Below are 72,089 nucleotides of genomic sequence, written 5' to 3'. Positions count from 1 at the left end.
TGTCATTTAAAATGACAAATATTTTTCCCATATTTAATATATAATATAGTTTTCGGAGAGAACAACAATAGAAACCCTAGAATCTTCAATTGCTTAGGGGGCGTTTGGTACAGGAGAAATTTTTATTTGTCCGGGAATCTCAAATTTCAAAAATATAATTTTTACATTCAGTTTATAATAATATCCAAAAATTTAAAATTTAAAAAAATTCAGTTTCCCGGGAATCTTATAAAATACCGCATACCAAACTGCCCCAATAGAGGGTGAGATTTGGTCGCCACGCTGGAGTAGCAGCTTATCATCATCTGTGAAGAATGTCTTGATTCTTTTAAGACACAAAGAGTTATAGAGAGTACCTGTGAAGGTGTAATGGGCATCTTGGTCATTAAAATTCAGAAAAACATCGTAGCCTTCAAATGGCATCATGAACAGCGCCAGCGATCACAACTGCAGAATCAGAGAACATGCTTGTCTTTTCCTTGGCGACCTCTTTCTCTTTACTTTCCTCCACCGACAACGAAGAAGAAAGCCTCCAGCGTGAGAGAGGATCGGAGGAGAATAGGGTTCAGACTTTCTGTTTTTTATTAAATATTTTGTATTTTTTTAATTGTAATTTTTTTCTACAAAAAAATGCAAAACGTGTCCATTTACGTTGACCGCGTGTCGGATACGGTCAAATTCGCGTGTCCCACTAGTCAACGTGTCCTAAAAAGTCAACTACGTATCTGACGCATGTCCGAATGTGTCCGTGTCGGACACGCATTTCCCCCCCTAAAAGGTGTGTCCGTGTTTCACAGATGGTGATAAAGGAAGAGAGAGAAAAGGAGAATCATAATCATTCAAGAGTGAATCAATACATATAAGGAAATAAATAATCAAAACGACGTAGTTTTGGGATGGCCAGAGATAAAAATTTATCTCAAACAGCTTGAAAAATATTTTTTCCATATATATATATATATATATATATATATATATATATATATATATATATATTTAAACAGTGATTATGAGATTTTAGTTTATAACCTTATGTAAATTATTCAAATTCATAACCAAAAGTCTACTTATGAATGAATTTATTTATTTTTTAACAAATTTTAACATTTTTGTGTTAGTATTTGTAATATTATTTTTAATAAAAATCTAATATTTACATTTTTTTACATTGCAATTATATATATATATATATATATATATATATATATATATATATAAAAAAGAGATGGCAAAAAATGTACATATCATATTTTTGTAAAGTTAAATAAATTATCTTTTTCTCTATTCTTTTTTTTTTGTCAAAGTTAAATAAATGAAAAGACAATGATATAATATAATCCCTAACATATCAAAATAAAAAAAATGTATAAAAAAATGTACATTATTCTTTAAAAATAAATTTCTTAAAATAAACTTTATTTTCAAAATAAATAACTAAAGAGGTAATTAGTATCAGTTTTAAAAAAAAAAAAAAAATGTTAACTCTTAATATAATAAAATACATTGTGATAAGATTACCAAATAAAAAAAAATACATTGTGATAAGTTTTGTTTTTGTCGTAACCTATCAAATTATTCAACTTAAAAAAAATCATCACAAATTCCATCTATATATATATATATATATATATATATATATATATATATATATATTTTAATATTTCTTATATTTTTAGGAGATAAATATTATCTCCTACACACATAAAATTATATGAAATCCATGTGAAAAAATAGAGAAAAAAAAAATATAAGCCTAGTATACTTTTACGTATAAAAAATAAATTTATCTCGTGCTAAAAAATGATAGAGATAGGATATTATTACTATCAATTAGTGTTATTATCAATGTTACTAATACTATCATTTTGTTTCATCGTTAGATTGATTACGTAAATCCAACGGTTATATTTATTTTCACTTTTTTATAGTTTTGATTCCTCATATTTAATGCTTTTAATATGAAGAATCATAACTATACAAAGATAAAAATAAATATTAAATAAATATAAAAAAAAAGTTTTGTAAAAGTTAAATCATAATCATAGGATCAACGCAGTTGATCTAAGAGTAAAGATAACGACATTGATACTAACGCTGATAGTAATAATATCATATGATAAACACATGTATATTTTGGGGACAGTGACCATTTTGTTACGGCAAAAAAAATTATCAGAATGCCACACGAACAGTAAAATTTCTCAAACTGCCACGCGGCATAATTCGTAGTGAATTATACATGCAAATAATTCGCTACACAGGATAGCAAAATATGCCACGTCAGAACCAAAAAATATCATGTGTCAAAATTGTTGAAATTCGCTACTATATGTAGCGAATTATAACGCGTGACAGTTTAACAAATTTTATTGTTCCCGTGACATTTTGATAATTTTTTTTTTTTGCCAAAACTGAGATTTTGGTCGGTGTCCCTATATTTTGTTTAAGTTTTGTTTGAAATAGTCATCTACTTGTTTATGGGCGCAATTTTACTCGTATGACGGTGTCTCGACTCTCGAGTCTTTCGTTGTCGTGATTCTGAATCATTGAAAGTAACGAAGTAAAGATGTGGTCACTGCGTTTCCCTTTCTCGTTTTCTCTGCCCCAACCACCTCAATTCTCACGCCCATTCTCTGCATTCGCTGCAGCGGCCACCGCCGGAGCCACCGCCGCGTTTGTCGCCGTCTCCTCCTCCTCCCACGACCGCCCCTTTCTCCGGAATTTCATCTTCTCTTCTGACCACTCGCTACCTCTCTGGGGTTCACTGAGTATGGCTGACGATTGCATTCCCACTGTTGAGTCAAAGAACGGAGCGTCGTTCCCTTCGGCTCTAGGCTCTTCTCTTAAACTCTGTGGGATTGGTGTGAGGAAGAAAAGCATTTTCGGATTGAAGAACATTGATGTATATGAATTTGGTATAAACCCTTCATTTTCCTTCTACAATTACAAGCCTCACCAATTTAAATGTTTAAAAAAAAAAACTTTTCCCCATGTAGCACCTTATTTATTTATTTTTATTTTTTTAAATTATGTGATTTGTTGCAGGTGTTTATGTTGACGATACTGACATAAAGAACTATCTTTCTGAGAAATATGGGGAATTGTCTATTTCCCAATTGAAGGGAAATAAGGAGTTTACTGAAGATGTCTTGGAAAATGATATATCCATGAAAATTAAACTTCAAATTGTCTATGGAAAATTGAGCATTCGTTCCGTACGAAATGCATTTGAAGAAACTGTAGGAAGCAGGCTTAAAAAGTATGAGGGATCAGACAATAAAGAATTGCTTCAAAGGTGAATGGTTCCTTCAACTGGTGATCTCGTTTTCATGCATTAAGTGTTAGTTATTATATTATATTTTATAAAACTTATCATGAAATTGCAGATTTGTGCTCAAATTATTTGTTACTGATATCTTAGCTTTGATAAACCATGGGAAATCTTACTATTAATGTCTGTTCAGGAGACGTATGTAACTTTTTTTATGCAATTGGATGAAAATTTTCTGTTGTATATTTTAGTTTTACTTTACTAGCTTGCTGTGATGTAGGTTCACTTCACAGTTTAAAGATGAATTCAAAATACCACGTGGATCTGTTATTGATCTCTCTAGAGAGAAGGGCCACGTTCTTCGCACATCAAGTAAGATATCCTTCTCCATGTCTGCATTTCCATCTTCTCAACTTTCTGAATTAAATTGCATGGAACAGTAATTGAACTGTGATTCAGAAGATTCAGTTGAGAACTCATGCATCTGTTTACTTCTTTCTTCAATTAGTACTGAGTGTCCCCTAATACACCACATTCCAAACTGGCTACATTAAGCTTATGCATGGAACAGAAAGACAAATCCACGACCATATTTCATTTATACCTTTCCCATCACAAGGAAATGGGTGGAACTACTACATCTATTTTATATTCTGATTCTCTGAAACTGACAATTTGATAATGGGGAAGAATTTTGTCTCAAATGAATTCAGGTAATGTTGAAACATGGATGATGTGTATTCTCTTTTTCTAAATGCACTGAATGTTTTGACAAATGAGCTTTGGAGTTTACCCTTACTAAAAATAGCGAGTATAAATAGAACAAATACAGGTTTTAATTTCAAGTTTAAAGTATTTAGTACCTTATGCAATTATACCTTGGTGAGGTTGTCTTTGTTTAGAGACCACTGTTAAGTGTTTAACTCGGGGAGCTTTCAAAATGGAACTGGTTCAACAGTACGCTGTAATATATACATGTTCTCTAAACAATGCAAGTCTGGAGCATGCAAGTCTGGAGCACCTATTATTAGGAGTTTTAGTCACTTCATGTGACTAATGTGTATGCAGTAAATAATATGCTTTATATGATTTTTATTCTTGTTATGTTACATTGCAACAAGAATCTTTGATATAATTTTATCTTATTTCTTGTAGTTGACGGACAGGAAGTGGGAACCATCCAGAGTAAACTCCTGTGTCGGTCAATTCTAGATTTATATATTGGTGAGCAACCATTTGATAAACAGGCCAAAGAAGATATTGAGTTCAACATGGCTTCTTACCTCAGAGAAATAGACTGTTAAATTAAGAATCTTCTCTAAGACATGGACTGTAGTCTTCTCATTTCCTTGCTTCGGGCTTTTTTTCATGACTTTTTATCAATTTGACCTTGTTGATGTAACCCTTGGGCTTAGAGTTTGCAATAGGAACAGGTAATGTAATCATATCTCAGCATAACTGCCTTATTCTAGCAAATTTTTAGAATATAACTTGGGACTCATATGTATTCATTTTTTTTCTTCAGTAGAAGCATAGGTTTCAAGCTCCAGTGCTTTATGGTTGATCTACTAAAATGTAGGAAATTATTTCAATAGTACACTTGCTTGTTTTCTACTCTTCAATAGGTGCTGGTTGGTATTAGATATCAATTGAGAAAACTAGTGTGCAAAGGTCAGTTGAAGTTTAAGTTCGCAATCCCTGTAGTGTGCTTTGAACCTTTTCTTCATCATCTTTCCAATCAAGTTGGAAATTCTGAGAGGAATCCCCTTTTTTTTACTTTTCATTAAAGATTTTAGATGTTAAGGTCCTGCACAGTTCTTCTTGTGTCCACAATAATTATCTTAGTTGAAGACTTGAAATGTCTGATTGTCAGAGATAATTCCCTTCTCTCAAATGTCTTCCGAATCACAGAGTTCATTAGAATCTCATGTCCTATTAATGTTTTCTTAGTTGGTAGAGAGATGCTTGGAGGTAGAGGGCTCAAGTACACTAATTTGAAAAAAATATCCCTACTTTGAGGCAATTCGACGAGCTCAAAACCAAATAAGAAATTTTGGCACCTAATATCACTTTACTGCATTCGCAGTTGTCCATGTGTAGCAACTTCAGCAAAAACTAGTTCAATTTATTAATGAGCATTGGGTACATGATCTTGGAGGTTCTAGGTTTAAATCCCAATGGGACTGGAAGGGAAAACAACATAATGAACGGTGAGACTAGTTCTGAACATTATTAATGATTTATATCACTTTTTGAAAGAGAACTTTGTCAATATGAGAGTTAATGGTCTCTGGGTCACAATATGCTGCATAGTAGAAGCTCTTGGCCACCATGAGGAATGAATTCTTGATATTGGAGTGCATACCATGTGAGGAATTTTGGAGCACCAATTGTACAAGTTCTTGCATTTCTGATTCTATTTTGGAGGTGGTGATGCTGGTTGTACTCAGGTTGCCGCAGCCACTGTCATTTGCCTGACAATAGCAGAAATGTATAATCTCAGGATCTGGAACTTAATCTAGACTGATTAGGTATCATGTTAGCCTCTATTACTGACCTTTTTGCTTTGAAAATTACGGATTCCATGGCAGACTCTGTTTGCAACTTCTAACAATCTCTGGTACTGAGGATTGAACTGTAGTTCTTCTGACCAACAACCCGACGTTAAATTTATGATTTCCACAAGCAGCGCTGCTTCTCTTTTTGAGCTCCTTCCTTCATTTTGCCAACTTGTCAACCAGCTTTGCCACTGATCATTCGAACAAAAGGACAAGTTTTAGCGAGAAATTCTAGAGTTCTTGCTAATTGACATATTTCATATAATAGAAACTTCTAGAGTTCTTGCTAATTGACATATTTCATATAATAGAAACTAAGTGTTGACTGTGTTTATAGAAGTGCATATAAAGTTATAAACCTCAAAAGGGGTTTCCACTCACTATTTGATTCAAATAATGGGAAATTTCCTGACCATGAACCCGAAACATTTCAAACCCAAGGTGATCAATGGTTATCAGCAAAATCCCCAGGAGTTCCTCCTCTCTCTTGCTCTTGTTAAACCACCTGCTACACACGTTCAAGACAGAGTTTGTTTCATCACTGATATCATTTAATTACCATGTATTATATTTTGTCAAGCACAAAATTTTATGGAACTAAGGTACGCATTAAAACGTAAATAGGCATGCAGGAGAATTGTTTGACAGGACAAACAATGAATGTCATGTTTACTTGTTTGAGTTGTCTCGTCTGATAATGCTGTTATTGAACTTATCTACAAATGCACTCTTAGTTTGTTCATCCTTGATATAGGACCTCAGTGTCTCGAGCAAAGCTGCTGTTTTAGTCCGTGCAAGTCGCTCTAGAGACCTCTCAGGCTCAAATATAGTGGCTGCTGCCAAAAAATAAGCAAACAGGAGATTTCCTTTACTCAATCCAAACCCCTCTATTCCTGATTCCGAGTACCACCTAACATATAGATGTCATTGCAAAAATTGGAAGTTAATTCGCTATTGCTTTCGGGAAGAAGCATAAAATGGAGGGCATTTTGGTTACACTGATCACCTTTGGATTTTTTCCCATTCTGTAGAATGTACTGCTTGACAGTTGTTGTAATCCAATTTTGCAAGCTCGAGATAAACATCATTATTCACATACGGCATCCTGTTAAAAAAGAGAATAATTTGATTTGTGAACTAAATACCACAGAAGTTTAACTCATTACATAAAAATACATGAATGATTTCATTTAAATATTTTTAACACGTTTCCTTATGCCTCCGATGTATTTTGATTTCCTCACTGAATGATTCACTTGTTTCTTATATTTTTTAAAAATTATCCTCCCATTGAATGATTGACAAATGATTACTATTGAGTACCTTTGAGCTGGGTCTGACAAATCACAAAAGTGATAATGTTATTGGATTTATTAGGATTGCGATTAAAAGATTCGTACCTGTAAAGGGTCTTGCCAATCCAAACATCACTCCCACCACCATATTGTTCAATGTAAAATCTTGTCTCCAATCGAGGTAAGCTTGCATACCAGGGCACGTCCAGCGCGTAACCCACCTGTAATATTTGTTACAATGTTAATGAACTAAAATTCCCAACATGAGAGTAAATAAAATAACATATATAGTCACGAATATTTATAAATTTTTTATTTACTTATAATCATAATAACAACATAAACTAAGCGATTCACATTTTTATTGTTTTTCTCGGTACATACGTGCGTGGACACAAAGTACGAAGTTAGGTTGCTTATTTTATATATATAATAACTAATAAGTCAGTTGTAGCGACATTGGAACTCACCTCGCCAGGTAAATCTTTAGTTACGATCCATTTATCAAGGAGCTCATTAGCAGCACGTTTCTCAGTTAAAAATTTGGCTGAGAAGTACTTGGCATCCTCAAGAATCTTCTCTCCTGGAAATAGCACTTGAGAAGCTCTATAAAGATTAAACATTCCTGTCACTGCTTGGCTTGACTGCCCAGAGAAGCAGAAGAATTCACCACTTTTCTCAAACTGCTTGAACACATCTACCAAATTCGGAATCAACATTAACCACTTTATTCATTAATTTGTGAAAATCATTTATCTCTCTCGAAACAATACATACAGAGAAAGAGAGGTAGGATCCTTTGACACTGATGTCAAATTCGACACTCATCTGAGAGTCATTAGATCAAAAAAGATCGACTATGATTTGTAAACATGTGACACCATTGATATTTTTTGATCTAATGACTCTCACATGAGGTGTCAAACTTTAAATTTGACACCGGTGTCAAAGATTCTACCTATATATATATATATATATATATAAATGATGGAAGGAACAAAGATATATGTTATTATGTTTTTTTAAAGTATTCGATATGCAATATCAAACTTACTAGGTGAAACTTGGTGGCCATGCAACCTTAGCAGTCTAAATCCCATTGCTGTGTCATCTATGTCTTGAACCTCTGAATTCTTTGCCCAGCAAATACCCTTCTCAGTCCAATATCTGAAAAATTTTAAGGTACATTTATCAAGTAATTATTTAACTAAAAGACATTGCACCTTTCTTTTCTAGCATTCACACTTTCTTTTTAAGTATTTCCAATCATAGATAAACTTATCCCATGCACCTTGAAACATAACTCGTACAGTCCTTGATCTCTTGCTGAAAATATCTCGAAATTCCAAGGCGTTCCAGCCGATCAACAACCCAGATGTGTTCAAACAGATCCACCGGGTACACATTTGGAACTGGCAAAGTAAAGAAATAAAATAATTACTTTGGCTTATATGTTAGCACCAAAAAAAATGTAGATTTGAGTTGTTCTATTTTTTTTGCTATTTTTCTTTTTTTGTTGAAGATTGTACTAAATTATTTATTTGTTTCAAATGTTAATTAATTCAAGTTAGTATATTAAGTCACACCATTACTTCAATTGAAAAATATAGTTGGAATTAAAAGATAAAGAATGTGGCTATAAAAAAAAAGATTTTTTTTTATTACAATACTTCTTTTATAATTTAAATTTTTAAAATTTTCATTGAAAAAAGTTTGTATAAAAAGTTTGATAAAATCAGCTTTGTCCAAGACACTTTTACCTCCACCATTGAACCTCTTAACTGTTTTTTCGAGGTATTGGAGTGCATTTTCATCTTGGGTCCGGATGAAGCCGAAGGCTGTGGAGGATGGAGAGAACAAAAATGACCCGTCTTGGGACTGCAGCTTTAGAAGTTGCTTCCACTCCAAATTCGGCATTCCCTCCAAACTATGGAGCAGTGTTGTGGGCACCTTATGCATCACCTCTTTGGGTATTCTATCCCGTGCACACGGTACATGCAAATAAAATATTACACAGAGTCAAGTAAAAGATTATTAATTTAAAAAAAAATTACAAATTCAATCCAATAACTTAAATGTGTAAGTAATACTTATATTGATGGTTTTAATTTAGATTTTTCTAACATATTTCTCTCTCTTATTTTCTCATCATCTCATGTGATATGAGATAATCTATTATCATTATATACATATATAACTATAAAAAATGAAGTTACTAGGAGTTATCTAATATTGAAGAATTTAAATAATTTACGTAAGGTCATAAGTTCAAATCTCAGTATAAAAAAAAGTGTTAAAGGCCCGGATAAACATATCATTACATCCAACTTTAGGGTTATGAGAATATATACTTTGTGAGCTTTATGTCTCTCATTGCAAAGATGTTTTTCAAGATAGGAGAATCATCTGGCACTTCAATATTCAAACTTCGAGCTATATCGAGAAGAGAAGGGAAAGCAACTTCAAACCCAATTGGCATATGCTCATAATTTTCATCCTGAAGCTTGTATAGATTTTCCATAAAAAATGTCATTCCTGTAATATAAATGTATATGTACAGTCGAAATAGATTAAATTAATGCCTCTTTCGTTGGTCTATTACATTAATAAATAAAAAATAGGGGAACACAAAAAATCAGAAAGCAATGAAAGTCTTGGTTATAAAATTACCCTTGTCACACTTTTCAGGGTGCACATTCCATGATCTTAATGCGATAACACAAGCTAACGTGTTGAGAATCCGATCATAGGCTATGAATAATTCACTGTCTCCCCATGAGCCATCAGGAAGCTGATTATTTGCAATCCATTCAAGACATGTCGGAAATTGAGGTGCATTTTCATCATCAACATTTTTTATGAGAGCAACCCATGCCGTGTCATAAGCTGATATGCTTATCTCTCCATCTTCCATGGAACCCAACATCAATTTGACGGCGTTTATCTGCTTTCTAATCTCGTTTATTACCAAAACCTTCAGAATTAATTACGGTCACAAATCAAATATCAGATGTCAAGAGTCTTCATATATATGCGTATGTGATATATAGTTATAAATCTAAGGGACAGGTTAAGAGTGTGACAACATGCACCTGGTGCAGAGTTTCGCCGTCTTTCTCATCCTTCACAGTCTCTAGCCATTTGAACGTTGGCACATTGTCCCGAGACACTTCATTAACATATTCTGCTAAATAGACTTAACTATATTAATTTCGATACTGAATAGAAAAAGAAAGATACAAAGTGACCTTACTTAACTAATATATAAATAAGGAAAAAACGTTTTTCGTACAACAGAATATAAAATTATCTCAAACAACTTTAAAATGACATAATTTTGGATTTTTAAAAAAAATTGCAAAGTATTTTACAATGTTTATCACAATAAATTCTACTAAAATACCTTGAATTTTTTGCCTCGAATCCCAAAATAAGTTGTAGGTGATAATATTATCTCCTGTTGCAAAAGAAATAATAATCCACGTATAACAAATATAAATCTTCTAATAAACTAACTAAAATATATATCACCTTGTGTCCCAGAGCAATTTGGCTGAAATTCAACAGACTTGTTATCATGTCTGCCTTCAATGATTCGGAGGGGACGTATACCTGTTTGAATTTTGAAAGGAACGTTCGATCAGTACGTAGGGGTATTTTACTATTCTACATACCCTACACATATACGAAAAAAAATTCTGTATAATTTTTTTTTTTTTACTCTTATACAAGGGTAAGGCTACAAGAATTTTCTAAAGTGGCAAAATGTGTTGGCGGATAAGATTTGTGTTGTATCAAGGTTTGACCCACAAGTCAAACTGACCAATTTGAACACGATTTCACAAAAATTGAAAGATTATTTTTTTCTAAAAAAATTAAAAACAAATAAATAAAATATACGGGTTGACCCGCGACCTGCAATTGATTATCATATTCACCAAAATTTTAACTTTTATTTTTATTTTTTTGACAAAAATTTTGAGGGTTGATATATGGGTCACGCGATTCAACCCGTGACACGATATAATACTAATTTTTGTTATTTATCCAAACTCGTACATAATTCATTTTATTCCACATATTGACATGAGCCATAATTTGAGGTGTCATGTGTTATCCATAGATTACATGTGGTTGATTGTTGTCATAAAATACACGAGTTTAAGGGGAAGTGATTGGTGTTGTCATAAAATACACGAGGCTGTACAATAAAAATGGATTATATTTCTCAAAAGATGACTTTCGAAAATGAGATACTACGTCTTGTAACACCAATACATAGAAAATGAGATAGGATCTCTAATACGGAATAATGTTAAAATCATTTTGGAGACTACACATTTATAAATGTAAATATTATGAAAATTATTAGAATTGAAGACAATCAATTAAAAAGAAGAATTTAAATAAATAAAACAAGATTAAAACAAACACACCGGCCCCCAATGGAAGGAAGAACTTGAAAGGATAGTCGGATTGGGCTGCAGGTCTCGCACAAGAAGGCCCGTGACTGAGATGAAAGGACAACTGAAAAGTCATCATGATGCACTGGTTCTTCTGAATCCTTTTGGTCTTGCTATGGACTATGGCTCAGGAAATCAAGAAGCATTTCAAAGTACTTATAGTCATAGATAACATGGAGAGGAAACTTAAACTATGTGATGATGTCTCACCTCCATTTTGGTTCGTGTATTTCAACAGCGGTGAAAAATTCTGGACTATCCTTTTTTTAATTTGGAAAATAATAACAAAAATAATGTGAAGGAATATATGTGTTTGGAAATTATTTCATATAAATGACACTAATTCAACATAACAACTTAATCCTGTGAGTAATATCTACTAGATTTATATTAAACTTCTCTAGCAATTAGTACATTCAAGAAAATTAAAAATTCGAACCCAATGAATACACATGGATAAAATGAACGAAACTTAAATATCTAACGAGAAAAAAGAGATGATAATTTTATGAAATGTACAAATGCCTATGGATACCCTGTTTATAAAATAAGAACGGCATGGTTTGAAATGACACACGTGTCCAGCGCGGAAAACACATTTTTTTTATTTCTTAAACGCGAAATTTTTAGAAGGGAAACAATTTCTTTACCATTTGAACCAATAGTTATTTATAAAGCACACATTTTCAACTTCTTATTCATAACCATAGTTAATTCTAACAAAATATTAAATTATTTTATTTCTATACGTCTCATTTCTCATCTAAATACATAGAAAACTGAGTGATAGTCATCTCCATTTTGATTCGTGTTTTTCCCCACGGTGTAAAATTGTGGACTTTCTTTTTCAATGTGGTAAAATTTCGAAGTATTTTGTTTTGGAGTTTGATTTTTTTTTATGTTACATGAGATAAATTATTTTATATGCAACACAAAAAAAAGTAGGTGAGACCCACGAAGGAGAAGAGAGAGAAAAAAAAGAGTGAGTCTCATCCACTTTTTTGTGTATCATATGAGACAATTTGTCTGATACAATATAAAAAAAGAATTTCCCTTTGTTTTATACATCTTACCTCTTTTCTTTTTTCTATCAACTCTAATTATTTTTTTAAGGTGAGTAGATTTTTTCAAATATCTTAATAAGTTTTGGCTCTTTAAGCCGGTTAAGGGACTAATTTCGAGTACAAGAATAAATCAACAAAGATTTTATGCCCCCAAAATAGCATTGACAGGGATCTAACCAAAGTCATTCCTCACCGACTCAACTGTCTTGCACCAACTCAACTTCTATCATTGCATCCACCTCTTTTCTAAATACATAGGAAATTACTTGTACCTTATTCGTTATGATTCAAAACTTGACTAATTTTCCATAATTAATGATTCACCTACCACCATATTTATATTTTACTTGATTTGTATTGAGATTAATAAGTATCCAAATAAAAATAATGGTTAATGAGTATTTAATTAATACTTTTTAGTAAATTGTGTTACCTACTTAAAATAGAAAATAATAAATATTTTAAAATTTTGAACATATTAAAAATACTTAATCTTCTTTTTATAGATAATATTATTAATTAGGGGACTGCATTTTAGAATTGATAAATTTCCTAAATCATGTTTTATGATTTCTATTGTTGATTTTTTTCTCTAGTTTGAAGTTTATCCATTTTTAAATACATATGAATAGGTCTTAAGTATTGAATTATTTTAAAAGGAAACTCAGTTCGTTCAAAAATAATTCATTGTATCAAAATTGAAATATTTTGTGACTTGTTAAAAATATTTATTCTTCATTTTATACTTACTATTCTTAACTAGGGAACTACAATTTAGAATAGATAAATTTCCTGAATCGTGTTTTATGATTTCTAATTGTTGATTTTTTCCCTAGTTTGAAGTTTATCCATTTTTCCCCATATTTGAATAGTTTTCCAGGTTTGAGCTATTTTAAAAGGAAACTCAATTCGTTCAAAAATAATTTATTGTATCAAAATTGAAACATTTAGTGTCTTCTTAAAAATATTTATTCTTCATTTTATACTTACTATTCTTAATTAGGGAACTAATTTTTAGAAGTGATGAATTTTCTAAATCATGTTTTATGATTTCTGTTGTTGATTTTTTCCTTAGTTTGAAGTTTAACCATTTCTACATCTATATGAATGGCCAAAAAATTAAAATAATGCATTTTAAATAAAAAATTACAAAATTAAAGTGATTTGCAAAGTATTTACAAAATTAATGCAACCAGTTGCGCACCAGAATAAGCGCAATAGCGCCTCTTTCTGCGTGCAACTAGTCACGCACAAAAACAGATGCAACTCATCAATGTCCTATATGTCTATTATGATGCGCATCTTCAGTCATCGTCAATGTACTTCATCTATTTTGGAATACAGATACCTAGTTTCGGACAAGTTCAATAAGTTTTACATAATCTCCTATCCATTGAAATAATAAGTCACCATTATTTGTTATTGTTGGATAATGAGAAATGGGAATAGGAATTAAATAACATTATATTCATAGAAACAAGGAAGCATTTTTTCAACAAAAAATTGACCAAATCCCCTCCAAGTATTTGTCATTGCATAGACTTCAAAAAATTACGTGAAATAAAAAAAATCACCCGATTCAAACAACCAAATCAAAATCTATGTCCTTCCAAAATTTTAGGGTACTAGATGCATTTTTTGTTCTTTCTTTACAAGAACTTTACATATACTCAGGGCACATAACCAACATCAAACATCAACATCAACATCGTTACTCCATGCATTATTTTCACTTCACCTATTTCTCAAGTGGCGGCAACATCATTTTGTCCTCACTCAATAAATAATAAAAAAAAATGTTTCTGCCAAAAGATGTTATCCTGCTAAAATTGCAGACTCCAGGACAAAGTGCTTTGTTCGTTCTTCAGATCCCGCCACAACCCCATTTTTCAATAATGAATATGGAGCTTCATAAGGTCCTATATTACCTATGCTTCATTGGTATCTTTCTTTTGGCAAAGTTCAAATTAGCAGTACACCCCATCCTTGCTCACATGGAAGCAGTCAGTGGAATGGGCAAAGGGATCATGGCTTTGCTGGAAAGAGAAGACTTCTTGGAACTATCTTTATGAATCTTGTGTTTGCTCTTCTTGGGGTTACCCTATTCTTGGTGGAAAAATGGCCAGAGAAAAGTTACATCCTATCTCCGCAAGGGATGAGTTGCAGGGGTTGTCTCCAAATTATTTGTCAATGAAGAGTATATTCATTTCTTTTAGTTGAGAGTTTTGTGGAGGAGAGAGCACTGCAAGTGAACGGGGGCAATATTATCAAGGACGAGAACATAGCGAAGAGGGAGGAAAAAGAGGATTCACAGTGACAGAGGAGAAGTAAAAGAGAAAACGCAAAGATCAATTAAGGAGAGGCAACAAAAGAGAGCAGGAAGACCACAAACGAAGAGGGAAGTGAGGAGAAGCTTTTCGATCTTGCAACTGAACTTGTGTAGAGAAAATTGGAGATTCACCGGAAGCTTTCCTTTCTAATTTTGGAGTAGTTTCAACCCAAAACTTACCTTAAGTTGTTGTTGGGTCTAATGGTTTATATTATTCTCTAACACATCCCTTACGCAAAAGTCAGTTGGACTTGAAGCGCGAATATTATGCAGGTCAGTGAGAATTGAACTCTGACATTTTGACTACTGAAGCTTTGATACAATATAAAGAATCATTTTAATTCAAAAACTTAAAATATTGGGTGAAAATCTTTTTAATAGTTTATATTATACTGTAAGGGAGCATTTGGTAGAGGAGAAATTTTTTTCCAAGGAAATATAATTACTAGGAATATGGTGGGAAAACAAGTTTGGTAGGAAAATTTAAAAAAAGTTATTTGATAGGCCGAAATATTACAAGAAAAATTGGATAAAATTTTATGAATGTATGTTTGGTTGAAGATAAAATATTGATGGGAAAAAGAGTTTAAATGACAAAAATAACCCTTTTATAATTTTTGAATGTGAATAACCCTTAGAATCGAAGGTATTTTTTGTCAACAATTTATAGTTCTTTTTTCTATTTCTCCGGTCATCTTCAAATATCACATCCCAAGTGGTATTCTTGCACAATGTATTTGGTCCCATTTTACAAGCAACTATCGAACGCTTGGCAAATAACTTTGCTGGTAAAATATTCTAATGTCTTGTACTAAACATGATATAAATAGAATACCAATCTCATATACCTATCTATTTTCAAAGATAACTCCTACCAAACACTACCTAAGTGTCACGCTCCTATATAATCTAATCTTGCTAATCTCATCTCTTGTACACTGAGATTGTAAGATGTAATGATTTGGTGGTTATGATCTTCTTTCAAATGAACCGTACATTAGCCTTTTCCTTCTTCTTCTTTTAATTTTTCCTTCTTCATGCTATGGTTATAATATTTTTTTCTTAGAATTTAGTAACAAAGTGGAATCATGTTGTCTTTGGTGAATGTATGTCTCGTAAACTTCATCACATGGTTGCTTGTTATATATATTTTTTATTCAATGTTGGGATTACTTTGCAACATCTTCTTAAAAAGGGTGAGTAGTAAGTTGCTTTTTTTCTCTACCTCATTGGTCTTGTTTCCTTTATAGAATTCTGACTACATGATTCTTTTTTTTTTTATGCATTCTGTTGGGTTTTGCTCTTTCACTAAAGTCCAATAGCACCTAGTGTGTAAGAAAAGCCTAAGAAACCTAAAGTCCATTATGCTAAGGGTTAGGATTTCTTAGAACCCATATATATTCTACACTTACAGTCATCAGCCTCTCTAGTCTTCATTTTGGTAGTTGCAAAGGCTGAGGTAAGGTCATTTCCCTGAAAGTGAGAGAGTGCCCACACACTTCCCATTTGCCCTTGAGACATAGTCTGGAAGATCTGTCACACTCCAGCTTCAAGGAGGTTGTTCGTGCTGCGGCGCTGAGGTGAGCGTTTGTGAAGAGGAATCATACAAGGGAAGATTCTACACGAGATCTGCGCACCAAGAGATAATTGTGAAACGAGGATGATTCAGTGAGCATAGCAATGTACTATGTCCTAAATCGCTTCCGCATAAATCCAATAGTTGCTACACATTCATGGTCCCAAGGCGTACGTGATGATGGGGGTACACACTAATTTGTGTTTGTGTAAAAAAAATTAAATTGACATAATAAAAAATAAAAAGAAAAAGTGTCGAACTTAAAAAGAAAGGATGAGCTTTATTTTTTTTTATTTTTTTTCTCATTTATACATGTACGTTGTCGTTCTTAGTTTTTTTTGTCATTTTAAGGCATGTTTGGTATATAGTATAGGATAACGTATGATAGTATAAGATCTGATAGTATAAGACCTGATTAAATTTTAATACTATCCAGCGTTTGGCATGATATTGTGTAAGATAATATATTGTATAAGATAATATCATCCAATGTTTGGTAATGCACTGTATATAATACTAGATAGGATAAAAATAAATATTTTTCACAAAAATATCTTTTAATAATGAATTTATATAATTCTTCCAAATATGTCATATGAGATTAATTTTATAGAAATATGTTGATCAGTGTGTCCAAAAAATATATTAATTTTTATAAAAATAAAAATATCCAATATTTTAAAAATTTACATATTAAAAAATTATTTTTTATTACAATATATTAATATTAAAATAATATATTAATTCTTGAGAATTGCATTAGTTAATACATCAACCCTTATCAGGCTTAATCCTATCATATTAGGCTTGATTAAGTTATACATCATTTTGATGTATAAAAGGATCCTACTGTATAAGCTTATACTATACGATGGTCACATCAAACAACTAAAAATGTCATAACGTATAGTATAAGCTTATACTATCAGACTTTATACATCATACCAAACAGGCCCTTAGATTCTAGTTATGTATACATCATATTTTGATATATATTTTTTATCAAAGAATGTTAAAAATAATAAAATACAAAACTAAAATTAATTATTTTTCAATTCTGGGACATTGTTAAATCTTGAGATGTTTAGTTAATTTAGGTTTTCTTTTCTTTTTTTGTCCTTTCACATTTTTTTGAAATTGTTATTTTGTTTAATTTTTTTTGCTAAAATTATTTCATTGTAAATGTTAGAATTTAGTCTTCCTAGCTTGTTAATCTTTATTACTAATTATTAAAAGGGTAAAATAAGTTCAGGCAACCAATCCAAGATAACCATTTTTAAACGAAAGATATAGGGTGTTAATACTTTCTCACATAATCGATTTTAAAATCCATTTATGTTTTCAAATATCAATTTTCTTCAACAAAAAGGTTTTTCAATTTTCCTGATAAAAAAAGTTTGGTGGTTCCATTTTTCAATTTTCTTCACACATTTTATGACTTACAAAAAATATTTATACTTGCTATTCTTAATTAGGGAACTACTTTTTAGAAATGACAAATTTTCTAAATCATGTTTTATGATTTCTATTGTTGATTTTTTTCCCTAGTTGGAAGTTTATCCTTTTTTACATATATAAAAATAGTTTTCTCTTACTGTTGCGAAATCAGCAAGTATACCGTTCGTTTCAAGTAATAAAAGTGGAAGTAAGATATCTTCCCACAAGGATTAATGCACCAATGACTAATTTTAACTATTCCCTTTAAATTGGAAAGAATTAAGTTTGATTGTGAAGGTAATTGTTTGTTGTAATTTAAAAACAGAATTTTAAAAAAAATAAAATTCAAAAGCATGCAAGAATATCAAGGAAATATGAGTTATGAAAAATTGTAAAAGAAGCTGCAGCCAGGATGCACTTCACCTTCGATCCTCCCTTATATTCCTAAATTGTATTTTATAATTAACTAATTTATTAGCTCAAACAATTCATTATGTCCCTGTTAAATAGTTGAACCCTAATGTCTTAGTGTTTTCAACCCTTTAACCCAATTAGAATCCTAGTGTCCTAGTAATTCCTCTTGAATTAAGCATTAAGCAAATGAATTAAAAATCTGCAATCTATGTAAGCCTATGTCTAGATCAAATCAAATCAAATTAAATCTTTTAAAAAGGAAATCAATCTCAAATCAAAAACCAAATCTAATCAAATATTTAAAAAGGAAATAAATTTCAAATTAACTTTTTCTTTTTCAAATCAAAAATCAAATCAAATCTTTTAAAAAAAGAAATTAATTTCAAATCAACTTTTTCTTTTCCAAATCAAAAACTAAATATTGAAAAAATATATTTGAATTAAAAAATAATTTGCTTTTTCTTTCCTTAATTTTCATGTTTGTGAGACTTGTATGACAATGCATGAGTTTATACTTCTAAGTGCAATCTAGAGAAATATGGCTCAATAAACTCAACTTCATACGTCATAAGACTCTAAAAGTACATGACACAAAATTAAAGCACAAGTCTTCAAGTATCTTCAAAAGTCTTCATCCTTTGAGTCTTCTAGTTCCTTTTTTCACTTGAATCTTTGACTTTGATGTTAACTTTGCACTTTTAAGTTAATCTTCCACTTTAGCAAGTTACCTTGGTTTTCTAGTGCCATTTGGGACTTGTTGCAATGCCTTCTATGTTGTGCATCCATGTTGAGCTTGTTGGTGCTTTGTAATCATCAAAACTTTAATGTACAAGCTTAGAAACCAAAGTTCAAACATACGTGGCAACAAACGTGTTATGCAGCATAGCATCCTTAGTCAGCTTTTGTGACTCATGGCTAACGCGTTATGCAGCATAGCATGTTTAGTCAACATTTCTGTCACGTGTCAAACATGCTATGCAGCATAGCATGTTCCATGTGTGTCATAAAATAATTTAAATTAATATAGACTGAACTAAACTAGAATAATTAACAAACATAAATTATATTTAATTCATGGACAGTCCTAAATTAAATTACATTATTTAACGGTTCAAAAAAAATTAACATCACTTAAACTAAATTAAATAAAATTAATTAACACTCCTAAAAATAATTAATTAATAGTTATAAAATAATTTATATTAATGTATATTGAATTAAACTAAAATAATTAACAAACATAAATTATATTTAATTCATGAACAATCATAAATTAAATTACATTACTTAACGGTTCAAAAAAATTAACATAACTTAAACTAAATTAAATAAAATTAATTAACACTCCTAAAAATAATTAATTGATAGTTATAAAATAGTTTAAATTAATTATATTAGTTTATTTTAGTCTATATTAATTTAAATTATTTTATAATTTTTAATTAATTATTTTTAGGAGGGTTAATTGATTTCATTTATTTTAGTTTAAGTTATGTTAATTTTTTTGAACTGTTAAGTAATTTAATTTAATTAAGGAGTGTTAAAGAATTAAATGTAATTTATGTTTGTTCATCATTTTAGTTTAATTCAGTCTATATTAATTTAAATTATTTATAACTATTAATTAATTATTTTTAGGAGTGTTAACTAATTTCATTTAATTTAGTTTAAGTTATGTGTTTTTGAACCTTTAAGTAATGTAATTTTATTTAAGAGTCTTAATGAATTAAACGTAATTTATGTTTGTTAATTATTTGAGTTTAATTCTGTCTATATTAATTTAAATTATTTTATGACACTGAAGATGCTATGCTGTATAGCACGTTTGATGCCTCATAATCTTGCTGCACTACGCAGCGACTTATGTGGGCATGCACCTTCTGCCACGTCTCCACACTTAACTCGCTAGGAGTTGTAGCGAGTTAGGTGACGTGACATTTTAGAAAACAAATTGCAAAGCGTGACATTCAGATAATTTTTTGAGAAAAATGTGGCATTTTGGTCGTTGTCCGAAACATTGAACCGTTAGCAAAATCGTAAAGCCAATGCCAAGAAGGAGAAATTACTTGTTATATCAAATAATGGGATGGTTTGAATTAAAATGGCCACATCATTACTCAAATAAAAAAATTTATGTTAAATCAAATCTAAGGGGAGGATGTATTGAATTTGGATTTTAAAATATTATTTTGAGAAAAAAATTCTTATAAAATTTAAAAGATTATTTAGAATTGTAGTGACTTTAAAAGATTTTTTTTTACAATCAAAATCTTATAAGATTGGATTTTAAAGGATTTTAATATAATTTATAAGATTTGATAGAACAATATAAATTTATAATATTTTAAAAATATTTAAAATTACAAGAGTCAATAAAAGATTTTATTAAAGATAGTTATCAATATACAAAATTCTTTCGCATCTTTTAGATACCTTTTTGTTAGTTGTTATTCTATTTTTCTGTTTTTCTTTCTCCCTTGCGTATTTTACGGGAGTTGGTTATTCTATACATTTCCTTTATAATAGGAACTCTCACATCACTGTAAATCTTAATGAAATACAATCAGATTTATTTCTTCAATTTGCATCTTCTCCATTTTCAGTTCTCTGTTTGTAAAATGGTATAAGTGTTTTTTTTTATCCATGCCCTTTCCCAATGGCTCGTGGCGATGGTGATAATAATAATACTTCCACTAATTCTAATCCCAGTGGTAGTGTTTATTTCGGATCTTCACATTCAGTTGATGATTCCGGTAATCCTTATTATCTTGGTAATAGTGATCACCCAAGATTAATTTTAGTCACTCACCCACTCACTGGTTCTAATTTCAACTCCTAGTCTCGAGCTATGTTCATTGCATTGATAGAAAAAAACAAATCCCTTTTGTCGATGGCACTCTCCTTCGTCCTTCACAGGATAATATTCTGTTTAATGCCTGGAATCGTTGCAATTCAATGGTGATTTCCTGGCTTCTAAACTCTATTTCAAAAGACATCGCTGATAGCTTTATGTATTTCGTCAACGCCTATGATATTTGGACCGATATTCGTAATCGTTTTCATCAGCAAACGGTCCCCATATTTTTCAGCTGAAACTTTAAATTTCTTCTTTGCAGCAAGGTGCTCTCACTGTCAATGGCTATTATACCCGTCCGAAGACCCTTTGGGATGAGTTCCTTGATTATTCACTTTCTTACCCCTGTACTTGTGGTGCCTTATGATCCATCACCAATGATCGTGACCAAGATCATGCCATGCAATTTCTCATGGGTTTGAATGATTCTTACTCTTCAATTAGAGCTCAAATCCTTCTTATGGATGCTCTCCCTTCTTTATCCAGAGTTTTTTCCTTGGTGTTACAAGAGGAACGTCAACGGGAGATCACAATATTCGTCTCGGTGGTCCAAGATGCTTCTCTGCTGCCTCTCATAGTTCCACCATCATCTGTTGTCGCTGCTACTAGTGCGCCTCAATGTCATCAGTGCCTCTTTTGCACTCACTGCAATGCTATAGGCCACACAAAGGAAAAATGTTTTAAGTTGCATGGATACCCACACGGGTATAAACCCAAACCCGCCAGCCCCAATATAACCCCTCAATCCAACGCTGTTGTTTCATCCATTCCTGACTCACACTTCTCCTCTCCAACCTTCACACATCAACAATACCAGCAACTCCTTTCTCTCATCTCCCCAAACCCTACCTCTCCTTCCCTTGCATCTCAGCAACCTTCTCCAACAGTTGATGTTAACCCCACCGTTACTAGCTTCAGTGGTGAGTTCCCTTTTCTTTTGTCTTTGTCTTGCTGGGTTCTGGACACAGGGGAAACCCATCACGTCTCCTGTACCCCTTTGTCATCAACATCCTTTTTCCCTACTTCTGAATCAGTCGTGTCTCTTCCTATCGGCACGGTTGTTCCGGTAGCATCCAAGGGTTCTTCTATGCTATCTGCATGTTTGACTCTTTATGATATTTTATTTGTCCTCAATTTTCCTTCAATCTCCTTAGCATTAGTGCCATTACTCGCACCACAGATATTATTGCTCATTTTTTTTCTTCTCACTATTTTCTCCAGGAACGTCTCTCGGGAAAAACGATTGGGATTGCTAGTCTCATCCAAGGTCTATACATCCTCGACTCAGCAGCTCTTCTCCCCAAAAATCATGTCCCCCCACCCTTTTTCTGTTAATTCAAAGAATGTTGCCTTGTGGCACTCTAGATTATGTCATTTGTCTTTAATGTGTTATCATCAATGAAAAATTGTTTACATCTTGATTCTATTTTTGATTCTTCGCATTGTACTGTTTGTCCTTTAGCAAAGCAAAAACATCTACCATTTTTGTTGAATCCAAAATTATCTCCCTATCCATTTGATCTCATTCACTGTGACATTTGGGGTCCTTTTACCCTTGTTTCCATTGATGGATATCATTTTTTTCTTACTCTGGTAGATGACTGCACGCGTTACACATGGGTTTTTCTCCTTAAACACAAATCATATTCTCTTCTTTTTTCCCCAATTTTTATAATTTAGTTATCAATCAGTTTCACATATCCATCAAGTCTGTTCGTTGTGATAATGCCCCTGAATTTAACATCCTTTTTCTTCTCCTCTAAGGGTATCACTCTATTCCACTCCTGTGTTGACATACCACAATAAAACTCAGTGGTTGAACGCAAACACCAGCATATTCTTAATGTTGCACGTGCTCTCCATTTTCAATCTCACATCCCTCTTCCTTATTGGCAGGATTGTGTTATGACCTCTGTTTATCTCATAAATCGCACTCTTTCTCCTGTCCTACATCATAACACTTTAATTCCTCTTCTTCACAAGCAGTCCCCCAAATATTCCCACCTTCGTGCATTTGGGTGTCTCTATTATGCTTCCGCTCTTTCCCGTCCTCGACACAAATTTTCTCCTAGAGCCTTACCTACTGTCTTCATTGGTTATCCACCCAGTTTCAAAGGCTACAAACTCTTAGACCTTCAATCTAATCGTGTTTTCATCTCTAGAGATGTGGTCTTTTTTGAGTCTATTTTCCCTTTTACATCGTCCCCTATTCTTTCCACTCCTCTTAATTATATTCATGTTACAACTCTTCCCACTCAACTGACCACTGATGCTCCTCCCTCTAGACCATCCAGGACCTCTCATCCACCAAGATACCTTCTTGATTATGACTGCCCCATCACCATTGCCCATCCGTTATCAAACTCCATATCCTATCATCATTTGTCACCCACACATTTAGCTTTTATCAATGCTTTAACCACACATTTTGAACCCACAACTTATTCCCATGCCTCCCAATTACCCAAGTGGTGCACTGCCATGCAACATGAAATTCTTGCCCTTGAACAGAATGAAACTTGGGATATTGTTTCCCTTCCACCTGGTAAAACCCCAATTGGCTGCAAATGGGTTTATCGTGTAAAATGCAAAGTTGATGGCAGTCTTGAAAGATACAAGGCTCGTCTAGTTGCCCAAGGTTTCACCCAAAGAGAAGGCATTGACTATTTCGAGACATTTTCACCAGTGGTCAAAATCACTATTATTCATTTTCTTCTAGCTCTTTCTGTTGTCCATGGCTGGTTTCTACACCAATTGGATGTCAACAACGCATTCTTCCATGGTGATCTCAGTGAGGAAATTTCTATGAAGGTGCCTCCGGGTTATTTATGTAAAGGGGAACCTCTCCCTCCAAATCCTCTCAGCCACCTTCGCAAATCCCTTTATGGCATCAAACAGGCCTCTCCTCAATGGTTCCGGAAGCTCAACTCAACCTTGTTGTCCATGCATTTTATGCAGTCCACAGCTGATCATTCTTTGTTTCTAAAAATTAATGGGGGGCTTTGACAGGGCTGAATAGGCTAGCCCTAGGACTTGGGGCTTTTTGACAGCTCTAAGAGTACAGTGGAAAAAAAACACACGGCGAGTAATATTATTATTTAGGGAAAAGTTCACCAATGCCCCTGTGGTTTTCTCCAGAATCACTTATGCCCCTGTGGTTTTTTTTTTCTTACATATGCCCCTGTGGTTTGCAAAAGGGTATGTTTTTTTATCACATATGTCCGTGTGGTTTTTTATATTTTACAAAGCACATGGGCATATGTAATACAAAAATAATCACAGTGGCATAGATGATTCTAAAGTAAACCACAGGGGCATTGATGAACTTTTCCCTATTATTTATTCATTAATTAATTTAAATATAGAAAAAAAACACCCCTTATGAAATTATTTTAAGAGAAGAAAATCTCGTTGAAATATTAAATTTTTCGAAATATAAATATTCTCCAATTATCTTTCCCTAAGGATTCTTTTAACATCAATTCACACACCACATAAATATTTATAAGTTATAACAGATTGTATTTAACTTTTTATGAAGATTGGTGGATGGTTTTTGGTATAAAAAAATGTTATGATTTCATGAAACTAAACACTTACCAATTGTTAAAAATTACTTAAAGAAACTATCTTCGGATAAAATGAATCACATTTCTCCTATAAAATTATTTTTTTATTTCTCAAATAAGATTAACATATTTCTTAAGCTATTTTAATGACGCACTTCTGTATCGAATTGTAAATTTAAAAGAATTACTTTTCTTAAGATATATATTGGCCAAAGTTTGAGGCGTTAAAACATGAAGCGTTCTCCCTTAATTAATTCTTGTATATCAACCCCTTGATTTAAATTACTTAGTTTGATTTGTACTAAGTGTAACTGCATCATATTTATTATATGGAAAAATATTATTAACCTACACCAAGAGTGTAAGTGTTGATAAAGTTGAACCCTCCCTTGTTATATTTTTTTGTTATACTACGTTTAAACATTGTTTTCTGGATAGTTTGAGATCAATATATAATATATAAATGTATCCAAAAAAAATAAATATAATATATAATTTAATCGAACACATTTGATTATAGTGTTATTCAGATCGGCTATGACAAGTTTGAAAAAGAATTTTCGTGTGCATTCATATATTACAGGAATTTAATTATTAACTGTAAGACTTTTCCATTTCGGAGGCAAAGGTGTGGCCTCCATGGACCGTATTAAACGTCCCATGGAAAAGACTTCATTTATAATAAAAAATTAAAAAAGTAATGTAAGAAAATACTTATCTCCTTAACTTTTATAAAATGCAGCATCACATTTACAAATAATAACTTTACAAACCCTATTTGTGATAGAGAATGTATAATAAAATATAAGTGTGTTTAGATACAGACTTAATTTTAAATTGTCTTTATATTATAAAATTAATTTTAATTAAATGTAAGATTGAAATAAAGTGATTTATGTTTAAAAAAATTGTTTAAAATAAGTTAATGATAAAATTTAATATGAAATTCTTAACTCAACTTATAACTTTTAGTCAACCCTAGATTGAATAATATAAAATTTTAATCAAACATCATATATATTTTTTTCTTGATGCGTTTGATGTAGGTGGGCGTGTTGACGTAGGGTTGGGAAACCCTCCCAACAATTTCATGCAATAACATGAACAGAGGGAGAGGGAGGAGGAAAAGGAATCCAATCCTAATTTTTCAAGTGTCAAGCTAATATCATTTTAACAGACAAGTATCTTTTTTGGTTAAACACATGATCATTCATCTCTTACAACGCGTACGAGTGTAGTAAAACAAAACATACCTTGGTTACTGCTCTGGGTTGAATTTTGTCAAGAGCAGAGCAAAGGATAATGCCACTACACAATGCAATCCTGAAATCTTCTTCAGAAGGTTCAGCTGGCAAGTCTTTTCCTCCAACAACTCCTACTGTCTTTCCCAGCCACCCAGCTGCTTCATTCCTTCTTATAGCTGCAAAACGAGACAAAAGTACTATATATGTCATCTTTTCTTGCAATTTGGCCAAGTTTCATGCATTTACTACACGTTCTCCAATCGTTTTTGTTGTGGTATGATCAACACAGAGGGCTCGTAAAACCAAAATAACACAATTTTCAACATTGCAAACAGGTGTCATTTAATTGGAGGCAACCATCTTGATATTCAACCCAACATTCTAACCCAAAATAGAGAACAAAATAACAATGTGTATGGATTGAAAACTACTCAAAATAAATAAATAAATAAAGCAAATGAAGAGAACAATGGAGATAGGTGTCATGTTCCTGAGCCAGGAATATCAAATAGCAAGTCGAATCCAACAAGGTCACTTTGAATAATTGGTATGGGAGGTTATTAATATTTTGCACCAACTAACTAACAATAGTAGCTCACATAGATGATTCTTAATTGCAAGTCACAAGTTAATTAGATGTTGTCATTCCATCTTTCACTGATTTTTTGAAGTTATAAAGTGTATATACAACTTTTACCTATAGTGCATATACAATATTTACCTACAACATGGTAACTGAATTATATCTCAATTCTAAAGGCAGATAATATAAAGTTCAAGTCTGATCTTCTTTCTTAAATTTGCAACGAAACTAATAAAGCAGAGCTAATTAAATGCTATGGCGGTCGCAAGTAATGAGTTATATGTAAGTGACAGAAAGAGATAGTATAATCCCAAAGCAACCTTTGTATTGAACAGGTGTACAGCAAACCATTATGTAAATTTTGATCGATGATTCTATTGTACCAAAAAAAAAAAAAAAAAAAAAGGATCGGCCATTTATTTTAAATAATATTAAGATGAGGATAGGAACGAGTTTATTCATGGCCAACAAAGCATGAAAAGGCCCTCTAAGCGGTGGAAGAAAAGGCAAAGCTTCCGCAGGTTGTTTTGCTTATCAAAGAGCAAAGGGCTGAAGCCTAATCTGGAAGATGCAATATCAAATTGCAGAAGATTGTCCTCCAGCTGATACCCTCCCATAACTATCGAAGTTCTTGTGTTCTTTCCACCATCCACAAACCCTAAACAGATTACATCATCGCTCACGTCCACAACCGAGTTTGCTCCAAACATCTTCCAAATCACATTCTCATTATGGAGAACAAGCTCAATGGTTGGCACCGACCACCCCAACCGTGTGTGCTGAGCGCATTCTTTCTGCTTAAGCATGTTTGGAATGGAGCCACAGGAGCAACAACCCTTGTGATGTTCCTAGCCGCAGAAGCAAAAAGAAGACGATATCTGTTCAGGGCCGTCACCGAAGAAAATGACGCCGTTGGATGCAAGGTAAATGGCGAATTTCCCGTGAAAGCCAAAAGAAGACGATATCTGCGAGGGAAACGAATTGGAGTTGGAATCATCAGCCATGTTGGCAATAATAATGTGAAGGGTTAATGAGAACTGAAGAGAAATAATAAGGCGGAGAGATAATGAGAACTGAAGAGAATAAGTGACGTAATAATAATGCGAAGGGATCCCCTATCTATATAAAGAAAATAAGGGAACAGAGGCGATACACGACAAAGTACTAGGGACGCTGAAACGGTAGTTAGAAGACTAGTTAATGTATATTGTATAGTTATACCTTCTACTTTTCACATTTAATTCCAGTATATATACAAAGCTGAAAAGGTAAGTGATCACAAGATGACAAATGCACCCCAAATGAAGAAAATAATAAATAAGGAAAAGAGCAACACTAAGAGTCTAACATAACACAGTGCAAACAGACACACTACCTGTACAGTACCAGTGACAGTGACAGTTTTAAGAAAAAGCCGAGCCGACTGACACGCCGAGGTTCGCACTACCCGCCACCCTGTAACAACACGCGCACTTGCACGTGCAAACGTACTCAGTCCGAACACCAAACACTCTCTCACGGAGTACAGTGGGAAAAAAAAACTCAGGGCTAGTCATATTATTATTTATTCATTAATTAATTAATTGCAAAAATTAAAGGTACGTTTGTATTGATTTTTTAAGAAAATTTTTTTTATTAATTTCTTATTTTAAAAGTACTTTCTATCAAAGTTATAGCTATTTAAATTTTTTAAAAAATATTTGATTTTTAATTTTTGTTTTTTTAAAAAATTAAAATTTTTAGCTTCTGAAAAAAATAAATTTTTGATTTTTTTTATGATTTCTGCTTTTATTAAAAGCTGATATCCAAACAGACTTTTTCTCAAGAAGTGTTTTTTTTTTCTTAAAAAAAAAATAATTTTTAAAGAACAAAAAAATCATTCAAACGGACTCTAAGTAACCCACCACCAACTCATCGTTATCATTCTCTGTTTCCCAGCTTTCACCACCGTCACCGCTGCCACCCTCTGCCGAGAAGCACCGAGTTCTGGAAAATGGAATCATCAAGCGTGCTTTCAACCCTTATGGTTCCGCTGCCTATACTTCATCACCATGAGTGCTTACAGAGGAGGCATGAACACCTTCGCCATTAATGGCCTCGCTTCCAAGCCCCTTCATGTTTACGGTAAACCCACCTACAAGTATGAGTGGGTCACCGCCGGCGACACCTCCAGTGACAGTGACAGTGACAGTTTTAAGAAAAAGCCGAGCCGACTGACAAGCCGAGGTTTGCACTACCTGCCACCCTGTAACAACACGCGCACTTGCACGTGCAAACGTACGCCTCCACTCTACTCATGGGAGTCAAAATCTAGTGAATATAATTACTAGTTTGGCTATACCAAAATGATAAGTGACGGATGGCACGTGAATATAAATTTGACTTGTTTGAATTAAAAAACAGAAAAAAAAAAAAAAAAAAAAATTATGGCATAGCCCCGAGCTCAAGGAAATCAGCGCTAGAGGTGGCAAAGCGGGCTATCCGCCCCAGCCCGTCAAAAAGCGGGTTGGTCCGTCCCACCCCGTCATCAAAGATGGGCTAGATATCTCAACCTGCCCCGTCCCGTTTGGACGGGCGGGGCGGATTGCCCGCCAAACTCATGACATTTTACACTAAAAATTAAAAAAAAAAAAAAAAAAATCAGCCCGGGCAAGCTGGCTGGCAGCGGGTTTGAAAAACTCAGCCCATTCCACCCCGTTTAACGGGCTCGGCCCATTTTGCCAACTCTACTCAGCGCACTAGTAGATGGTTAATTGCTGCAATTATTTTGGTGGATGCAGAGACCTTCATAAAGGAGAATAAACATTTTTCAGAGAAAATTATATAATAAGATAAAAAAATGAATTAAATATTTCTAATCCATCGGCTAATTCTAACATAACCCAATAAATGAATGGGCCTTACGAGTTATAGTGTCAAGATGATCTGACCACACAAAGGATCGAAAAATTAATGGGATTTTTTTTTTTTTGGATACAAAATTAATGGGACTTTGAAATAGCAGAATAAGCTAACCCTAGGACATGGGGCTTTTTTTGACAGCTCTACTGATGGGAGTAGAGTGAGAAAAAAAAACACTCTACTTAATTAATTAATTGCAAAAATGAAGTAACGCTCTAATTAATAAATACATAAATAAACAAAACAAGGACAAAAGGACCATGCACCTCACAGAATTTTATTTAAAAACAAATAAATAGAAAAAAAAAACTATTTTGCAAATTGGTATTCTAAAAAGAGACTAGGTTCACGAGTACAAATACAAACAAGAAAAAAAAAAAACTTAATTTTACTATCTTCATACAACCGTAATAAATTAGTTATCCTAAACTTAATGTGCAATCAATAATAGCATTCAAACTGACATATAAAATTCATTGTTTACTAGGAGTGAATTTTCGATACAAGGAGGTATATCCTTACCAAAAAAGAAAAAAATAGAGTTATAGAAGAAAATAATCATAAAGACAAGGGTGATGTAAATGTTATTTATTTTCATATTTGATCAAAGATGTACTGAATGATGATATCTGTAATACTGTAAATATTTCCCTTGACTAGAGTTCAAGTTACCACCCAATTACATCACTATTGAAAGTCATTGTGGTTAAAGAGGGTTTTATTTTTATTTTTTTACTCAATGGTATAGCTTAATTGCTAAATTCAATCCACACCAAATATATTTTTGAGGAAGAATGAAAGGCTTTAACATCCAATGGACTTGGACCGACTCATCTCAAAAACCAATTAAAATAGGTATATCAAAAAAAAAAATTCCTTAAAAAAAATGATGATTTTGTCAATTGAATTTTGTTGGACAGGTTTAAAACTTAGAAATCATCATAGTTTTTTGGTCCTCACGTCGATTACAAGCACCTGAGCTTTCAGTGAATTGAATCATCAATCATGAAACATACATAAACGAGAAAGAAATAAGGAAACGCCAAAAAAGCAAAGAGATCAAACACTTATTATCTTTGCCTGTTCCTACGTTACATCCAAATTTCCAATGAATGTCCCACCAACCCACCCAATATAATAACAAAAGTGGAAGAAACTAGAAAGAACTATAGATTTTTATTAAAAATGATTCTGTTTTTTTAAGTACATTTCTTGCTATGGCAGCAAAAACAAACAGAATGATATTTATATGTATCTACAGATCAGAATTGAATTTAACGCCTGAAATAATAATTAGACCACGTGAACCTGTAATAGCCTTCCAGAAGGTATGACAAGATAGTAGTCCCTACTTCGTTTTCAAAACTGTGGGCCCAATGGATACCTAGTTCCTTTCATTAGGAGCACACCAGCAAAAGTGGCAGCACCGGTCCTATCTCAAGAATGAATATCACATGAGAGTACGTACCAACATCAAAGTTGTGTTCACTTGTCTCGTATATTATTGCCACCCTTTAAAAAGAAAATAACTGCAAACTAATATACCAGCACCCCCAGCATATGCACCTCCCCAAGAGGGATATAATCGTATAAGCTCCCAAACCAAAACGTTTGCCCTCAATGTTTCGCTCTTTTGGAAATTGCTATTGACTACTGCAAGCCATACAAGGGACTTTCAGGCGTGCCGATTGCAGAGAAATCCTTTTGTATTGTTGCAGTATACTATTTGATTTCTAATACTTCATTTCAGGTAAGTGACTAGGGCATGCGCTCAAGATCGATGGGACATTTCTCCCACAAACGGGGGAAGATTTTTGGCCAGTCCCAGCAGAAGAATTCTTAGATTGATGCATCTGTGAAGTGTTCATTGATGAACAAACTTTGCTTCCCTGGGGATTTATATTCAAGTTGCCCCCATTAGGTGGAGTTCCTGCAACTGTTGTACCAAAAGGCTGGTTGTTACTGAGTAGCTGTTGCCCATGGGGTGGCAGGGATGACATGTAATTTCCCCCAAAAGATATTTGCGTTTGACCCTGTAAAACTCTTCCTTGCTCCTGAGAAAAACTTTTGAGGGTTGGGGTAGTAGATGTTACAATAGATGTGTTAAGAATCTGAGAATCTGGGGTTCTTCCCGAGTTCTTAGACTGAGAAGCTTGATTAGAACTTTTGCACTGAGTTTGATTTGGTGAGAAAACTGGGAAACTATTTAAAATTTTCGTAGCTGCAGTAGCATTAGTTGATGATGCTTTATATCGAGTAGCCATAGCAGATTGCTGCTGTAACATACCATGCTGCTGCTGCTGAAGATGAAGCAGCTGTGGTGACTGTTGAGAATTTGAAGCATTACCAGAAAGAGGCAAACTTGTGGTTGTTGCAGTTGAAGTTATGGAACGACTAGGCCAGCTTCCATTCATAGGAGATGATACAAAGTTAAGATTCTTTGATGAATTATCAAAAACAAGGGTCGTTGGGCCACTGGTTGACGGCTTCCCAGAAGTGGCTTTCTTTTCATCATCTTGATGGGAAGAATCACCTCCACTCTTCCCTTCGGTAAGAGAATATATCTTTGGCTGAGTAGTATGAGATGTACTTGCAGCTTGATATCCTTGCCATGCAATATCAGGCAGGCTCTGAAATATCACTGGGTTCTGTGTCATGGCCGAGAAGTTAAGATTTGAAGGAACACTGGTCCCATTAAATGCAGCAAATGATATTGCAAATGCTTGAGATGGTATTCGTTCAACTCCCCCCTTTAAAGCCTCTTGCTGTTGCTGTCTATCACTAAAATTTCCACTGTTGCTGCCAACACTATCCGATTTTGCAGATTGCCTAAAAGAAAGGTTCGGTGGCTGAACTGGAATCGGGAAGTTCTGCCCAAACACATTCTTTTGGGAGTAAGCCATTCCACTAGCAACAGATGAGACATTCTGTCCGGCCATCCCAGTCTCGTGATTGTGAGAATGAGACAGTGATGTATGCTGCTTTGCTGGCTGTTGTAGTGGCATAGCTGTAGAGGTCAAAATATTGCTGCCATTAACTTGAGTCCCCTGTGACTGCTTATGAGATGATGACGAAACACCTGTAGTGCTTGCATTAGGATAACTTGGTTGAACCAGTGCTTTGGAATGAGGATGCTGTTGTGGATGCTGAAGAGGATAGAACATTTGAGAAGAGTACAAAGGCCCACTGAGTACGGGAGTTGCTGGCGCAGGGCTTGCACCTTTGATTGCTGCAGATGTTCCAAGATGAGTTGAAAAGGGGAATGGATACCCGTTATTCTGAACTACTGTCATATATGAAACATCATTGGCTGCCAAATTTGGGTAGCTAAAGCTCATTGCAGCACCAATTGCTGGCAGTGATGAGGTACCAAGAGATCCAGCACCTGAACTATGGGATTTATTAGATGAGGAAGCACTGCTGGTGCAATTCACACCACCTGCCTGACTAGTAGCTGTTGTTACTGATGCTTGATGTTGGCCCAGTGGAAACAGGAAAGCAGGACCATGCTACATTCAGAATAAAAGAACGTGACTTTCCAAAATAATACATATTAATGCAATCAATAAAATAAATGACATACTATTAGTGAACTGTATAGAAGCTATTAGAAGACAAGATCATACCACCAAATTATCAGATGACTCTGGATGCGGACCTTGCCGAAAAACAAGCTGCTTCATTTGTGTTGAATCCACTGGGTTGGTAGGAACGGAACTTTTAATTGCATCAAGACTGTAATTATAATCACCTGTGGCGGCCCAACCCTTCTCTTGTGCAGCATTTTGGTTCATACCTGGGGAGTGTTTTTGAGACTGCTTTCCGACAACCACACTTTCAGCAGAGTTCATTCGAATGACATTTTTGGGCTTTGTGTCACACACAGAACTATAGCCAATAGCTGATTGCAAAAAGGGGTTCACCTTTGTACACTGCTGGTGCATGAATATGTTGCGAGCAATGTGATGATGGGTTGCACATCTCTTTGGTCGAGGTTGAGAGAGAACCAAATTCACATGCTGAATGTTCGAATTAAGCAAGGGATTAATCATGATACAATTCCATGTTACAGGCAGGAAGCAAGAATATTAACACTCGTAAGAATAAAGAAAGGACTTAAACAAGTACAACAAAAATCAATTCAGTGAGAGCTGTATTACCTGTGGGGCTGTCGATGATCCTGTGGTTTTTTCCGTCTTCACAACTGTCTCCAAGGGCGGCAGGTATCTGCCAATGATAGTTATTGATCTTAGTAAAATCACAATTTTCACATGACCAATCATTAAGTAAAAATAGATATGGATCAGAACGAAGAAAAAAAACAGGTTCTGAGGGAAGTAAATGGTCTAATACCCAAGAGAGAGACTGCATGGCTGTTCTGATACAGTTGTTGACAAAGGCATCGAACTAGATTGAACTGAAGAAGAAAAGAATAAGAATAAGAGGCCTCTAATCAACAAGTTAGCCACAACCAGAGTTGGCGGGTGGCACTGTATAATTACATTAAAAAAAAAAATGTCAAGTTACCAGTTTTCTCCACTTTGGAATTTCTCGATGTAGTAGGTTGTTCCTCCTTATTCCTATCCTCCTCTTCTAATTCATTGTTCGTAGCTATGTCTTTATGTTTGTTTGGCTTCTCCAAATCAAATTTTATCTGCACCTCTTCAATTTCTTCCTGCGTTTTCTCTTTCTCAACGAGTCTTTCCACCATCTTGTCTTCACCCCTTGACAAGCTATCCCTTTCTGGGGATAGGGTCATAGGAGGAGGAGCCTGTTGGAAATGCACTCTTCTTCAGATATTTGACAGCAAAAACCAAGATAAATGTAACCGGAAAGCGAACAAGAAGAATCCTCACCATCAGATCAATCTCAAACTTGTCCACACGTTGCATGTTGGCCCCCGGAACAGCACACATCCTAGTAAAATTAAAGCAACAAGGAAATGGAATCAATAATCAGCCATCCCAATAAGTATATAAAGAGCAATTTTCAAAAATGCTCACACTCTGGTAGAAGTAGAATCCTGTTTATCCACATCCAACTTGGACTTGGAGCATGATGGTGATTCCACTGAGAAGAGTTCTGATCTTCCATCTGCAGTATCGCCACATCCAACACCTGAATTCAAATTTTCTTCCTTAATGTCCTCTTTTGACTCATTCTCATGACAAGAAGCATTATCACCCTGACAACCCGACCGACTTGGTGATTCAGGTGAAGGTTTCTCCATTTTCGCAGGTTGCTCACTTTCAATTCTGAAAGACTCGGCCGTTGAATTGTTCGGAGCTGGAGCAGAAGAACTGTAGTTTTCCCCTTTCTTTTCCTCTGGTAATAAAAAAGGATCAGGAAAAATAAATGAGACAAATTCCATTATCTAATCGAGAAAATTCAACTCACCAGCATCCGTTGAAGGATGCGAATCGCTAGCTTCAAGCTTTTGCGAGGAAGACTCGTGGTTCTTAGAAGTCCTTAAACCGTACAGAAGCTCAGCTATCTCAATCTCGATGTCTTCTTGAGTTGAAGAAGACCCCGTCGTCTTCAGAAAGCGAGTCTTGGGTTCAATCGATTTCTAAAACAGAAAAGGAAGCTATATCATTGTATTTTTTTCTTTTTTTGTGACAAAATAAAATTGATTGAAAAACTATAAGAGAAAGCAAAGGTAGCACAATACCATCTTCTTCCGAAGAGAAACATTGGAAGACGAAGGCGATGCCGTTTCAGCACTCTGAAAACTCTGCTCCTCCATCCAACTCTCATGCGCTCTTTTCACAGTAGCTGCAGAAAAAGAAAAAGAAAAAATCAGTGCTCCGAATAGAACAAAAAAACGAGTGGGTTTTGATTGAGAAGGACCTGAACGAGCCTTCCTGGGAACTGTGGCGCCGATCATTTCGTCTGTTATGTTCCAGGGCCGTAGGGCGGTGGAGATTCTCCGGTGGTTTTGATCGGATATGGATGAAGCAGTCTCGCAGTGCTGTTGTTGTTCATTTCCCACACTCTCATTTTCGGTGCGGTGAGAGTTACACGCTCTCCTCCTCTTGAACGAATCTCTATCCCTCTTAGCCTTTAACCTCACCGTCTCTTGCAGCTCCACCTGTCCTTCCTCTTTTAAAAGAAACGCAACGCAAAATCACATAACCCGATGATGGGGAAAAAAAAAAAAAAAAACACAACAAAAGAAAGAGAGAATGAAATAAGAGGAACATACGAGAAGAGCCTCGAAGAGAAATTGTCGGGTGACGGCGCCTAGGGAAGGAGGCATTTGGTGTGGAAGGCATGGATGATGATGATCTTCTTCTGATGAGGTTGGGAAGTTCTTTTTGATGTTGTTGATGATGTTGTGTTGTCTTCTCATGTAACCTAAGTCGCCGAGAAATCAGTTTGTGTGTAGCGTAAAGTGGTGCGGGAGAATTGGATGCGTTACCGGAATCCCGGCATGAGCGGCGGAATCGTTTGACAGCGAAATGAATGGCGTTGTTTTCTGTAGAAGAAATGCTCTCTCACTTGGCGTTTTCTCCCCCTTCTTTTCGGTTTTTGGGATCACTTTGCTTCTCTTTACTTTACTTTCTCAAATCACAACTTCCCTTCTCTCCGTTTTTTTTTTTTCTGCTTTTTTCAAAATTAAAAAAATACATATATATGATATATCCATTATTAACTTACAGTCATGCGAAAGCTACTTAACACTCCGAAGCATTAGCGGCCGGCTGGGATTTCGTGATGATGTTGTTCGCCTGATCCTCGCCGTTGGATGAGTGTACATCGTACGGCCCACGGGCCTCGTGGGCTAGCCCGTGCTTACATGGCACAGACGTCCTTGTCTGGCGGAATATGAGCAATGCGCACTTGGCCATCTATCACTTTATTTAATGCTTTCTTAAATAAAAATTCAGATAGGGAAGTCTTACTTACACGCGTTAAGTGCGCGCGTGCTTTGAAATAACGTACCAACCACTGTTGCAGCCTCGCAGCGGAGTAGGAGGGCGGCGTAAAAAAAATGGAGAAAGTAATATTCGAGTACAAAACACATGTCCGTAGACTATTAGTTAGTTGGAGACTTGGAGGGCATGAGAAAAATATGTCGCGGTAGAAATTGAAAAAAGAGTAAATACATCTTTCACTCAATGATATCCGTTTTAGTTCCTAGTAAATAAAAGGATATTTGTAGTTCTTAAGAAATTTAAAGTGGACCTATTTTAGTTCTTCTGAGGGATTAATGTGGATCTTTTTTGAATTTGTGAAGTATCACAATTTTAACTAAATTGGTCCATTTTGAATTTTTTAGGAACCACGAATAATTTTTTTATTTGTTAGGGACTAAACCATGTATCGTGAAATTTGTTGAGGACCAAAAAGAGTATTTACTATTGAAAAAAATTCCTTTAGGCGCAAGAAATTTAAATATGTTTGAAATAAGTCTAAAGAATAAACCATGTATATTGCATAGAAGAAGATTAGTGTATATTAATTTTTTTAAAAATTAATATTTAACAAACTGAATACTTGAGTTGAGTTAACCATTTATACAAAATTTCATTCCAACTGACGTTTTAATGGTACTTCTACGCATCTAGCACATGGCAGTGTCTCATTTATATGTTTATAAATACCCTTTTACCTCCCTCTCATTTTAACACATAATTCACACATCTTGTTCTCACAATCAAGAATATTATTAAGAGCATGTTTAGTACATAATATAATATAATATCTGATTGTAAAAAAGTATGATTGTATAAAATTTGATTAAATTTTAATATTATCTAGCGTTTGGTATGATAATTGTATAAGATAATATAGTGTATAAAATAACATCATCCAATATTTGGTAATACATTATATAATACTAGATAGGTTAAAAATAAATATTTTTGTCAAAAATACTTTTTAATAATGAATTTACATAATTCTTCTAAATATATCATATTATATTATTTTTTATATAAATATATTGATCAGTGTCTCCAAAAAATATATTATTTTTATAAAAAAAAAAATCTCCAATATTTAAAAAATTATATATTGAAAATTTATTTCTTATTTTAATATATTAATTCTTAAGAATTACATTAGTTAATACATCAACCCCTTGTCAGGTCTAATCCTACCCTCTTATTCCTGATTAAGTTATACGTCATTTTGATTTATAAAAGAATCTTGTTGTATAAGCTTATACTATACGATGATCACACCAAACAATTAAAAATATTGTAACATATATTATAAATTTATATTGTCAGGCCTTATACGTCACACCAAACAGGCCTTAGGGCATGTTTGGTGTGATGTATAAGGCATGATAGTATAAGCTTATACGATACGTTATGACATTTTCAGTTGTTTGGTGTGACCATCGTATAGTATAAGCTTATACAACATAGTCCCTTAATACATCAAAATGATGTATAACTTAATCCGGCCTAAGGGTGAGAGATAAGGCCTGATAAAAGATTGTTGTATTAACATCGTTGACCAATGTAATTCTCAAAAATTAATATATTATTTTAATATTAATCTATTAAAATAAAAATTAATTTTGCAATCTATTAATTTTTAAAATATTGAATATTTTTATTTTTATAAAAATTAATTTATATTTTGGACACACTGATCAATAAATTTTTATAAAAATTAATATCATATGACATTTTTTGAAGAATTATATAATTTCTTTATTAAAGGATATTTTTATTAAAAATATTTATTTTTATCATATATAGGATTACACAGTGCATTACCAAATACTATATAATATTATCTTATACAATATATTATTTTATACAATATTGTGCCAAACGTTGGATAGTATTAAAATTCAATCAGGTCTTATACAATCAGGCATTATACTATCAGGTCTTATACTATCAGGCCTTATCCTATACTATGTCCCAAATAATTTAGATTTAACATCAAATTGTTCAAAGCATTTGATTAGTTAATTTAATATAAGTTAAATAGTAACATGTGAAAGCAAAAATACTACACTAAATATAGATAACATCATATAACTTCCGAGTGGAAGTAATGGTCCACATTTTGGGCATGTTTGGTGTGACGTATAAGGCATGATAGTATAAGCTTATACTATACGTTATGACATTTTCAGTTGTTTGGTGTGACCATTGTATAGTATAAGCTTATACAGCATAATCCCTTAATACATCAAAACGATGTATAACTTAATCCGGCCTAAGGGTGAGGGATAAGGCCTGATAAGAGATTGATGTATTAACATCGTTGACTAATGTAATTCTCAAAAATTAATATATATATATTTTTTGGTAAACCAAAAATTATATATTATTTTAATTTTAATCTATTAAAATAAAAATTCATTTTTCAATATATTAATTTTTAAAATATTGAATTTTTTTTATAAAAATTAATTTATATTTTGGACACACTAATCAATAAATTTTTATAAAAATTAATATCATGACATTTTTTGAAAAATTATATAAATTTTTTATTAAAGGATATTTTTATTAAAAATATTTATTTTTATCATATATAGTATTATACAGTACATTACCAAATATTAGATGATATTATCTTATACAATATATTATTTTATACAATACCGTGCCAAACGCTGGATAGTATTAAAATTCAATCAGGTCTTATACAATCAGGCCTTATACTATCAGGTCTTATACTATCAGGCCTTATCCTATACTATGCACCAAACATGCCCAAAATGTGGACCATTGCTTCCACTCGGAAGTTATATGATGTTATCTATATTTAGTGTAGTATTTTTGCTTTCACATGTTACTATTTAACTTATATTAAATTAACTAATCAAATGCTTTGAACAATTTGATGTTAAATCTAAAATTATAAATCATGCAATGATTATAAAATACCAAATGTTAATAAATCAGAGTTGTAATTATGTATACCTTGTTGGGCCATTACAAAGTCGGAGAAGAACGGTTGGAAATATGGGAACAAGATGCTAGAGTCTTCCTCTCTATTACCTATTCAGAAATTGGCAGCCTTCAGCAGATGGGAGCATGATGGCTTATGGAGCTTAACTCCAATATATATAGGCTAGAGAGGGGACCTAGCTAATAACCCAGACAAGAGTCTGTGTCCACTGGGTCCACCCATCATGGAAAACCAGGGTCACACTAAAGCCTACACTGCTGCCCAACTAGGCCCAAGAACAATAGATGCCTTAAGCCCATTTCAATGTGATCACAATGGGCTAGTTACAATAATAATATTAGAATATTCATTAACCCGATTAATTTTAAATACAAAACTAATTAACTAATATTGCCCATAAAATAATATTTCTAACATTCTCCCACTTGGGCTATATTAATTAATTTAATATTATTTTGAAAATCATTTTATTTCGAAAACGACTCTATCGGGTTAATAACTAAAAATAATTTTATGTGGCCACAATTTTGAAAAACAATATTCCAATTCTAGCATCTCAACACAATTCAATCCAACATGACCTCATCATAGGAATATGGCGATCCATATACCGAAAATATCATAGCATATGACCTTCCATACTCACATACAATGAGTATTATATCTTCATGAATCAAGGCCTAGTAGTGTAGTAAGAATTAGTGCCAAAATGTGATCAACAATGTGACACACTAATTCTTATCGGTCCTCAATGTAATTTCTCAACAACATGAAATTACATTAGTGCAATTTCCAAGCAACATGAAATTACACTCTGTAATGCAACTTTTCAACAACATGAAATTGCATTACCACAATTTCTAAACAACATGAAATTGCACTTCTTGATACGATTTCTCAACAATATGAAATCGCATCACCACAATTTCTAAACAACATGAAATTGCTTTGCTTAAATAAGCCAGTATGTCACAGTACAACATGAGATCTCAAAATTTGTGACATCCAATCACCTTTAAGCTCACAACATGCTTAAAGATATTATTCCATACATATATTTCTCAGTTCGACAGGAGAAATAATAATAACGATGATCATCAAAATTATGAAAATTCAAACAAATATCGCAAAATAATTATCAGTTTGCATCGAAAAGTGATCAAAAAACAAACAAACTGAATATGACTCCCACTAACCAAAGGAATCAAAAGAATATAAAATATTCAAAAGCAAGCCTTGAGTATTACTCCCACTAATTAATAAAATAAAAGAATTTAAACTCATATTCTACACACGAAGGAAGCTACTCTAAGGTCTTTCTTATCGAGGCTTTTAGATAAGAGACTCTTGTTTTATTCAATAATATCTCATGAACCAAACATGCTCAAACAACATGAAACACTTTTCCAATATGTGTTTCTAAAAATTATTGCATTTGATAATCCAAAAAAAATCTCATTCAATATCAAACACAACTTTAAAATTGTGCACCGAGAGCAACTTAAGTAATAATACCACATGTATATTAACATTGAATGTATCGCGTAATATTATAATATTAGAAATATTGGATAGGAATAGATTAAAACTCTATCGTTTTCCTATCGTTACAATGTATTCAAATTCTAAGCCAATTTTTGACATTACTTAAGTGATAGACGAACATGTGAACAACTGCAAATAGGAAACATACATTCTTATAGATCTGTGCACAAATCAAGGCCACAAAGAAGATGAACTTAGCCCCCAAAAGTAAGGTTTGATTCTAAATATAAAGTATGATGATACAGTATACCCATAACTTACACTCATAACATCAACATCAATTACATCTTTATCTCAAATTAATTGGATCGGTGGTAGATGAACTCAAATAAAAAAAAATTTCTCATAAAAAATAAAAAAATATCGTAACAGTACTGAAGGTCAGCACAAAAATATCTTTTTAGATATATCAAAATCGTAACAATATTGGAGGCCTATGTAATATAAAGAACCTAAACAACAACAAAATTTAAATAGTAAAAGATGGAAACTGCAACCATGATTTTTAAATATCTTTCAATAACAATATTGAAATTTTCAACTAGGAATCTAGGATTTTCAACCGTAATAATAACTCCTGCACCAAACATGCTCAAACAATATGAAACACTTCTTCAACATGTGTTTCTAAAAATTATAGCATTTGTCAATCAAGAAGAATTCCACTCATTGTCAACTACAATTATTAAAATTGTGTATCAAAATAATATTTTGTTTATACCATCACGGAATGTGCTAATCAATTTTAAAAATTATATAAAATTCAAATAATGGTAGCATGTATTTAAAATACAGAAAAATAACAAAATAAAAATTATTGAATGAAACAAAAGAAAAGCCGCAACACCACATAACTCATACTCCTTTATCCCTGATTTGATCATTGTGGCTACTTTCATTGTACAAACATCTAATACGGTATATAGTGCGCTTTCACTGTGGCCTTGGATGGAGACACAAAAAACCCACATCCTAAGGTGGCTCTCCTAAAATGGAAGAGTTCTTCTTTGTTTTCTTATTTTCAACAAAGTATTCGGAAATATTACATTATCCCGTTATAGACATCCCGTAATATTATATGCGAAAATATTACAAAATAATAACCGGACAAACTAATACTGGGTCCGCAAAGATAACACTTTGAATTTAGTGAAAGCAAGAATAAGACTTTAGTTTCGAAACAATAAAAAATGTAACGGTACAATATATATATCACAAGAAGATTATCTTGAAGATATATATTTTATCACAAACGGTAAAAAAAATATTTCTAGATATATTTTCATTTTGAAACGATAGATATCTTAACTAACTGTAATACTTTTAGGAATAGATCCCACGATATATCTATTGATAAAACTAACAAACGTGTAGTCGTGCCTTGAAAATCGAAATTAAAAAAAATGGAACAGTATATTGTAACAAACAAATTTTCACTACAAAACTTCCGTGGACTTCTTCAAAGGTTTTGAATAAAAATACATAAACGAACTTATCTTTGTCCAAAATTAACCTTTTTGACTTGTCAAATTAACCAAAAACCAACCACTAACATAATACTGCAGACATCAAAGTAACCGCAACTGATGAAAAGGAAGACGTTTCTTAAAGATGAAACGTTCTTTAACAAAACTTCCACACTAAAAGTTTTCTTGGAAAATTAAAAAAAATGGTCTTTTACCGGAAACATAATACAAAAGTTTCTTTAATGTTCACAACAAACAAACCGTAAACTTGTAAACAATATCCGTAAAAGACGAAACTGATAAAACAGTATATTTATAAAAAAATAACAAATCAAAAAAAAATAATTTTTCAAGGACGTGTACCATACAAACAGTATACTTATTTTTATCCAAACAAACAATGAATCATTTAATATTAAAAAATGATTCATGAAACAAAAAAAACACGCAAATTAAGTAAAGTCGCTAACAGTAAAATAATACCACGAAACATAAATTTGTTAGTATGGGCATACCACGTTTTCCGAAACACTTGAATCAATTTTATTTATTTATTTATTTATTTATTTATTTGCTAATATTGATGCACGTTTCACAAAACAGAATTTTCAAACTTGAGGAAGCATATATCTTCAAACTGCATATTATCTTCAAACTTCATATTGATGCACAACAAGTTTGATCTAAACTTGAATATCCAATCTTGAAAAAATAATAGGCCTAGTTACTGTACGATGTTCCTCAATTGCACACACATATATATGTCAAAAGCTATAAGGCAAAATCTTTTAGATAACTTCCTGCCATGAGGATCTAAAGTCAAAAACAGAATCATGTAGACTACAGCCATATTTTGGGAACAAGTGATATATTAGATAATATATCTATCCATGCAATATCTATCCAAAAATATCGTAACATGGCCAAAATATATTTTCTGTTGTATTTTGAATATAAAAAAAAACAAACCCAAAAATAATGGCCATATCTTTAAAACTGATTCACGTTTGAATAATAGATATATCTATTAAATATATAACTGAAACGATTTGAATAATAATTATTATATAAATCAGAACTGATATATAACTGATACGATGTAATAATAATTATTAATTGACTAAAAACCGGAACTGATAACAAGTACTCAGAAAATCGTGCCCACGATATTCATAGATATTCTTTAATAGATATGTTACAAGAAGTGGAACCAGACGAAAGTAACAAACTTACGTGGACCTAATAAATCGGTTTTGATAAAACAAAATGCGGAACAATAATGGCACGATGCATTTTTTTTTTTTTGATAACAATGGCACGATGCATTTTATGAAACGGTTCAAGAAACAACTTGATAAACAACAATAAAAAAAAATATTTAAATATATCTTTATCATATAATGCAATTGCTAGAGACGAAAACAGTGTATCGATTTTATAACTCTCAAACATCTTTTGTAACTTTTAACAGACATATAGGACAAATAAATTAAAACACCCAAATATCTTTTCCAAAAATATTTTCTCATCTTTTAACACTGAATAACGCTAATTGCTATTCAAAATAGGATTTCAAGACAAATAAATATGAGATAGAATGCAATAAGGGTAAAACATATCATATGCGTGTTTCCCAGGATTAACAATTAACAACCTATAAACTGCGAACAGTAATACAAGCCCCTTTTGAAAATAGTAAATGAAAATAGTAAATACCAGGAAGGTTGATTTCACTTTATTGTATTTATTTTTCACAATTATACAAGAAAAAATAAATTTCTTCACAGATTACCCATCAACGAATCAGTCTTCTCTGCTAACAATGGCGAATTGTCGAACAAAAGTAAAAAAAAAATACTAATGATCTTCCCGTTCACGATTCACTTACAATTATTGAAAAAAAAAAAAGGTACAGACACTAGGTTGAATACTATGGGTAGAAATTGTCCTCAACACGTGAACCATTCAAAACATATAATACTGTACATTCAAAATATCTATGTGCGCTAGCTAGAAATCATAAAAAAGGCAATATAGAATTGCACATAAAACAATGATAAAGAAAGATAACACTACACGTGAATTCTCAACCGAACAAATAAAGTTATATTGGATTCTATAATCATATACATGTGGCTCTGATACCAAATGTTAAATCTAAAATTATAAATCATGCAATGATTATAAAATACCAAATGTTAATAAATCAGAGTTGTAATTATGTGTACCTTGTTGGGCCATCACAAAGTCGGAGAAGAACGGTTGGAAATATGGGAACAAGATGCTAGAGTCTTCCTCTCTATTACCTATTCAGAAATTGGCAGCCTTCAGCCGATGGGAGCATGATGGCTTATGGAGCTTAACTCCAATATATATAGGCTAGAGAGGGGACCTAGCTAATAACCCAGACAAGAGTCTGTGTCCACTGGGTCCACCCATCATGGAAAACCAGGGTCACACTAAAGCCTACACTGCTGCCCAACTAGGCCCAAGAACAATAGATGCCTTAAGCCCATTTCAATGTGATCACAATGGGCTAGTTACAATAATAATATTAGAATATTCATTAACCCGATTAATTTTAAATACAAAACTAATTAACTAATATTGCCCATAAAATAATATTTCTAACATTTGATACTATCCAATTTTAAATAATATTTTTTATTCCAAAGAATTTTTATATTTAAATAACTATTGAATACTATAATATCATAATATTTTTTATTTTAAGAAAATCTGAAAATTATAATAATAAATAAGAATGAATTAAAAATAAATTTGTATTTTTTGGTCCACTTCAATCTCAGCGTAAACAATGTGGCACTGCCAATCAACTACGTGTTTTCAGGCCAACTCATATGGGACGTTATTTATTTTTTTTCTTATAAAATCATGTTTATAAGGTCTTCTGTACTAAACATTTTTCAAATAAAAAATTACATAATGACTAAAAAATATTAAATTACATAACAATTATACAAGATCATGTTAAAGAATACATAAACATATTTATAACTGACAAATGAAGAAAAATTACGTTTGTACGTGGATAGATTTTTATTTATAGTTGAGTAAAATTCCTTTTGGGTGCTTAACAAAAAAACACGATCATTACTTTAATTATTTACAAAAAAAATTAGTCGTCTAGTTCCTATGAAATTCTAAATGAATCCATTTTAGTCATTTTAAGAGACTGATGTGAATCTTTTTTGAATTTATGAGATACCACGATTTCAACTAAATAAATTTATTTTGAATTTCTTAGAACCTCGGGATTAAGTTTTTTTTTTTTTTGTAAGAAACTAAAGTGAGGATCGTATTTTTTTAGAGATACAAAGGGGACTTTACTCTTTATACTTTATATAGGAGTTATTATATCCAATAAATTAAATTTAAGGCAATAATGGCGAGAAATTAGGTTAGTATGTGCGTGTCATTTGCTTAGGGACACATGAGAGAGGGTGGTAGTGGCAGCGACAACCTGAACCGCTATACTACTGTCTTAGAGAAATTTCTTTGATGCTACGCATGCACCGTAAATTCGATGCATCTTCAATGCATCCGTAGTACCAAAAATATTCTCCTGCCTTAGATATTGTCTCTGTCTGCGCTAGGTTATCTTTAGGTGTACATCTTTTAATTTTTATTCAAACGCCACTCCACATTTAATATCTTTATTTTTTATAAAATTTTCTTACGGTTGAAAATATTATATATATGAAATGATAGTAATTTAATTAGTATACGAGAGTTGACCAGACGAAGAAGAGAGGTATAATCATTTCTAACATTATTTTTGTGAAAAATTTAAAATTTTAATTCTGGATCTATTTCAGAAAATATTGTCTCTCATTGAGAATAATTGTAATTTATAAAAAAATAAAATATTCTCTACATAATATAGATCGTTTTTATCGATTTCTTTATCCAAATGATGAGACCATCATGGGGTTGCTTTGAGAAATGAAGTTACATATTTAAGTGAATTCAATTTCGCCATGTAAGCAAACTTTCCTTTCCATTCATGCATGGTTACCAGTATCGGTGACTGATGAGACTATGAATTCAATAGGACTGGATAACGTAAAACTTTAAATTATCTTACTCTTTAAAGCATTGAATGACACATACCTTAATTCTGGTTTCCGCGGTTGAGTGTTGAATGTCTATTCCGCAAATCAGAATCATGATAAACACCACTGGTCTAATCATTTTCTTTTGTATTTAAAATAAAAATAAAAAATCAAGACAACAAAAGTTTAATGGTCTACCCTGTGTTTGGCTAACTTAAAATATTATCATACATCAAGGTTCATTGTATTGAACTGATAAAAGTACAATAAGCTGATTGGTATGGTGCTATGCGGGTTGTAATAAGTGTTTTATAACCCCATCTCATTTTGGAATTGACCTCTTCGAGTCGCTGATTCTCTTTTTTTAAGGGTTCAGATTAGTAGTTAGATCTTATTTGCACGTTGACTCCTTTAATCTCTAATTGAACCCGTGACTCCCGGACCAAAGGAATCAAAGGGATCACTGCATTTCTTTTCTTTTTTTTAATTATACACCAAAGGACGTATTTGATGTGTAAAAAAAAAAAACTTTGTTGCTGCATAGATTTAGAACTATATTTAAAATTAAAATACTTTTTTTTCTCTTTCGATCTTCTCTCCCATACTCAGACTCAGTCTCTTTGTTCTCGTGATCTCCTCCACCTCTCTCCCCACCGTTAATTTGTCATGTCGCTGCCTCTCCTCTGCTATTCTCTACTGGGTAAGGGATTTATTTTCACATACTGTTGTAGGTGCATGAGAAAGACAAGAAGGGCATGAGTTTGATGATATAACTTTTCATTATCTCCATTGAAATATGTGTTTTATACTTTGATACTTCGATTAGCTTGTGAATATTGACTTGAGGATGTAATTTGTTGAATTATGTTAAGTATATTTTGAATCTTTAATGATTGGTAGTTTGATTTTTTTGAATTTTTCACATAGAATATATATTTATATTTTTTTTATGTATAAAATCGGGTCAGCGAAGTGACCCCAGGTTGAACTTGTGACCCCCTGACTCCTAGTCGAGTCGATGGTCGGGCTGAATTTTTAAATACTGATTGTAATTAGTGTTATTGTACGTGGGTTGCAATTGTTGTTATTAAAATTGGCCCGACCCTTATGAGTTGTAATCAATGTTATTAAAATTGGTTTGATCTAGTTGGTAGGACCAATTTAATCGGAACCCAAATTTTTAATTAGTTTGATACAATTAATTAACCAGTCATGCATATAATAAGGGCATATTTGGTGTCACGTACAAGGCCTGATAGTATAAACTTATACTATACATTATGACATTTTCAGTTATTTGGTATGACCATCGTATAGTATAAGCTTATACAGCAGGATCCCTTAATACATCAAAACGATGTATAACTTAATCCGGCCTAAGGGGGAGGGATAAGGCCTGATAAGAGGTTGGTGTATTAATATTATTAACCAGTGTAATTCTCAAAAATTAATATGTTATTTTAATATTAATATATTAAAATAAAAATTATTTTAATATTAATATATTAAAATAAAAATTAATTTTTCAAAATATTAATTTTTAAAATATTGAATATTTTTTATTTTTATAAAAATTAATTTTTGTTTTGGACACACTGATCAATAAATTTTTATAAAAATTAATATCATATGACATTTTTTGAAGAATTATATCAATTATTTATTAAAGGATATTTTTATTAAAAATATTTATTTTTATCATATATAGTATTATACAGTGCATTACTAAATACTAGATGATATTATCTTATACAATATATTATTTTATATAATACCGTGCCAAACGCTGGATAGTATTAAAATTCAATCAGGTCTTATACAATCAGGCCTTATACTATCAAGTCTTATACTATCAGACCTTATCTTATACTATGCACCAAACATGCCCTAAGCAATGCTAACCCGATATTTATTTTTTGGTTGAATTGGCTTTTAAAAATTACGAAAAAATATTCCACCATAATTATATTCCTAAGATTCCAACTTGATACCTAAAAAAAAAATTGACATGCTAACTATTAAGTTAAATTATTTTTATTTATATATTTTTATATAAATTCAATTAAGTAATACATCCAACGACTCACTAATTGAACCCAATATCCCATTAATCCAATATTCCGATAATATAGATCACCGATACAAGTATAATAACAATGGTTGTAATTGACAACAACTCCGGTTAGCTGGAGTCGCGTGAAGTGAAATTTAAACTTGATGAAAATTTTCCCTTTATTAATTAGGGAGGAACATTTATTTGATTGTTTTAACCATAGGAGGGCAATGTTTAAGTTATTATATTTTGGAAAGAGAACATGAAGAACTTTAGTCAATTAATGGCTTTGATTTAGTCAAAGGCCTGAAACACCATTTTGACCGCGGGGGGTAACAAAAGTGTCTTTTAAAGCTAAATTTTAGTCTTTGAACAATATAAATCTACAACAAATATGCTTTGAGTCAATTTGAATAAATTTCTTTTCGTCCAACAATACTTTTCCCAAGATCAAACAGGCTTAATTATTATTTTCTTTCTTTCTTTCATACTTTTCCTCCTCCACATGAATAAATAAAAAAAAAAACCATGATCTTTAAGCCAAAATCGGGAAATATTAGTAAAAGCTTTATATTTATCTTTTTTTCATCATATAATACGGAGCAGGTCACATTTATCAAAAAAATAAATGTCACTAGTTACCCGGTTGGAAACTTCCTGTATTAAATGAAGAGGAGAGATATTTTTACTACCAAAATTTTCTACTACCAACTCACTACCTATCTAATTACCATTGGATCAACATTTTCTCTTTTTTCAAATTTTTTTTAGCATTCTCTCTCTTTGATTCAATGGTGATTAGATAGGTAGTAAGTTAGTAGTAGAAAATTTTGGTAGTAAGAATATCCTCCCTCTTAAATGAATTTTACAGTCTCCTTCGTATTACTGACGAATTGAAAAGTTTGTATTATTTTAAAGGATGTAAAGTTGTATCATTTTAAGTGAGAGAAAGAAATAGATAAATGAAGAGAGAGCGGACAAAAAAATATAAAAATGTGGATCTGACCTCTTTGTGAGAGTGAAAGGATATAAGTTATATCATTTAAAAGGATAAACATTTTTTCCATTACATTATGTGAATGAACTTGCAATAATGCTCTCAGATGAGGTGTCAAATTTTAAATTTAACACTGATGTCAAAAGATCCTATCTTTATATATATATGAAAAATTCAAGAAAAAAGGAAGCTACTAGGTAGCTAGATCAGCCTATTGAATGTATTAGAAATTTAGAATTAAAAAGGAAGAAATATCAGTTACTCAAGGACAGCAAGTCTGCCAAAAAGGTAATTATAAGCTAAATAATTTGAATCAAGGATTTACGTATTTAAGATGTAAGATTTCCACAATTGATCCGTTTTTTCCTTTCTTTATTTAAGTTAACGACAAAGCCTGTTCCACAGCCCACCGCCTTCTTGTCAGTGAAACAAAAGGAAAAGATTAAACTATATTTTTTTAATAGTTTGGGGTAATTTTGAATTTAATTTTCCAAATGATATAATTGTATAAAATCGTGCATACTCAGAATTGAAACAGAGTGTTTTTTAATATCTTTCAGACTATGCTATGGGTAAAAATAATTTATATATGAGTTTTATTTTTTTAATATATATATGGGGGAGGGGGATATAATGTTTCTCCTCCAAATATGAAATAACTTAATCACTTGTACACATATGTGAATGAACAAACCAGTAAAAGAAATAGAGAGAAAAAGAAAAAGTGAACTCTAAATCATACATGTGTATATGTGGGGGATGGATTGAGATCATTTTACATCAATTACATTCTAAATCTTAATTATTGATTCTATTTATGTTTAACGACTTTTATTTATTATATATGTAATCATTAGATGCAAGCAAATAAATTATTAAATTGAATGTAAATTTTTTTATTTTCATACATCAACGTAAGAATAATCTGCCCATATATATATTTCGGTAAGTTATGTTTGTATAAGTTAGTGTTTGATACTTATGATTTTACTATAAAATATTTTAAAAAAAATTATGCTACAAATGTGAGTTTTACTCATATCTAATTTATACAGATTATATCATTTTAAAAATTAAATTTAAAGTTATACTAGATTGATAAAAAAAAAAAAGTTAATTTACACGACCTTAGGGGAAAAACTCCGAAAAGACAATTTGGAAGGTATATGAATAAAATTATTCGCCAATCAATGGTTCTCCTTTTACTTAAATAAAAAGGATAAATCTAAAGGAACTTGAAATACAACTATAAAAAAATGGAGAATATATACACACAAATATAATACTAATTTAAAGCATCTTCCACATGCAAAGATCAAAGATGCCTCTATTGTTGTTGGATGACCTTGGGACTATATATTGTTAAGTCTTTGATACTAATCTTTACATCTTCGGACAAAAGAAAGGGTATTAGTTTAATGCAAGAATGATGCAAATCAAAACGTAGATTATCTTCTTATTTTTTAATTAAAAAACAAACCAACAAATTTTATTATAAAAAGAGTGACAAAAGTACAAGTTATTTCGTACTATACTATAGATAATATTATATAAATATATTGCTTGTACAAAGTTCTAGTCAAAATGCATAAACAATTATTCGAGCTTATAAAATTGGAAAAGTAATAACATAGAATCCTTGGTCGGCTCCAGCACACTTTAATTTGAATATATAAAACACGGGAAAAATTACTCTTATGTTACATGGGATAACTTTTTCTCTTACGTACTCTTCGATGACTGTGTCACCTTTTTTTTTTCTTTTTTTTTTTAAATGGTGGAGCCCACAAATTTATCTCTATGACATGAGATAACTTATCTCTTTTAACGTGAGATTAATCAAACTCATAAAACATATTATATGTAACCCCTGAGAGGGATCTACTCTTCCTTGCACTTGTCGTGTACCTTTAATTAGATTTAGTCATTAATTAATGAATTCAACCCGCCTGCACATGACCAATGGGCTTGGAGATATTAGTATAATACCTCTTTATTTAACTAGCTAATTGTATTTTGACCTAAGCTACTTTCTCTATTATATATTTTTAACAAACATGCACAGCTAAAGATAAAAATTAAAATATATTAGTGGGTTAAGACAGGCACATTCATTCAACTTTAGAAGCAATTAAGAAAGAAATGTAATCTTTGCTTAATTTAATCTGTTGGATTCAAGTTGGTCTGAATAGACAAAACTAGAAATTGAGTATTATTTTTTTGGACACGATGTTAATTTGGCCACCGTTGATTGCTCCACGTTGGAGTAGCATTCCGAATAATAATGAATTTCGGGAATGTGAAATTGTCTAGTTGCGAATCGTGGAAGGCCCCATGATTAAGAAATACAATTCTTAATTATATTATGAAGAAAAAAATAATGTTTGTTAATTGGAGTGCCAGAGACCAGAAGTTTTCTTAGCTTATTCCGATAATGCTATTGTGAGAGAGAATGAGGAGTTTTTTTTTTTTTTAATGTTTGTATTTCAAGCTGTAATCTAGAACTTTGGACCACTGTTCGAAACTTATGCGTGTGTATGAGAGAGAATGAGAATATTATCTTATTATGAAAATTGAAAAGGCTGAATAACAAAATTACAAGTTACAAGAAAGTAGATAATCATTTAAAAATAATTGTATGAGTTATGTTCTAATAATATCGATTAATATATCAATAATCTAATTGTTAAGATTTACGTATATCACTTTTATGATAAGACACTAAAGAAAATTCTTAGTCATGTGAATGAATCATATTAAAAAGAAGAGAAAACGAAAATGGAAAGAACTTTCGTATTGGATGTACTGCAAATCATGAGAACAAATAAAAAAGAAAACGTCGAGATACTTACTACGGGCCGGTAGGATAAAATTCTAGCAAAGGAAATAGACAGATGACAACAAATACGGACACGTAACAAAGCAAAGTCCAATATTGTGTTGAGAGTGTGGGCTTATTCGGTAGGTGATTATGAGAAGAGATATTTTACAATGTGGGCTCAAAGTGAACAAACACACTAGGCATGGGACGATGTACCTTGAAAATAGTTATTGAATTATGCATTCTATTTCAGTATTTTGTTGACTTAAACATGGAAGTTTGGTACTCGAGAATAATAATGTAGAATGATTATTTTCCCTTGATACTAATTCTTGATTGATATTTATTCCTGAGTACCAAACTTCGATGTGATATCATTAACACACCTTTGTTGACGTAGTCACTTTTGATCAAGGGCGGACCTACACGGGGGCGTGCATGGGCGGTCGCCCCCCTCTAAAATCTGAAAAAAATGTCTACATCCCCAAAAAAATACATAGTATATTTCATTTTTCATAACTGGTTGGTTACTTTAGCAAAACAAGTATTGTGTGCCTTTTGGATCTGAAATGAGTTGCATTGATTTCATCTTGTTGATGATCGGTACAGTCTTTTTGTTCAAAGCTTTCGACTTCACTTTCTGAGTCTTATTATTTTGCTTCATTTGATATCCAAAATCTATTAGCATGAGAAAGAAACTTGATACTCATTTTCTTGTTGTGAGTGTTTTCACTTTCTCTTTGTAAAGTTTTGATCTTTTTGTAGTTTCATGTTGTTCGAATGCTCAAAAACCAACAGAAAGTGAAAGAAAAAAATGGGTATAAAATAATTATAGTTTGCAATAATTTTTGAAATTTATTTGTTTAGCTTTATGGTGCTTGATAACTGAAGTATATGGGTCTGTAGTGATGTGGGCATTATGGAACTTTATGATGTTAGTTTTAGGTTGGGTTCTACGAGCTTCCTCCTCTTTTCGGATTTATTTTAGTTATGTGATTATATTTGTTATTAAAATTATTTAATGGGTGCATCTCTTGAGACCGTTGTACATGTTTTTTGGTTTAAGATTGTGATTCTCCTACTTTTCATTGTTGACATGACGCATGGCAACGAAGTAATTTGTGTTAAATTCGTCAATTTAGTATACTTGTTAAATTATATTTTATTTAAAATTCTATAAGTTGAATTTATTAAATTTTCGCCCCCTTTCATATAATTTTCTGGGTCCGCCACTGCTTTTGATATTATAAAATGGGTTTTATAAGAGTTATGTTGTAGGAAAAGTGATTGTGTTATGTTATAGAGATTCGTTTTGCGTGCCAGAGTTTTTTTTTTTTTTTTTTTGCTGCGGGCCCCACGAAATGTTGTGTATGTAGGAAAGTTTTTGTGGTCATGTTAAATGATAGATGATAAACCCTTATAAAATATAAAGACCAGTATAAAAGAACCTTGATTGTTTGAAATTTTAACAACTTTATTAATCTGATGTTATAGTAGAGTAATTTTCTCTTATCACATACATAAATATGGGTGTAACTCATTTATTTATATAAAAAAAAAATATGAAAACCAATAAATAAGTAGAAAAGAGAGCTATTCTTTAACCACATGAGAGTAATTTTTCTTTTGTTTGAATGTGTTCAAGAACACTAAAAAAATTTTCAATTCTGCCTCCCCCTTTAATTGATAACATGTTTGCTTAAAGTGATTTCTCAACATGTTTGTTCTTCATCGACATCTCAAAATTGTATTTGCAGGGGCCATAGCAATAATCATAAGGAACAAATTTATTACATTTAAAAAAAAATAGCATATCAACTTGATCTGTAAACTGAAAAGATGCAAATAGCAATAATCATGCAATGCGCAGACAAATCATCCAAATTCTACACATATGATGAATTTCCTTTTCACCTTTCTAAGCTATTAGGATTAATCTAGTGGTAAAGAATTTACACAGCTTAATCAGGTTATAAGTTCAAATTCAGTGCTCCCGTTATATAAAAAAAATAAAAAAATCATTTTTCTTTCGAAAAAAATTTATTTCAATTAAACTCTTGTCAAACCAACTAGCGAAGAAAAAAGTGGGTCCAATATTTGAACCCCATTCGAGAGAAGACAAATCGAATATTTACGCTTGTGTCAAAACATTGAACCGTTAACAACACCGTAAAGCCAATGCCAAGCAGAAGAAATTACTTGTTATATCAAATGATGGGATGATTTGAATTAAAATGGCCACATCATTATTCACCAAAAAAAAAAAAATGGCCACATCATTACTCAAATAAAAAAATACAGTTGTAAAAAATATATGTTAAATCAAATGTAAGGGGAGGATGTATTGAATTAGGATTTTAAAAAATTATTTTGAGATAAAAATTCTTATAAATTTCAAAAGATTATTTAAAATTATAGCGACTTTAAACACTTTTTTTACAATCAAATTTTATAAGATTGTATTTTAATATAATTTATAAGTTTTCAAAGGACAATATAAATTTATAATATTTTAAAAAATAATACGAATTTTTAACAAATGTTCAAAATTACAAGAGTCGATAAAAAAATTAACAAAGAGCTGCAATGATATTAATAAAAAAAGTAAAACCTAATATGGGTAAAGGATCTCTCCAGTCACTGGAGATAAGTTATCTCCGGTGAGTCCAAAACGACGTCGTTTTGGGACGGAAATCAAGGTATTTGTGTAATTATAATATATTTTAGGGTTATATTAGTCTTTATCATTATAATTTTTTAATCTTATAACCCCAAAACGACGTCGTTTTGAACTCACTGGAGATAACTTTATCTCCCGTTACTGGAGAAATATTTTTCCCTATAATTTTCTAAATCACTATTTGATGTAACTTAATATCTTACTAAACAGTAGCTATCCACATATTTATACTAGCCTCCACGCATTAGCATCTTCTCGTTCCTGCTCTTGGGTTTGACTAATGTGACGAAAATGATCTTCTTCATTTAATAACAAAGCTATGCATATATGATTATATGACCCATAATTTTTTTTATTTATTGAAATAATTCGAAATTTGCATAAAAAACCTAAAGTTCATGATAAAATTTCGTTTGAATTTTTTTGCAATTGATCCTAAAAATTTTGGGATTTTTGTTCTACGCGATGAGAGTTTTTCACACTAATAAAAAATCAACTAAAATCGTTAGATTTTTTAATACCACAAGATTGTTTTTCTTTTGTTTAAAATACTGATTGAATATCATCGTATTTACATGGACTCTAAAATAATTTTTTAAAATTTTAATCAATACCACATGATTTTTTTTAATTCTTTAAAATTTTAATTGAATACCAATGGATTTTTTTGTCCAAAAATAATTCATTAAAATACTTTAAAATCTCTATCCAATACACGAATAGATATTTAGTGCAACAGTTGCACCAAAGATTCAGTGCACCCAATTAATGAGAGCATCACATATCAACCGGTATTCTCTCTCCTATGATGTGTGTTGGCTGATGTGTGATGTTCACATTGGTCGGATGCACTGAGTCTTGGTACAACTGTTTGCACCAAAGATTTATTCCCAATACACCCTTAAATTTGAAGTTCACTATTATTTGGTAATATTTGTAAATTCTTAAATAATAATAATAATAATAATGAAAATGATGATTGCATATAAAGTCTATTATTTTTGTGTTTCTTTTAATTGTCTTTTAATAATCATACTTAGATTCTCTTGAAACATATAATACATAAATCATATAAAATAAAACTTCAAATAATTCACGTGGAAATATTTGTTAATAATCTAAAAAAAAGGGATGATACCTAATTATTTTAATCTTTATTTAGGGGCAAAACAATAACATGAAAGGAGACGTAAGCAAAATAAAAATAACAATAACTTATATTAAAAAAAATAACAATAACTTTTTGGTATGTGAAAAGGAGAAAGTAAGAATTTAGGGGTGAATTATTAAAAAAATAAAAAATGGGGCGATATCCTGTAGGCCCAATTGAGGCCCAATTGCATGAAGAAGAAGACACAGTTTGAGACTTTCAATATAGTTTTGATGATTGACCGAAAAGAATAGTCCAGCTTGGATGAAAAGAAGCCGAACGGGTTGGTTATGTTTCATAAAACCTAATGGGCTTCAAACATTGATTTCATTTTATTTTTTTCTTTGGGTACAATATTGTTGTTCTATGTACACTTACCACTAATTCCTGATGATGGCGTTGTGGCCTGCTTATTGAAACATCAACTGGGCTGTAATGTATACCTGGGCCTTTAGAGGGCTTTGGTGTTTTTCAATTTTGAAAAATAATAAATAAAATAAAACACGCCTGTCAATCAATAAGATAGTTATCAAGGCTTTTTTTCAAAAAAATTAAATAAAATCCATTTCTGATATTTAGACGCCAAAAGCAAAAAGGATTACATAGTTCAGTTTCTGAAGAATATTTATTTTTCAAATGAATTTCGATTAAATTCTTAATCTTTTTTGTTTTTAAATGTACTATCAAGTCCAGCTACAGCCTAGGAGATGCATAAAATTGAAGTCAACCATTTCCGTCGTATCCAATTGTGTTTCTTTTCTGCTTCTATTTTCCATTCTGCGAAGAAGAAAAATAGCAGCTTAGCCTTTAATTATTATTTTTTGTTTCAGTAATAATTAAATAGAACAGATTCAGACTTTGTAAGAAAAGCTATATAAAAAATAGGTTGTAGATTCTCTTTTATATATTTGGCCCATAATCTTACATATCGAATTATATTATATTATTTATTTTAATAATTTTAAATAATAAAATAATTATTTTAACTATTAATTTAATTATTGAATGCTAAAGAAGTTTAAACAGGCTAACGTCAAAACTTATATTTTTTAAATATAGATTAAACTAGATTTATGTTATAGACAGGAACAATATTAACAGATCAAATCAAGTCTAAAGTAAAATTTTACACAAACATAATCTATTTGCGCCAAAGCCCAGCTCAACCCATAAAATTTAGAATAATAAGTGTCTTGAGGTTGACCTCAAGCTATATAACGCTACGCACTTCTTTTCCACGTTGATTCCTTGGCTTTCCTTCCCGTAAACGTGACTAGGAGATTTCCAGTTATCTTCGTCATATGGATCACAGAGTAGCAGTGGGCAGCACAAAATAAGCTGGCGAAAAAATTAAATAAAGGAAAGGAACGCGAATGCACCCCAAATGAAGAAAATAATAAAGAAAGAAAAGAGCAACACTAACAGTCCAACATAACACAGTGCAAACAGACACACTACCGGTAGAGTACCAGTGACAGTGACGGTATTAAGAAAAAGCCGAGCCGACTGACAAGCCGAGGTTCGCGCTACCCGCCACCCCGTAACAACACGCGCACTTGCACGTGCAAACGTACTCCTAACACCAAACACTCTCTCACGCTCCCCTCCACTCTACTCGACTCATGCGAGTACAGTGGAAAAACACACGGGGAGTCATATTATTATTTAATAATTAATTACAAATATGAAGTAAAATAAAAATAAATTAATAAATAAATAAACAAACAAAACAAGGACAAAAGGACCGTGGATATAACTACCCCATTCCCAAACCCACCTTTCAGTTCTCCTATGGTTTTTAACACTCACTAACTCATCTCAGAACAGAGAATCTCAGAGAGAGAGAAAGAGAGTACCGAACCAGCATTCGCAACAAATCCTGAAGAGTCTTTATTTCGTTTCGCTTCTTGTCTGTGTTTTTACCCCTCAGAATTGCAAGACAATGGAGCTTAGCAAAGTGACGTTAGAGATCTTCACCAAACTGGAGCAACAATGGCTCTCCCACTGCGAAGACACTGTCAAAACTCGCATACTCAGCATTGACGGCGGTGGAACCACCGCAATTGTCGCCGGCGCTGCCCTCATCCACCTCGAGGACCAGATCCGCTTCCAAACCTCCGACCCCCACGCCCAAATCACTGATTACTTCGACATCATCGCCGGCACCGGCATTGGAGCCCTTCTCGCCGCCATGATCACCGCCGATGACGGTTTCGGCAGGCCTCTCTACACAGCCAGAGATGCCGTCAACTTCATCGTCGAGAGGAATCACGAACTCTACAAGCTCAGGCCGGCCGGATTTTTCCGCCGGAACCGGAGATTCTCCTCGAGGAGCATGGAAAACGTGTTGAAGCAAGTGTTCCAAAGAAAAGAGGAAGAAAGACGGTTGTTGACCCTGAAGGACACGTGTAAACCCTTGCTTATCCCTTGCTTTGACCTCAAGAGTTCAGCGCCATTCGTGTTTTCCCGAGCCGACGCGTCCGAGTCACCGAGTTTCAACTTCGAGCTGTGGAAGGTATGCCGCGCCACGTCAGCGACGCCGAGCCTCTTCAAGCCCTTCCACTTCGCCTCCGTCGACGGAAAAACCTCGTGCTCGGCCGTGGACGGAGGCCTGGTGATGAACAATCCGGCGGCGGCAGCCGTCACGCACGTCCTTCACAACAAGCGGGATTTCCCATCGGTGAACGGCGTGGAGGATCTCCTGGTCATGTCCATCGGCAACGGAGCACAGGCGAAGAGAGTGCGTGACGTCCGTGAGTGCTTGACGTCGTCGGTGGTTGACATTGCCCTCGACGGCGTTTCCGAGACCGTTGACCAGATGCTGGGAAACGCATTCTGTTGGAACCTTACGGATTACGTCAGGATTCAGGTATACACCACACAAATGCCGATTCCTCTTTCCTTTTTAAACTGTTTGATTTCGTTTTAAAAAAAATAAATGAGGAATGAGAAAAGGAAATTCAATTCAGTTGCGTCGTTCCGAAAGAACTCTATTTCTTGGGTAGTAACAGAAGTTGTTGTAACTAACTTTTCTAATTTTAATTTTGGTTATGGGTGACGGAGTGAATTTACGGCGTGTGTTTTTGTGCAGGCATTCGGTCTGGGAGGAGGAGAGGGAACGGAAGAAAAGGAGGTTCTGAGTGAGAGAGTGCTGGAGTCGTTACCGTTTGGCGGCAAACGGTTACTTCAGGAAACTAACGGTAACAGAATCGAGAGCTTTGTGCAGCGTCTTGTTGCAACCGGAAAAGCTAGCCTGCCACCTAGTCCCTGCAAGGTTCCGCCGTAAGCCACCACGTATCGGTCATTATTTATTTTTATTTTTTTGACGCTGTAACTTGTAGCCAAGATCAGGTTTATTTATTTTTTTAAATAAAAAAAACTCCTGAGTTTGTATTTACCTGTTGTCGGAGTGAATAGGTGTTAATAATTACATAGTAGAGTTTCTCGTTTGTCGTTTCTTTGTTTCCATCCGTTGATTCTGATATTGACTTCTCTTCCCATGATGGAAGGTGAGGTGACATATCTTCCCAAACAGAGACACGACGAATGGACTTTGATAATTACCGTTTCTTTTATGGGACATGCTTTGCTAAATGGTAATTACAGTTCCATGTGATTGTTAATTCCCCAAAATGGCTGCGTGATTCGTGGAGCTGTAGCACCACGACTAGCCTCGTGACCAACCTATTTTTATTTGGCGGAAAAGAAAAAAGAAAAACACTTTGCAACGCAATGTTTCAAATCCAAGTTCAACTTCCAACTCGTGTGTAGTCTTACTTTGAGCGCTGTGGGCGTAACGCGTAAGTTCATTCTAGAATATAAACTTATAGAAATTATTAAAATTTTCGAAATATAAATATATCTCCAATTATCTTTCCCTAAGGATTCTTTTAACATCAATTCACACACCACATAAATATTTTTAAGTTATATAATATTGTATTTAACTTTTTATGAAGATTGGTGGATGGTTTTTGGGGAAAAAAAATGTTAGGATTTAATGAAACTAAACACTTACCAATTGTTAAAAATGTTAGGATTTAACCTACACCAAGAGAGTAAGTGTTGATAAAGTTGATCCCTCTCTTGTTATATTTTTTATTAAACTAGGTTTAAACATTGTTTTCTGGATAGTTCGGGATCAATATATAATTTAATCGAACACACTTGATTATAGTGTTATTCAGATCGGCTATGACAAGTTTGAAAAAGAATTTTCGTATGCGTTCATATATTACAGGAATTTAATTATTAACTGTAAGACTTTTTCATTTCGGAGGCAAAGGTGTGGCCTCCATGGACCCTAATAAACGTGCCACGGAAAATACTTCATTTATAATAAAAAGTTAAAAAAATAATGTAAGAAAATACTGATCTCCTTAATTTTTATTAAATGCAGCATCACATTTACAAATTATAACTTTACAAACCCTATTTGTGATAGAGAATGTATAATAAAATATAAGTGTGTTAAGATACAGATTTAATTTTAAATTGTCTTTATTTTATAAAATTAATTTTAATTAAATGTAAGATTGAAATAAAGTTATTTTTGTTTAAAAAAAATTGTTTAAAATAAGTTAATGATAAAATTTAAGGCTTTAATGTTTCTACAGTGAATGTAGGTAAGTTATTTACACTCGCTCCCCAAACCACGTCATTTTGGGTTGAAAAATTAAAAAATTATAATGAAAAAGACTATTATAACCCTGAAATAAATTATAATTATAAAAATACTTTGATTTTCGTCTCAAAACGACGTCATCTTGGACTAAATGTATTTAAGTTATTTACATTGACTGTAGAAAAAATGAACTCAAAATTTAATGGGGAAGGATCCGTTTACAAACTTTTTTACAATTTTTTGCAAATTAATCTATATATTCCTGGAAATACGTAATAAACCTAGTGTACTTTCAGTAATACATAGTGTAATTTATAAGAATTTTTAAATAAAAAATTTATAAATATAACCATCTAAATTCTTAACTCATCTTATAACTTTTAGTCAACCTTACATTGAATAATATAAAATTTTAATCAAACATCATTATTTTTTTTCTTGACGCGTTTGATGTAGGTGGGCGTGTTGACGTTGGGTTGGGAAACCCTCCCAACAATTTCATGCAATAGCATGAACAGAGGGAGGAAGAAAAGGAATCCAATCCTAATTTTTCAAGTGTCAAGCTGATATCATTTTAACAAACAAGTATCTTTTTTGGTTCACATGATTCATCTCTTACAACGCTTACAAGATGGAAACTGCCTTTTCTTTCTATTAATTTTAACTTTTCAGCCTTTCATTTATAGCATGCTCCTCTGAATTATCTTACTGCTTCTTTTGGTAGGTGAGTTTGGTGAATTGCAAGTGTAGTACTTCTCCCCTACCGCTTACCGCTGGCATCACATAGTCACCCACCGGTTGCTTGCGCCCCGGCATTAAATAGCCTGTAATTTCTGCTGCTTTATGTCACTTTCTTTCTTTGTTTTTCGGTTTTTCCTTTGTGCATCTCTCTGATATTTTTCGAAGCCGTAACGCTAGCTGTGGCAGAGCACATATATGGACTTTTTTGGTATAATTTTTTTTTTTAAATGCAATTGAAACATGTATGGGGTGTGTGCACATGATTATAATGGTACATTACTTCTATGCCTGATTTGTGTAAAATCCAAAAAATATATGCAAGTAAGTGACTTGAATGTGCATTTTCAGGATACGTGTCTAATATTGTGTTGATTCGTATGCAGACCATGCATTGGAAGATATGCGACTTAAACGCGTACACTTTTCATACAATTTTCATTCGCTTAGGATTATTTGTTTTAGTTAGGACCAAATAATTAGTGAAAAGGTTACCGTAAGGACATTCAAAATAAATTTGGGGATAAGATTGAGCTTAAGTATTTAGTGGTCAATCATGTTCAGTAATCACAAAATGACAAAGGAAATGGGAAAGGAGCAATGACATTAAAGAGATAATACCGGGTGGGACAGTCCATAACCCGCTTGATAGAGATTAATTTTGTTAAAATCGAGATCTTAAGTAAAATTAAAAGGGGATTAAAAAATCGTAAAGTATAAAATCGTAAAAACATAAAAGCGTTTGAAATATTAGTAAAATCGTTTTGATGAAAAATCGTAGTGATAAATCGAAATTTTAACAAGAATGATTGAGACCCAAGTTGTACTCTATTTAAGAATGTGTTTTTTTTTTTTCATAAATATCAAACATTATCCGATGTGCTAATAGATCCAATTAATTATTTTTTGGGTTTTGATCTCTTCGTCCTTTCCACAAATTGGGACTCTTAAGAATTGAAATTATTATCTTTTGAGCAAGTTAAATCATGAAATCCAATTGGGTCATTACTAAACTAACAACTCTTACGTAAAGATGCTTATTAATCCCATGCATTTCCATCAAACCATGCAGCATTGAAGCTGCTTTAAAGATTCATAACTATTGATTAGTAATACTCATTATCCCAACGTAATTTATTCCTCAATAATTTTCAAGTACATTGCGAACCAGATACTGAGATACATAATGCCAAATGAGTCCTGGATAACAACGAACTGAACATGTGTGCAAAGCCACATTTTATGTTGATGGACAAGCATATTAAAGCATAAAATAGCATCTATTTTCAGGGTGAAGAAGAATAAAATCTTATGGACTGTGTCACACACTATATCTTAAGGAGAAAGAGACAAGATCTGGACCTTATTTTTAGTATGGGTGAAAAGATCTGGTCATTTTACTTGGTGAGAGAGTTGAATACCATTTTTGTGCTAATTTAGAATAAGAAAACGGTTTGATTAGAAAATTTATTTCTTTTGACTTTATAATTGTTTTTAAATCTTCATGGCCTAAAGGAAATGCAAGGTTTTGCTATACGGAAACAAGATAATCAGTTTTAGTTATCCAAAAAAGAGAGAGGATAATCAGTTGTATTTGTTTATCTGCCTGTGAATATGTGGGAATATAAGCCGTGCCGTACATCTTTAGCTCTTTTTAATAAGTAAATAAATAAATAACAAGTTCTATATTACTGATTTTTATATTAGATTTCTGTAGTACATTCCCTTACATAACAATTAATTGGACTTAAAATAGTGAATGAGACACAAACCTACTTATTTATAGTAAAAAAATTTACAATTAAATATTTATTAAAAAAATAAGAGCAGTGAAAATTAAACTCTAATATTCTGTAATGCAACCAATTTAATTAATATCTTAAATTGGTAACTGATATATACATTAATAATTTTTATATTAAATTTCTATAACATATGGTCATTTTTCTAAGAATGTTAGTCGTTGAGGGCATTGATTGATATGCTTGATTGATGAAGAAACTACAATCAATCACCTTACAGTACTATAAGGTACTGTACTAACAACTATACGCTTGGATACTAGTTTCATGCTAATGTCAGGGTATGGCTGAGGGCCTGGTGCAAATGGGGCTCCTCCCATTGAATCTTCTGAGTTATTAGTTGGTAATTCCATTAAAAGAGAGTCATACACATATGCCATCCTCTGAATATCTTGAGGCTGAGCCATTATTGAAAAAGGCCAAAGAATACAACTTTATTCAGCACGAATTACCTAAATTACCTTCCTTCTGACACTTCCCTTCTTCATAATTAATTGGGTCAAGCATGGTATAGCAAGGGCCCTTAAGGGGAATTGAAGGACCAAAGGAGTTAGATGTATGCTATGAATGAGCTTTGTAAGATAACAGTGCTTTAATTGAATCAGGTCCATTGTATAAAAGAGCAATTCAACCTAAAAGCATAAGAGGAAGAAAGAAATTTCACTAGAAAAGAGGTAAGTAATGATGAGGATCGAACTCGGTATACTGAAGCTCTGATACTGTATAAAGTAACAATTCAACTTAAAAACTTAATCTGTTAGATGAGTTTATATTGATAATTTTATATATTTCAACACGTTACTATCTGTATCTGCATTTACAGTTACTCAGAAAACAAATGTTAAGTCCACGGATAATAGACATTTCGTACAAAATCTTTTAAGTTCTTTGGATTTGTAAGATGAATTGTGGTCCACTAACTCCACGCAGTACTTTTTTTATTGGAAAAAATGTTTATTCTTTTAAATGACACAACTTATATTATTTTACTCTCATAAAGAGATGGGATCCACACTTTTATTTTTTTTGTCAACTCTCTCTCCTCCTTTATCTATCTTTTTCTCTCTCTTAAAATGATACAACTTTACATCCTTTGAAATGACACTGCTTTTTTATTTTCCCTAAAAATAAAAGACCTCTCAATTTTGGAATATTCTTACCGCATATATATAATTACTTAAACCTAGTAGATGTTTTTTTTTTTGGGAGAAACCTACCTGTTAGATGTTGATATACTTTGATATGGATAAACTTTAGCCCATAAAAATTTAAATAATTAAATTTGTAGCATGTTTCTATCTCTTTTCTTTCTTTCTTTATTTTTTTCCCAATTGCTGCTGATTCTGTGTTTGTATTTAATACTAACTATCTTTTAAAATTTGCTTTTTTTTTTTTTGGAGATTACAAGAAATTGAACACAACACCCTACACTACACACACTCCTAACACACACACCCCACACCACTAGGCTAACCCTAGTGGTGTATCTTTTAAAATTTGCTTACGAGACTCTTGTTTCACTTAATTATTTAAGAAAATTTTGTGAAAATGATATAATTTTAAAAAAAGAAAAAAAGAATTGTATACAGAAACCATTGTACGTAATATATATATATATAAATAATAATAAATTAATTTATTCCGTCAATGATCTTCTAGTTCAACGCCAGTTACGCTTCTTCTTGTGGTATACTTGGTATTATGAATGATTGAATGTGATCCTTTTTTCATCTCCTTTTCATTTCCCAAAATTTCCCAACTCTGTTAAGCCTCGTATGGCATTAAAATATATATATATATATATATTACTATAAATTTTGGTGATGTTCAAGCTAGCTAGTTTACAACTCGATTACTTTTCTTTTATATTCCGATCAAATGCAATATATCATACACACAATGACTGGAAAACTTAAAAAAAAAAAATCAAACTAATTATTAATTTAATTCATATTGTTGTTCACTTCAAATTTAAAGTAATCTTTATAATTCAAAACTGTTTAAGAAAATTCATAAGTATACAAATCATGAAAGTTTATCCATTTTATCAGGGTTTGTTTTCTATTTGAAATGAAATTGACAACTTTGCGTGCTTTAAAAATTGAGTTTAATTTTAGGAAAAATATTTGTTCTTTTAAAGACAGTCATTTTAGTTAAAATTAAAATTTTTATTTAATAGTTAAATTTTTTAAAAAAAAAAAAAAAAACTCTCACTTTCTCTCACCATATATAAAACACAGTAGTTTTGATTAAAATAACACAATAAAATGTTTTTTAAAATAACAAACATTAACCCCTTAATTTTAATGTTTACTTTTTTATATAGAAAATTGAAAATTAAACACATAATCTAATACAAACTACCTAAATTTTTCACCACTAAATCAATCCTAGTGACTTAATATTTTAATGTTTATTAGATAAAAAAATTTACACTATCATTCACTTACATATTGTTATGTCATTAAAATAGTTTGACTTTTCATTTGCTTATTATTATTATAGTTAAATTTTTTTAATGCTTTGTTTAAATATAGTTGGATGGTAATATGTATAAAAATTATATACTTAAGAATTATAGGAACCATTTTAGATTGTTTAAAAATTATGAAAAAATTAAATAATTTTAAAGCATAGGAACTAAATTAAATTTAACTTTGATTTTAATGTTTTTCGTTTTCAAAATTGTTAGATTATTTAAATTATTTAATTAATCCCCGTCGTTTCACTCCAAATTTAATGTCACCCTTATAATTAAAAACTGTTTAAAATAATTCATATAATTTTCAAACAATAAAAACTAATATTTGTTTAGCTGGCTTTGTTTTTTATTTAGCCAAATTTTATAAGCACCATACTCCTCTGTTTAAAAACTAACAAAAAAAATTACGAAATAAAAAAACTATAAGAAATGATGGATTGGTCTCTTATACGGTCCAATGTCTACTTTTACTGCAAGATAAAGTGTCCACATCTCAAATATCATTGTAAAACTTGAAATGATCCATAATGATAATATAAAAAAATAGAATGCATATAGATACGTGCTAAAATTCTAAATTAAGATTTTTATTTGCTTGGTGTATTGGATGTACAGATCCAGTGGCCAAAAGATTGCGATGGATACATCCTGCGTGAGAGTGAGAACAATTTACCCTTTATGTGCTATCTCTGACTCTGAAACATAGTAAAATCCTCGAACATGTAGCTAGATGAGAAAGAGTCGATGTTTTGTTCCTTTCTGTCACAGTTGCATATATATGCTAGTTGGTATTTGTCGTCTCGTTTGGCAGTGTCATACTATCACGGGAGATTCCCAAACGAAGTTCCATCTCCAAGTAACAACACAAATTAAAACAAAAAAAAAAACATCTTTTAATTTTTTTTTTATAGGAAATTAATTAGAACTTTTTCTTTTGCATGTTGGGGTGAAGAGGAAGTTAGTTCTTGTATATACTATGCAATAAATAATAATAATTGATCAGCCATTAACACCGATAAGGGGTTTGATTTGATCACTTAGAAAACAATGTTAGTCATACGTGGCTCTCTCGGTCAAACCGTGGGCTAGAGGAGTAACATTTTCGCCATCAAATTTAATTTGGTCTTGACAAGGAGTGTCATAAAAGTATATATATTAATTAAGGAGGACTTAATATTTTTATTAAATATTTTATATTTTAATTTTTTTATTAATACTGTTGAGATATATAGTCCCACATTGATTGGATGGGCAACTAGTATGGCCTTTATAAGGCCTTGGGCACTCCCACCCCTTGAGCTAGCTTTTGGGGTGGTGACCTCAAGGTTCTTTACATGGTATCAGAGTCTCACCGTCCCCCGCCTTAAAAAGTGGAATTAAAATAAAATTAAAAAAAGCACAAAAAGGTAAACCAAAATGGGCCTGTGCAATTTCCATGTTTCTAGTCTAAAGGGCTCTTGCATGAGGGGGCATGTTGAGATATATAGTCCCACATTGATTGGATGGGCAACTAATATAATCTTTATAAGGCCTTAGGCACTCCCACCCCTTGAGCTAGCTTTTAGGGTGGTGACCTCAAGGTTCTTTACAAATACTATGTGTATTGTGTACACCGGATCGGCCCGCTAGGCTGCTAGCTAGTACTACCACGTAACTTCAATAATCCGAAACAAGTGCAGGTGTGGCGAGTGACATGTATATAAATAACTATATAAACTGGTTGATATGAATATGATATGGCACTTGTCATGGTCATGACTGAGGAGACAGGTCCCCTACCTCATCTCAGTCCTTGGTTTAGATTGGATTGTTATAATAAATGTTGGGATATAGAATATATTATACGGCCCGCTACTGACAAATGCGTAATTTAACTTATAATATGATGGCATTCACTTGCTTGTAAATTTTAGTACCTTGTGTTTCTATGTAGGTTCACGGAAGAAATGGACAAATTGAGATGTGTGAAACAATGAAAAATGGCTTCTAATGTTGTGTGCAAGTATAAACCATGTCCTTTGGAAGCCCAATAGCAGCTTCTTCACCCTCGCCGACAAGTGACAACTACTACCTTGACAGCTTGGCTACTGCAATTTACAGTTGTATACTACTATACTGTATTGTGCTATGTGTTGTTGTTATTATTTTTGTGTTTTTCAATAGGGAGAAATTAGGAGTGTAAATAGATTAGATCGATTTATAAGGATTTATAGCCTAACTTATATTAGGTTAGATTTGATATATTATAAATAGTTAAATATAACATATTTAGGCTTTTAAGAAAACTTATTCATAAAGCAGGTCATAGATTTTTTTTTTTTGTAAATATCGAGTCTATAAGTCTACAGATCGGTCTATATCATATTATTTATTTTAAATAAAATAAATAAAATTATTATTATTATAATTTTAAATAATAAAATAATATTCTTTTAGTTATTTTTTTAATTATTGAATCTTTATTAGGTTTAAACAAGCTAACAGACTCAGGCCAAGACTTTTATATTTTAAATATAGGTCAGATCAAACTTGTAATTTGGGTCTACACATGCAAATAGGTCATGGCAAACCTAAGGTTTCTTACAAAGACTTGGTCTATTTAAGCCAAAACCTAACTTAGCCTAACATGTTTACATCCCTAAGAGCAGGGTGCTAAACGAACAAGAGTCTTTCGCCCGGCTCGTGAAAGCTTGAGCTTACATGTCCAAAATTAATTGTTGAAATCAGACTTGGACTTGCATAAAAGCTCGTTTAATAAAAAAGTCTCAGCCTTCAATTCAAAAGTTCAGCCTTAAAGCCTCTCAGGCTGACTAGTATAGTAACATTTATTTTTATTTTATATTTTTTATACTATTCATAATAGCTCTCTCTCTCTCCTCACCCCAATTTATTGGTTAAACAGACTATTTGAATGATTTGTTTTATATTATGTTGTTCAGATATACATTGAATTTATGAATTTTTATGAAATTGTTAATGTTATTGATCGTATATTTTGTTTGGATAAATTTTTATTGTCTTTTTTTTTTAAGATGCTAAATTATACTTTTATTTTTTGTAAATAAGTCAGGCCACATACCGATAATTATATTTATAATAAGTAACAGGCTAGGCCAAACTAATATATTTAAATACAAGCTTAACCTTTGAAGATCAAAGCCCGATCCGGCTCAGCCTCTTGACACTCGAAGAAGAGACCATTTTGATTTACCTATCAAAGTCCCAAACACCACCACCTTCGTTTTCATTTTTGAAGTTTGATTTATAAATCTTCGCAGTTTTTTACATGTAATACAAGGCTCTCTTTTTTATAAATATAAAAAGAGTTCAGTTTTGATTTAATTGTAGATATATTTTTTTAAAAAATTCTCACTAGGTTTTTTTTTTAATCACTTTAAATACAAATTTAACACACTTAGTACATACTTTCCTCCATTGTTGCTAACGTGTCTTCTGTTGCTACTGGACTTTAATTATTTGATAGTGATCTGGATTAAAATATGATAGGTCTATCAATGGCCAAAATTCATAGAACAAGGCCCAAACCCAATAGGTTCAGAATGAGGCGTGATGTCATTAATCGCGCATTCATCGTGCCCAAACCGCCCTTCAGCATAACTTTAGAGATAAGGAAGCAATCACATGAACTAATAAAGATCTACCGCGTCATTGAACAAATAAACATAAGACAGCACCAGCTCGCCACCACTCTACCAAAATAACCTAACATAATGTGATAAGGCTATAGAATCACGAGCTGAACCTGCAACCTCATCTCATCAAAGCTCCACAATATTAAAAACTACATGACAGCAAGCTCAGTATTAAATACCACATCTTTCAGAATACTTCATCTCCAAGTATACTTCAGCACCAAGACATCTCCCAAGCTGGTCATCTCTACACTATAAATAATATGTGTTAACTCAAGGTACACATCTTCTTCTACATAATTAAAACCTGCTTGAACCATATCTGACTTGAACGTCGGAGTGTCTTGCATGTACATCTTCCATCTTGTTCCATTGAAGACCCATGGGTTAAAGTTGCCCCAATTGCAAGATGCTCTGACACAAGACAGTTCCGGACTATTTGTGTAGAGGAATATCACATAATCGGTCAAGTTGTAAAACCGATTCCGATGATATAGTTTTCTATCTATTTTTTTTTTAAGGACAATATGCATGATAAAATTAATTTCTTAAGAATGTGTCATGAAATAAAAGCACCAATAGCGATATGATAAAGAATGCATCTTGCTCCTCACCAAAATAAAAATAAAAACGCATCTTACCATCCATCGTCAAATTTTATTTTATTTTTTTTATCTCAAATTTGAGTTGACATAAATTCCCTAATTCACACGGAACCGATCATCCATTGCATATCATGGATATGTTAACAAGTTTTCAATTTGTATATAAATCATGTCATTCAGCATATATAAACTTTTAATGTAAAAACAAATAAAGTTTCAATTTCGGTTTGGGACTTGCGAGTTGTATAAATGGTTCAAAATAGCCGGTGTGAACTCTTGTTTATACGAATGAATTATCCAGAATAAATGTAGAAGAAAAACCAAAATAAGCCCTCGAACTTCATAAAGATCCTTCCAAAATACCTTATTAAATGCATGGTTCGATATTTGCTTCAAAGGCCCATGTGACACCATTCATGGACTTAGTGGTACTTTATTTTTCTTTGGGTCATGAGATTACTATTTAGTTGGGCCTGGAATATAATTTTTTCTATTTGATAGGTCTATTGCATAGCCTTTTATTAAATTATTAAATAATATATACTCCTGGGAAATGTTATACTTATTATTACATAAGTTTACCATTTTTATAACCAATTTAGTTACTGCTAGATTGGTTTTAGATCAAACAGTTTACAATTATTTTTAATTTCTCCCTCTCTCTTAACACTCTTCGTCTTCCACTTTTTCTTCATCGACTCCGAGACATCAGTTTTAAAGGGTAAACAATACCAAAATAATAAGTTATATGATAATAAGAATAAATTTAGATAACATTGCAATCTTTCGGCTTCAAAACCTTCTCATGCAAGCAATTTATTCAAATGCATAAAGAGATAAATCCAAAATAAATAGGAATTCTATCAAATTCTTTTGGAATTTGTTTCACGCGTATTAAATCCTTAAGCAACACCAAAACAAGTATGGTCAAAATTGATTAAAAATGGAAATTAACAATTTCATATGAGGGATGCCAAGAAAGTTGCAGAGGTGAAAGTTTAGTAGTCTTTAGGGACCCGAAAATATAAAGGGAGATGATGTGTTTTACGAGGACAGGCAATGACTACCATCAGTCTTAAATTTAGGAGACTTCGTATAGAGGAAGCGGCAAATAACGAGAGGATAAAATAATTGGATTAACTTGCATACATAGAGAGTTGATGAAAATAATGAGAGAGACGAAGAGAAAGAACAAAAATAAAAAATAAATGATAATCGTTGGATCTAAAACCAGTTTAAAAGGAACTAGATTGATTGTAAATGTGATAAACTTAAGTGGTGGTTAGTATAACCTTCCCTTATACTTAATCCCACAAAATAGATGTGAACTTTTCTTCAAAATGAGTCAAGTTTTGGTAGCATAGGCGCATCCAGCAGTTTTCTATGACAAATCACGCACCAAATTCTCTGTCTTATTCAATTAGGATGATATTTTTTTTTCTAAAAAATGGTAAAGAAAAAATCTTCAATCTTGTGGAAATAATTCATTTGTATATTAAAAACTTGAACTTGAAAAAAGTTTGTATTACTTATCCAACATCAACTCCATCATCACGCTTACTACAAATCTTGTAGCAAGCATCCTTCGATCAATTTATGGGAAACCAAATTTTTATTTCCATTCAAAAAGTAAAAGCGTGGTTAATACTAGAAGCAAGATGTTCAAATCTCATAATTGATTACGAAATCGCTTTGAAGATGCCATAAGAACATCCATTACCCCAACCTTACCTTTGCATAACGATCAAACTCTATTTCAACAGTTACAGATTATGGCCACTTATCTTCAAATTCTTGATACCCTCAAACAACAAAACCTCAAGCTTAAAAACCAAGAACGTGAATTGCTTAAGTTCAAAAAACCCCAACAACAAGCGGTTGAAGAACGCTAATCACATCTAAATGAACATTACAATGAAAAGATCCAACAACCTCTTTACAATGAAGATCA

The 72,089-nt window shown here is 32.2% G+C and overlaps 4 protein-coding genes across 4 annotated transcripts; 2 read left to right on the top strand and 2 right to left on the bottom strand.

Moving 5' to 3' along the window:
• The first annotated feature begins 2,493 nt into the window (after positions 1–2,493).
• On the top strand, positions 2,494–4,818 carry LOC133287737 (fatty-acid-binding protein 1). Its single transcript, XM_061485404.1, has 4 exons — positions 2,494–2,915; positions 3,046–3,295; positions 3,552–3,643; positions 4,427–4,818. Exons 1-4 carry the CDS (start codon positions 2,567–2,569, stop codon positions 4,573–4,575), a joined length of 840 nt encoding a protein of 279 aa, XP_061341388.1. The 5' UTR covers positions 2,494–2,566; the 3' UTR covers positions 4,576–4,818.
• Positions 4,819–5,511: 693 nt separating this feature from the next.
• Positions 5,512–19,193, bottom strand: LOC133287714 (ent-copalyl diphosphate synthase 1-like). The gene is made up of 15 exons (XM_061485375.1): positions 19,136–19,193; positions 10,656–10,736; positions 10,217–10,308; positions 9,795–10,098; positions 9,476–9,659; positions 8,885–9,099; positions 8,416–8,536; positions 8,179–8,291; positions 7,595–7,821; positions 7,230–7,345; positions 6,836–6,934; positions 6,503–6,739; positions 6,211–6,337; positions 5,829–6,020; positions 5,512–5,745 (listed from the first exon to the last, which is right to left on the bottom strand). The coding sequence occupies exons 1-15, from the start codon at positions 19,191–19,193 to the stop codon at positions 5,512–5,514; spliced, it is 2,400 nt and encodes a 799-aa protein (XP_061341359.1).
• An 11,622-nt stretch (positions 19,194–30,815) lies between these two features.
• LOC133287724 (protein TIME FOR COFFEE-like) lies at positions 30,816–36,070 on the bottom strand. The gene is made up of 11 exons (XM_061485389.1): positions 35,764–36,070; positions 35,409–35,660; positions 35,230–35,333; positions 34,956–35,127; positions 34,562–34,883; positions 34,415–34,475; positions 34,086–34,329; positions 33,912–33,975; positions 33,719–33,785; positions 33,185–33,577; positions 30,816–33,067 (listed from the first exon to the last, which is right to left on the bottom strand). The coding sequence occupies exons 1-11, from the start codon at positions 35,831–35,833 to the stop codon at positions 31,292–31,294; spliced, it is 3,525 nt and encodes a 1,174-aa protein (XP_061341373.1). The 5' UTR covers positions 35,834–36,070; the 3' UTR covers positions 30,816–31,291.
• A 22,106-nt stretch (positions 36,071–58,176) lies between these two features.
• LOC133287712 (probable inactive patatin-like protein 9) lies at positions 58,177–59,520 on the top strand. Its single transcript, XM_061485374.1, has 2 exons — positions 58,177–59,103; positions 59,326–59,520. The coding sequence occupies exons 1-2, from the start codon at positions 58,177–58,179 to the stop codon at positions 59,518–59,520; spliced, it is 1,122 nt and encodes a 373-aa protein (XP_061341358.1).
• The last annotated feature ends 12,569 nt before the right edge of the window (positions 59,521–72,089 follow it).

The sequence above is a fragment of the Gastrolobium bilobum genome, unplaced genomic scaffold (genome assembly GCF_033153095.1).
Source record: "Gastrolobium bilobum isolate Gb01-03AN ecotype WA unplaced genomic scaffold, APGP_CSIRO_Gbil_v1 utg2833, whole genome shotgun sequence".
NCBI classification, from domain to species: domain Eukaryota; kingdom Viridiplantae; phylum Streptophyta; class Magnoliopsida; order Fabales; family Fabaceae; genus Gastrolobium; species Gastrolobium bilobum.
Note: the sequence above shows the minus strand (reverse complement) of the source record. Positions and strands in the feature narration are given on the sequence as shown.

Bases quoted from the DNA above. Each gene is read 5' to 3' on its own strand.
- LOC133287737 (XM_061485404.1), top strand. From the start codon at position 2,567: ATGTGGTCACTGCGTTTCCCTTTCTCGTTTTCTCTGCCCCAACCACCT. The intron at 2,916-3,045 runs GTATAAACCCTT...GATTTGTTGCAG, and splicing joins CATTGATGTATATGAATTTG to GTGTTTATGTTGACGATACT. The intron at 3,644-4,426 runs GTAAGATATCCT...TATTTCTTGTAG, and splicing joins CCACGTTCTTCGCACATCAA to TTGACGGACAGGAAGTGGGA.
- LOC133287714 (XM_061485375.1), bottom strand. From the start codon at position 19,193: ATGGATGCACAACATAGAAGGCATTGCAACAAGTCCCAAATGGCACTA. The intron at 7,346-7,594 runs GTGAGTTCCAAT...CAAATATTACAG, and splicing joins CTAAAGATTTACCTGGCGAG to GTGGGTTACGCGCTGGACGT. The intron at 6,935-7,229 runs GTACGAATCTTT...CTTTTTTAACAG, and splicing joins ATTGGCAAGACCCTTTACAG to GATGCCGTATGTGAATAATG.
- LOC133287724 (XM_061485389.1), bottom strand. From the start codon at position 35,833: ATGCCTTCCACACCAAATGCCTCCTTCCCTAGGCGCCGTCACCCGACA. The intron at 35,128-35,229 runs GTATTGTGCTAC...TTTCTGTTTTAG, and splicing joins TTTCTCTTCGGAAGAAGATG to AAATCGATTGAACCCAAGAC. The intron at 33,786-33,911 runs GTATTAGACCAT...TATCATTGGCAG, and splicing joins CCATGCAGTCTCTCTCTTGG to ATACCTGCCGCCCTTGGAGA.
- LOC133287712 (XM_061485374.1), top strand. From the start codon at position 58,177: ATGGAGCTTAGCAAAGTGACGTTAGAGATCTTCACCAAACTGGAGCAA. The intron at 59,104-59,325 runs GTATACACCACA...GTTTTTGTGCAG, and splicing joins CGGATTACGTCAGGATTCAG to GCATTCGGTCTGGGAGGAGG.